The sequence below is a fragment of the Montipora capricornis genome, chromosome 3 (genome assembly GCF_036669925.1).
Source record: "Montipora capricornis isolate CH-2021 chromosome 3, ASM3666992v2, whole genome shotgun sequence".
NCBI classification, from domain to species: Eukaryota; Metazoa; Cnidaria; class Anthozoa; order Scleractinia; family Acroporidae; genus Montipora; species Montipora capricornis.
The window spans coordinates 72136107-72203606 of record NC_090885.1 but is presented as its reverse complement, the minus strand read 5'-3'; the positions used below and the strand labels follow the sequence as shown (position 1 = coordinate 72203606).

At 39.2% G+C, this 67500-nt stretch overlaps 6 protein-coding genes across 6 annotated transcripts in view; 5 read left to right on the top strand and 1 right to left on the bottom strand.

Annotated features, from left to right (window-relative positions):
• LOC138043967 (uncharacterized) overlaps positions 1-76 on the top strand; it is a 6380-nt gene extending 6304 nt beyond the window's left edge. The window contains exon 2 of the mRNA XM_068890502.1: positions 1-76. This exon is cut by the window's left edge and continues 1571 nt beyond it. The gene's annotated coding sequence lies outside the window, so the exon portion shown is untranslated.
• Positions 77-10369: 10293 nt separating this feature from the next.
• On the top strand, positions 10370-10969 carry LOC138040782 (forkhead box protein L1-like). Its single transcript, XM_068886455.1, has one exon. It carries the CDS (start codon positions 10370-10372, stop codon positions 10967-10969), a length of 600 nt encoding a protein of 199 aa, XP_068742556.1.
• Positions 10970-15984: 5015 nt separating this feature from the next.
• On the top strand, positions 15985-27646 carry LOC138043937 (cation channel sperm-associated auxiliary subunit beta-like). Its single transcript, XM_068890467.1, has 5 exons — positions 15985-17489; positions 17644-17891; positions 22590-22913; positions 23531-23668; positions 24761-27646. The coding sequence occupies exons 1-5, from the start codon at positions 16835-16837 to the stop codon at positions 27026-27028; spliced, it is 3633 nt and encodes a 1210-aa protein (XP_068746568.1). The 5' UTR covers positions 15985-16834; the 3' UTR covers positions 27029-27646.
• Positions 27647-37323: 9677 nt separating this feature from the next.
• On the top strand, positions 37324-40388 carry LOC138043934 (homeobox protein Hox-A4-like). The gene is made up of 2 exons (XM_068890463.1): positions 37324-38884; positions 39313-40388. The coding sequence occupies exons 1-2, from the start codon at positions 38500-38502 to the stop codon at positions 39711-39713; spliced, it is 786 nt and encodes a 261-aa protein (XP_068746564.1). The 5' UTR covers positions 37324-38499; the 3' UTR covers positions 39714-40388.
• A 5592-nt stretch (positions 40389-45980) lies between these two features.
• On the bottom strand, positions 45981-50453 carry LOC138043936 (exosome complex component CSL4-like). The gene is made up of 5 exons (XM_068890466.1): positions 50228-50453; positions 48692-48766; positions 47602-47854; positions 47320-47437; positions 45981-46159 (listed from the first exon to the last, which is right to left on the bottom strand). Exons 1-4 carry the CDS (start codon positions 50381-50383, stop codon positions 47340-47342), a joined length of 582 nt encoding a protein of 193 aa, XP_068746567.1. The 5' UTR covers positions 50384-50453; the 3' UTR covers positions 45981-46159; positions 47320-47339.
• A 59-nt stretch (positions 50454-50512) lies between these two features.
• Positions 50513-64265, top strand: LOC138043935 (uncharacterized protein C6orf163 homolog). Its single transcript, XM_068890464.1, has 4 exons — positions 50513-50664; positions 56674-56861; positions 58151-58423; positions 62668-64265. Exons 1-4 carry the CDS (start codon positions 50562-50564, stop codon positions 63028-63030), a joined length of 927 nt encoding a protein of 308 aa, XP_068746565.1. The 5' UTR covers positions 50513-50561; the 3' UTR covers positions 63031-64265.
• Positions 64266-67500: the final 3235 nt, after the last annotated feature.

The following is a 67500-nucleotide window of genomic DNA, read 5'->3' as shown; positions in this document are numbered from 1 at the left end:
TTTCATAATGTTACCCGTGCCTTTTAAAGATGTTTCAATGATCAATATACAATGATTCAATGACACCAGTTAAAAATCGCTCGAGTGTCGTTTTCATCCTAACCAGATACGGTAATTAGCCACGTACCTGTCGTGAAGCTCTTGACTTGATACAGTCATGTCGGACTTGCAACATGTCTCTTTTCATTTTCGCGTGAAAGGTAATCGGAAAAGCTCACACTGACTTCCCAACGCACACCACTTCCCTTCTTCTAATTAATGCGTTCGCGGCAAAAAGTATCCCTCAAGTGATCTTTGTCTGCTCTCTGAAGAGCTAGCAACCAAAGCCTCCTTTGAAATCTATTTTGTAGATCAGGCGCGATAAGATAGAGGCGTTCCTGGGCATTTTCCGTTTGTAAGCCTTGGTGGAGAGTACTCAGGAGAGATAGAGGATAGTCGCATTAGCGTCTATACGGAACGCCGAAGGCGCGACATGCTTGGATCCGTAGGCTGCCCTCCCGGAAAATTTTGAAAAAAATTCAAGTACTCTGAGATGTAATCTGGAGCATTCTGGCCGCTATGATTTTGCAAATGCCAGGATTCCATATTTTTAATAAGAAATAATGGATTATATGTAACAAAATGCCGCCAATTGTGGTTGTGGTCGGAAAAGTAATAACAACTTAATGACAAATATATCTAAAATCTTAGTGGAATTCAAAGAAATTCGAAAGGTAGTCGTGTATTCTTGTTGGCGCAAAATTGGCGAATCACGGCTTCTACATCAATAGGTATATCTCTGTGAGCATGCATCAGGGCAGGCGCTGCGAGTCACTCTGTTTTCATCGTGGAACATAAATACATCTTCACTCTGTGCATCATGCAAAAAGAGCGTTCGGGGGTAGCAGTTGATACTGGCATTGTCAGAAGGATGGTAATTATTGTGGCCACAAGGTCCGAAATAGCATTGTGGAGTGTCACTGTTTTCAATCAGTTGAATAAGACCACTTTGTTTGCCACCTCAAAATGTCATTGTCAAAGTCTTTCTTCTCTAAAAAAATTGTTTTTGTAGATCTTGTAGTCCGCTGTTGAAAGCGTTAAGCTTTGCTGGAACAAGATATTGCCAAACTGAAACGATCCTCTTGGGACAGAAGCCTGTCATTTAGTTCTTGTACGAGGTGATCAACCAAAGTAAAATACACAGATCTTTGCCAGTACATCTCTGGCAAAGAGTACAATCTCTTATTGGGGTTATTTATATAATCCACCTAATAAACCACTGATGGCAATTTTTGATAAACTGGAAGAGACCCTACACTAGATCCTTTCATCTAGGCGAAAATGTAAAATCCTTGGAGATATAAATATTAACACACTAGCTTGTCAACAATACTAAAACAAAAGAAAATTGGAATTTAATCAGATCTGAGGAGTTCACTCCTCTGATATTTGAAGCTACTAGGATCCCAGAAATTTCGGAAAGCTCTATTGATCATATACACACAATTATTGCCTATGAGATATCTGATCACCTGCCTGTTTTTACTATTATTTATGATCCTAAATACAGTCCTTTTCCAGAAACAATTGAAATTAGGGACTTTAAAAAGTTTGATAGAACTTGACGCCTTTTTATCAGGTTTAAAAAAGTGGTAGATTTTTACATATCTTTAACAGCATAAGCAACAAACATGCCCCTGCAAAAACTGTTAATATTGAAAGTAAATCTGAGAAACTATCGGCATAGATAACTCTTGGGATTAAAAATCAATAAAGGTACGTGACCATTTGTACAAGAAATGGCTTCTAACTAAAAACAACTCTTTACACCATAAATTCAAATTATATCGCAAAAAAATCGCTATCATTAATAAGTTATACCGTTCTGCTTATTACAATAAAGTACTCCTTAACTCTAGTAATTCCGTGGCATGCCGAAGGCAGCCATGCACCATAATACTTCGGGCCCATCCCTTTTTTCTTTCTTCATCGTAGTCACAAATGTGCATACCTCGCTGAAACTAGATTAACTCCACAAACCGGGGATCCGGAGGAATAATCAATTCACCGTACAGTAATTCCTTCTGCGTGAGTTTGAACCCGAGCCCTATGCTGAAATGAGCGAGTGGACGGTGCGAGTTAAACCACTCGGTTACGGGAGCTCCGTGTTTACATTCTCAGCGAAAATTTACTTTGGAATCCTTTCCGCTCGCGATGATTGACGCAGGAACCTCACATCTGAAAGTATTTGAGTTAGCCTGCGACCACGCTCCGAAGTTGGGGTTATGGAGCGAAAAGGAACGTGGCGAAAAATATATTGGTGATAGAAGACAGCCGAGCGGAGGCCAAGACCCCACGTTCGCTCCATAATCCCTAATGCGGAGCTTGGTCCCAGGCTATATTTGAGTGGACAGATGATTTTTCTTTGAGAATGGCAAGCTTAAAAGGCGAGGAAATTTTTCTACGTTATTTCTAGATCTTGCTTCGTTCTTGTGTGTTCCACTGTGAACAATATTGCGTAGAACGAATACTCCAATCGACCTGTTTCTTGTGAACCAGTTTGTTGAGTCGTTACTTAACATTTTATGAATCGAACCAGTGTGTTCAATTGGCCACTGGGCCAAGCATTTATCGATCGAACCAGAGTGTTCATTTGGCCATTGTGAGTCAACACCCGCCATTAGAAACAATTGTTTGGGAATTCCAACGTCATTCCTCCCAATACAGGAGTCAAAAAATGTGAAAAGAAGATTAGAAAGTAGCCTTTAACAACGAAAAACAACAATGAATTCAAGTAAAGAAATAAAAAAATATATATATAAGGTTGAAAGTCTTCCGCGAGGACAATACGCAGTGGTCTTCCCATGAACGAGCTTTAGTGGAAATCGATCATGTCAATGACATTACCAAACCGACAACATTACAGAAGATAGCCTTCAACGGATCTTAGATCACCTTAATCCGAGAAAGGCAGTTGGGGTAGACGGCATTTCACAACGAATCTTGCGTTTGGGATCCCCAGTACTTGCCGAAAATGTGACTAATTTGATCAACTTCTGTATCCTGAATCGTTCATTGCCGTCTGAATGGAAAGCAAGCGCGCCTTACTCCTGTCTTTAAACGGGGAGTTGACACAGACAAAGCAAACTACCGCCCTGTCTCAATATTAACTTCGCTATCTAAAGTGTTTGAGAAAGTCATTTACGACCAAACTTGGAATGCATTTCATAACGTTTTGTCTTCAAACTTATCTGGATTTATGAAAACTCACTCTTGCTGCACTGCATTGCTAAAAATGACGGAAGACTGGAGGAGCAGTATTGATAACAAGGAAGCTGTAGCGGCGGTCGCTGTGGACTTGAGCAACACGTTTGACGCCATAGACCATAGCCTTCTACTCGCGAAGTTGAAGGCCTTTGGCTTTTCTACACGTGCCTTGGAACTGACGTCCACCTACCTGCTAGGCCGTCAACAATGTGTCACATTAGATGGCGTATGCCCTGACTTCAAAACAGTTAAATCTGGCGTTCCTCAAGGTTCACTATTGGGTCCGTTGTTGTTCAACATATTCATTAATGAATTTTTGTGTTCCTAATGTCTCATTGCGGCTGTACGCTGACGACACGACTGCCTACCTGTCAGATGTATCTCCCACCATTCTAGAATTTTCCTTCAACAAGGATCTCCAGGCTCTTTCGTCGTGGTTTGAGCCCAACTATTTAACAGTGAACTGTGCTAAGACTCAAGCATTATCTGTCGGACCCTGTGCCTATCATTATTCTTTATTTCTTAATAATGCTAAAATATAATTTCTCCGATCTATTAAGATTCTTGGAGTAACTTTAGACAAGGACCTATCCTATAAAAAACACATATCAGATCAACTAAAGAAAGCCTATGCCAAGGCTTCTGCTCTGAGAAGAATAAGGCGTTTTCTTCCTCATGATACAATGATAAATGATAATTTATATTACCTCATCTCGAATACTGTGGTCCTTTGTTTGTAGGCATAGGTACGCGTCAACGCAACAGTCTCGAAGATGGCAACTGTTATATTTTGAGAACATTAATCGGGCACAACAAGTCAATGTCATACGACGAACTGCTCACTGCGGCTAGCATGACATATTTATATTGTAGGCGCTTACATCAGGCGTTAATACTTCTTTTTAAATGTCTAAATGGTACGGGTCCTACATATATTGCTAGCCTTTTTAAATACAGGCATACACCGTATAGGCTAAGAGGCGAGGGCTTGAATTTGGAATTACCTAAATTTAATTGTAAATTTAAGAAGAATTCTGTCACTTATTCATTAACTAAGTTATGGAACAGTTTGCCTTCTCATGTGCGTCTTTCAAGTGATTCTAGTGACTTCAGAAGTAAATTGCAGGATTGCAGTTTTTTAGAACGTGTCTTAAAGTGTACAAGTGTAGCTTTTAAACTGCTTTTAGAACGAGTTTTAGAGTTTTCCAAGTCACGTTTTTAGTATGTGGCTTTTTGTTGTTTTTAAAATTGAATTATATTATATGGCTGTAATTATTATAGATTTTATTTATACACGTTCGTATTTTGAACGAGTTTTATAGCTCTTTGACGTTAAGTGTTAAAATAAATGATTGATTGATTGATTGATTGATTGAACGGCCAAAAAAAAATATTCAAGTTAAAAAAAGAATTAGATATTGTCGTCACCAGGACTTCGCAGTCGTCTCCCATCCAAGTACTAACTCCATCCGAACGGGCTTAATTTTAGTAGACACTTGGCCTAGCATCAAATAAGGTCAATGACATTCGACAGCGAAAACGGAAAATCCATTCCTCTTAGTACAGGAATCAAAAACGTCAAAAGAATATTTGAAAAAAAAAAGCCTTAAACAACCAAATACAAAAAGCAAATCAAATTAGACAATATCAAAAATACAATAATACCCTTTCTTTGTCCCTTCAAAATTTTGGAGTGCCAAGAAAAACAAAAACAATGCTCTATTTTCAATTTGTTTCATTACAGAAACTAAAGCAAATGAATGAAGCGGCCGATCTCCAGTCAGTATTCCAAAGAAATCTCACCTTTTCATCCTGAAGTTCCTCAAAAACCTTTGGTAAAAGTAAATTCTGATATTTTTGCTGTGCTGATATTGTTGAGGCCCGAAAAGGAGAAGGGGGGGCTCTAAGTATCCCGTATGCCATTAAATTTTGTCCTAAATATCCTGTATCCCGTTAATTCCTGTGCTTTGTATCTTTATAATACCAGTTCGGTTTTTTAAATATCCCGTATCCCGTTAATTTTTACCCCAGATATCCCGTATCCTTATAATTTTTTACCTAAATATCCCCTATCTTGATAACCCCTAAGGGGCCTCTTTTCTGCCATTTGCAAATTTAGTAGCATTAATAATAAGAGATAACCTCTATTTCTGTTTGTACAACAAATAATTTCTAGTTAAATTACAAATTTATCTTCTGGTAATCTCTCGCCATTTTCCGAAGTTTACCCGTAGTTCTAGTTCACTGTAACTGGACAATTTTTGCTAACGGTTTGTGCATCCCACGGATACGCAATTATAGGCGTCTTGTTCTAAAAAGATGTGGAATAATATTAACTAGAAATCATCTTCGTATATTTCCAAATTGCAAACTTACGATGAAGTCTTTACACGCCCCATTCTATTGTTAATGAAATCAATAAGTATTTTCGTGATATACCGGATAACCCTAAATTCAAACTTCCAAAACAAACGAAGCATTTCAAGTCATATTTTTCGCGTAAAGAGGGACAACTTCTTTTTGAACGTGTTACTGAATTAAGAGTTTTACTTTTGCATGAAGGATTAGATACCAAGAAATCGTTTGGCATAGATAAAGTCCATCCTGTTTTGCTTTCTACTGTTGCAACTGTAATCTCCCAGCCTTTGACGCACTCATATAAACTTGTCTATTAAACAGGGTGTCTTTCCTAACAGTAGTTTTTGTGATGAAAACTATATCGGTTTTATGATGAGGCACCTACACGAACGTTGTGAGGAACATAAATTTAATTCGTCTAGCATCAAGAAACATTTTACTAAAAAACACGATTGTTTGCCTGATAATATCATTCAGCACTTTAAAGTCTTAAGAAAATTTAAGACTAAACATGACTTTTTAATTTATGAAATGCTATACGTACATTAGGGAATTGTTACCTTCTCTAAATGTCCAAGGTGATTCAATCAAGGCAAAGTTATTTGTATAACTTTCTTTACAACACCTAGTATGCAAATTTGTTTATCACTTGATAATGGAGTTACGATGACTTTGAAACGTCGTGAAAATAAACGATTTGTCGTGTAAATCAAAGGAAAAGGAAAAACTGACAGTAAAGGCAAATAGCCTCTGCGATGTTCACGGTAGGGGGGAGGGGGGGGGGGGCTGAGTAAGATTGATTCATGAAGTCGCAAAGGAACTGTTCGATTCTCATCGCACTTAACCTTCCTTAGCGCTTTTACTATGTCCTTTATAACTGTCAGGTGGCTTCAGGGATCAGTGACATCTGCAACCAACTTCCACATTTTACACAAACAGCAGCATCCCACGTTAACTTCATCTCTTTCATCTACAGACACTTGTCCATACGCACCAGTATTTGCATGTCACTAGGTATAAATAATGTTCATCATTGTATGACGCCTTCAGAAAATGTTGTCAAATGCAGATTTTGACTCGTTGACACAAAATAATCGAATTTGCTTGTTATCGATTGCGGCAAGATTTCCGCACAGGTCCCTACTTCATTATGCATACACTCCTTTGTTTCGAGAAAACAATAGACGTCCTTTGGGACTGTGGCGCTTTGTTCTTTCTTTTTAGAGGTTTTTTTTAAAAGTCTATATGGACTTAAAAAAAGTCGGTCGAACTTCTGTTTGAAATACGGAAAATCGAACAGTTTTTCCTGCAATTTCGGCACTTTTCCTGCAATTTTACCCATTTTTCAGTTTTAGAATGAGCGCAAGAAGTGGAGTTTCAAGCAATCGTTGTAATAGGGTTCAGATTCGCAAATATAACAAACAAACCAGATAAAAGTACTGTCATAAGAAATATAATGGCTACCTGCTCTTTTTATCATGAAATTGTTCTTCCAGTCTGCTTAAAAATTCGCCGAGACACTGCAAACTGTATATTTTCTTCCTTTCCTGTATTTAGGATCACGAACGGTGCATTTAGAGGGATTTTGCGATTTATCGCTCTTTGTAGAGATCGGCAATATGCTCAATGATACTTCCAAGTAAATAGCTTTGGTAGAGATCCATGGATGTTTCCCTACGAGGCATACTTCGTTTCACTCCCCATCATGTCTTTTCAATGCCCTGCTGCGGGCTCGTTTGTCTGGGTCGACGAAGTTTAGGCGATGGTTCACTGCGGTGAGATGATCTTAGCCCTTGTCTTGTAGGCAGTTGTAAACTTTCGGGCCACAGGTAGCTAGGGCTAATATTTTTTCAAGGAAAGTTTACGGTCAGAAAATTAGTATGTGTTCTGGCGGATTGAAGGCTATCCATTGCAGTTTTTTCTTGAGCATCGCGAAACAGATCCATCTCCCGATGCGGCACTTTGTCTTTGCCAACTGACTGCGTTTTCACACAGGTTTTGGACACAGAAGACGAAAATAAATTGTTTTCTTTGCACCACTCTATGCACAACTCTGGAAAGGCTATAAAGCAGGGACAATTTCCAAATGTTCAAATCTTCCATTGCTGTGACCCTTTGACTTCGGTAGCCATCTTGAATATTACGAAGACACAAGTTTGCTTCAAAAGAAGGGAAATATGAAACGATTTTAATTGCAATGAACTCGTGCATGAAAGTTTCCCATGAAAGATGCACCAATCAGACTTTAAGCGTGGTATACTCTTCCACGCAGTGAACTTGTAAGTGTGCCGCACGCACGGGGCATGAAGGAAAAGCAGGTCACAGTTCACAGCAATACTGGAAAACCTAAAACTATCACAGGGACTAACCTTAAGCCTAAACAGTGCCTTTAGTCGTGATTAGGGTTACGGTTAGCATTATTAAAGGGATGGGTTGTTTCAAGAGTAGTAAAACAGGGATCTCTTAACGGTAACCTACAAGTGTAAGTTCGATTGTAGGTGCTCGGCGCGGCACGTGTATATAATTACGTATCATTGTTATGTAAATAGTCAGCCAGAATTCAAAATAAATATCATTTTCAAGGTGTGAATTAGCAACTTGACACGTTAGTTCAGTGGTAAAGAACAGGGACAAGTAATCCAGAGGTTTACAGTAGGTCGGAATTCAAGGCAAGCTGAGAGTGACATATCATGGGATAAAATGGCAAAAAAAAGCCGAGCGGGATCTGGAAATAAGAACAAGACGAAGGGATAGAAAGGGGAAAGCTGGGACAAAAACGAGTAACGGTGTGGGCGATGAAGGGAAAGAAGAGAGAGAGGGAGGGAGAGAAAAAATGAGATCCGTTTTTATTCATCCCGTAAGTACAAATTACCCATGTATATATTCGGTTCTCTTGGGTATACGTATTGTTCTACAAAACAATAGCGCGAATGAATAATTAATTTATTCTGCATGCATAATGAAGTAGGGATCTGTACGGAATTCATTCCTCGATTGCATAACGATGAGTTTATTCTTCGGGTTGCGTCTCTATCTGATGGTCCAGAAAACGAATTTCATGAATAAAACTTACAAGAATCGAAACAGTTTGAAAAACTGTGTAAGAAAAAATGTGGCAATTGCATTAAAAATAACTGCTAAAAATCATAGCAATGTTTGTATCATTGTTTCTTATTCTTTGATTGCACGTGAAGTCATTTGGGAATTTGACTTTATTCTTATGCAAAACTTAAAGTGCTACTATGATCAAAAACAGCACTTCCCTTTTTCTTTCAGATTCTAGTGAAAGAATGTTTGCTTGACACCTAACTGGCAAAATTTTGAGCTTCGAATTTTATCCAAAGGCTGTTTGCTTTGAGTGCAAGTTTTGGATTTCACGGTCCGCCATTATTCACGATCAAGACTGACCGATTGGACCTCAGAGGGTAGGATCGAGGATAAGATGACTTCAAAGACTCACTGGCTTAAAATTGCAGCGTATAAACGCAGCTTATTATACATGCAAAACACATGCAAAATTTATGCGTTTGCACACGCATTGAATTTTTAAAGATTTTTAAAGTTAGTAATGGCTGACCATTAATTAGGAAAATTTCACTCAAAATAAACAGGTATCTTTTTAAAATGAAGGCTTAAAACTTCGGTCACTTAGTGTTCAGTTAACATAGTTTTGAAATATAAAGAAAAAGTAGAATTGATTTTTGCTCATAGTAGCACTTGTAAGCAACATTTTTCTATTGTTTTGGCACCAACATCACGGCCGTCTTACCAAGTGAGTACAATCAAGGAATTTGGGGTTTTCTGCGATCGAGCCGGGTCTCTCACAAAGAGACAGTGGGATGACATCTCGTGCAACAATACGATTTTAGCCTAACGCCACCGCCCGATATGAATCTTGAAACTTATTCCATACTTATTTTGCAGGCCCGGTGGTTCGAAGAGTGGATAGAGATTTCTTCAAGGGAGATGAGTCAATCAGTTTTGATAGCATTTATTCACCGGTTGGGTATTTATTCGGTAAATAGTGCTATTCGACCCTTGGACAACAAAAGCAAGGCGATCACTTTCAAAGCATGACACAACGAAGTGATCGAAGCTGCAAGAGCCCACCTGGTAACTGGATGCGTTACCCCATTGAGTGCAATTAACATGGGAACAAATGAGATTTTCTGCAGGCTGAGCAACCGGTGAAATGAATTAACCAAAATAACTATTCAGTAAAGGGGGCCATATTCAGAATTTGCTGACAAGTGATTTGTTGCAGGTTTGAACGACGTTAATTAATAAAATATAGTGCATCTTAATAACATAGCGGAAGTTTTAATAATCAAAATTGACGACAGCACGTGTGCACACTGGAGCCATAACAAGGAAGACAAGGAAGGAAACATTCATTATTAAGCTTTGATATCCTATACGGAAAAAGTGATTTTGAAAAAAAAAAAGTCGGTAAATGTCTTCGGAATTGTTGTATAGACCATCTACTTTAAGACTCATGAAGCTCTACTCAATAGTCCTTTCTCCATGACTTGTCCCAGGTGTTCAAAATGCCCCATTAAAAAACAAGTGATGGTTGTTATGGAGAGAATATTATTTGAAACTAAGCACCTCGCTAATGGGTCAACAAGGAAATACAATAGGTGCTGTCAACTAATCGCATAAATTGCATACTGAGGCTGGAACCCGGCCAGACATCAGTCTTAAACTGCTTCCGTTTAGTCCAGTAAGGGGCAATCATCTTTCTAGTGAATCTCAACCAAGCAAAATGGAGAAAGGGCGAGCAGCATTGGCTTTGAACTTTAGACCACAAAGAGGAGTAGAAAGCGAAAGGCAGAAACGGAAGCGAAATTCTTCGTCTTTGTCCTATGTAGCTGCAATTTCGCTTGCTATCCTCAGCTCGCCACGGCAAAGACTTCCTCTGAGCGATATCTACAGTTTTATCGAGGAACACTTTCCTGAATTTATTGAGAACAGGGCTCGTTGGAAAAACACGGTCCGACACAATCTGTCCCTACACGACTGTTTTGTACGCGGTGAAGTAGCTTCTAACAAGAAGGGCTGCAACTGGAGGATCCATCCATCGTTCGTAGCCGAATTCAGTCGTGGAGATTTTTCCAGGCACAAGTTGTCACAAAGTCCAACTTTTTCATGGCCAACTGGGTACCAGGCGACAACTTCATATTCAGCTTCCCTCGTGGAAAATCCAGCTGTTCCTTGTTATTCTTACGAGTCAACTTGCCGATTACTGATATCAGCTCAATTCTGGTCACCTTCCTGCCAAACCAAAGAAATCAGACAGCCCCATTACACCTCTTACCTTCCTTGGATATCGCCAACAACCTCCGACAGTGCAGTTCTAGATTAAACCATGCAGCCAGGGTTGAGCCTTGAGGCTTCCGGTTGTTCAAGTCATTTTTTATGCGATGTATAACATGGTTTCTTGTTATCAGAGTAGTAAAAGAGGTAATGTACCAAGCGAACCTCTGCACTCGTTTACTTTCAGATATTACATTTTCTTAGCTACTTACTGCATGTTTTAGTGTTCTTCAAGTATCTCATCGTTTATTGTGACCGCCAAAATACGTTTGTGACTGAGTCAAGAAAAATAAACTCAAATTTGTATTTTCAATACTTTGAAAGTTCCAAGTTGTCTTCTTTCACATTTCCTCGTGCTCAAGCCCATCATTAAACCAAGGAGCAAGGCGACATGCTTGAAAGGATACCAGAATGGCATTGCCCGGTCGAACTAAGTAGGTAGACAAAACACGAAAAGATAGCACTCGCTTTACCTCACGCGGGAAGTTTTAATTTCAATTCACGGTGACGCAGAAGAAAAGAAGTTACTGTTTGCACGCGCGAAATTTACTCGTGCTACATTTGAGTATGTGGAAATTAATAATCCCAATTGTCGAAAAATGTCAACACATTTGGCTATCATAACAGATATTCTTTATTGGCCATAGATAATCTAAAAAGCACAGCTAGAAATTTAATATTCACTATAAAAAATAAGAAGATATCTGTTTCGAAATAACACCGACCATCAAGTATTATCGGGCCGTAAGAATACATAAAAAAATGGAAAACCTGTTTGAACAACCTAAGGATTAAAGGAGCCAGGCGGCCGGCCATAAAAATCGTCCATAACACTAAAGCTTGATTTCGCAATATATGAAGAAAAGAAAACTCTGTTTCCTTATTTCTCTCAATACCGAAAGCGCAAAAGTAGCGAAAACTAAAGACGTCCACTTCCGTACAAGTTCAATCGTTTTCTCTTTGAAGATGATAATGATCTGAACAGACTGAACACACCACGCTTTCACCAGCAGATAGACTGGGTTGGTCAATTTAACCCCGCTTCACACTGACATTTAAGATTTCTCATGCGACTAGGATAACGTTTTGCAAATACACCGAGTACCAAAGAGCCATAAACAACAAATTAAATCACAATTCTTGCATAAATCCATTCTCTTTCAAAAACGTTTTCGTATTTCAACATGAGCTGGAACTCTTAACAAGGCAAAATAACATATTTGCAAATGTGGTTGAACTGGTTTATAAAAATATGCGAGTTTAAAAGCTGTTTTGAAGATCAAACTTTCCTACTTTTTCTCGCCAGACAAATATTGAATAACCTCGCGGTTCTTAGGTGTATCGTATGAATAATTGCTAAGATGTAAACTAAAATAGCCAAAAGGTACTCATATTAGCATAATTTTGCCCCGTTGACGTATGAATTTAAAACCTAGAATCCTTCTCATTTTCATCGAAGTTCGTTATCTCACAGCCATCTTGGACCAATATCCTAACAATCCCACGGAACCTTGAGGACTTTATTTCTACAAAGCACGTATGTTGTAAATGGCGACACGAGGGCTGACAGAGAAAGGCTTCACTTGAAATTTCTACCTTTTACAATAATTTTTTGCAAAGAAAGAGACGTAACTGTCAAAACGTGACCAAGAAAATTCAGAATTTTAACCCAGACAAGATAAGATGTTTTTGTTTAAAGCTGACCGCAAACCAACTTCCATTGACCAGCTGAAACAACGCCTTTGGCATTAACCGAGATGACGTCAAATATTTTTAAATTACAAGTATTGGCAGCGAGACGAATCTTAGCTTGTCCTGTGGCTGACTAACGATGACGTTTCCTAGTTTTCATCAAATTCGAAGGTAGACTTCCAAGTTTTCTTGCCGCCTTGCATTAAAATTCCCGCTAACTTTAAATTTTCTTCTGACCTTTAAAAAGTTATTGTGGCGCAGTGTGCAGGGTGTTTTAAAGGTTTCACCCTCATTAATTTTGAATATACTTTGCCAGCTAGTGATGTCCTGCCAGTTGGGGTTCTTATCATGTAATGTTTGCTTCGAAATATTCTTTTCTCTGATCTTTGTTGCAGTGAAGCGCGTTTGAGTATATCCACGTGGAAATGCGCAATATAAATGATACCCGTTATTTATTTGTATTTATTATAAGTGTTCTATTCCCAAACGTTTTACCCTGACAACACTTGGCAAATATAAATCATCAGTAAGTCAATTTTTAGTAAAGAAGGCAACATTAATGAGAAACATCAAGGAAGTTGTTAGCCATGATAGCCCATATTTTAATTGTAGCGATTATGCCGCAAAATGAAACTTACAGATACAGGTCGATACATGTTGGTTGATTTAAGTCCGAACCTGCTGTAACATGGCAATTTGGTGCTAATCTCAACAAAAATAAGTAAAGTTTAAGCAAAAGTATCCACTCCTCAACAAAATTTTAATGTACATCGAAAGTGTCTTAACATAAACTGGTACCACGTGCTGAAAATAATAACGGAGATATTTGTACAATATTGAAAAAAATACTAATGGTTGCCGAGGTTATACTGCATGAGTTAGTTTAGGTAAAGAAATTAATGGATCTCAGCATACTTTACTTCTCATTAAAATCGGAAGGTCTTCGTGAAACGAGTGGATGCCATAATTATAATTATTATTATTCAAAAACCTTATTCATTACCCATGCACAATATTAAATAATGATAAACACGACAGGGACTTGCAAGTTCACGAAAAGTTGAGCAAAGTAGATCAAACAGTGTTCCTGATATTGTCATTTGAACTGACATAACCACGTGTTTCGATGAACCGGTATGGAATGCCGTTTGCATCAAAAATATTTCTAGTCATCTGTAAAATTTATCATCAAATGTATAAAACTTATTTCTCCTTAAATATAACATCTTAGCTTATACAAAATATAAAACTTGTCACGCCGTATACAAAACATGTTTGAAAATATAAAACTTATCATGCCTTAAGTAAAAGTTGTTCCCATAAAACTTGTCACGCCATATATAAAACTTGTCGCAATAAAACTTCTCACACCATATATAAAAATACTTGACACGCAATACGCCTATTGGAACCCAGTACCGCACGCTTCGGCAAATAACTCAGCTCGGAGGGGCGGGGGGGGGGGGAGGGGAGGGGACTTCTTCACAAAAAGGACGGGGGTGCTCGTCGTACCATTAAGGGGTTAAAAAAAAGCGGTTTTGGTGGTACCTCTTAGGGTGTTCACCCTCAAACGTTCCACAGCGGGAGCTTTAGTGGTACCTAGGATACCTTAGGGTATTGAGCTGAAAAATTAAGACACTGGAGACATTTGACAATTAACTATTTTTTAATTTTGTCTAGTTAAAACCCATGATTTGGTACCTCTTAGGGGTGAAACAAATTTCATACCACGCACACAAGATACAATACAGTACAATACAATACATACTTAATTGACCGCTCCCCATAGGGGCTTTTCAGGGCCAATGAAACACAACGAAGCGACGGAACAGAACAACAACAACTGTTAAGAATCCCAACTGGCCAGAGGCAAACCAGTTGGCTATTTACAAGTGAAGCTGGGAAGTTGAACCAGGGACTACCTGGAACAAACTCAACGAGTGGTCAGAGCGGGTCTTGAACCCTGGATCTCCGGATCTCAAGGCAAGCGCCCTAACCACTGGGCCACACTGCCTCCCAGACAGGATCTTGGTACCTCTTAGGGGTCCTTTTCAAAATTTGCGACAAGCACCCCCGTCCTTTTCATATGGGATTCCACCCTGGGTAACTCAGAAAAGCTGTAGTGCACAGACCTGAGAATTGGTGAGGTTATTTATGAATTTGTCTCCTACAGCATTCCAAGTTTTTGGCTTATTTCATTGAACGATTTCGATTTTAATTTTTTTGTTGCGTGACAGTGAAAATGAACTATAGTTAAACCCAACAACTTCATCTCTGTTATAATAATTACTCCAGAGGTGGTTTGACGCGGTCTGAAAAGAGCTTGAAGTGTGGTGAATTGCAGAGGAGATCTCACGGGTTATCCTGCAGTGAAGTATTCCAGGGGATTTTACCAACATCAGCAAGGAAACGATGATTGTCGAAGCCCTTCATACTACGATATTCAATGAACTTAGGTCGAGGTCTAGTGGGCTTCTGCTTCCGTATAGCATAGATCAGATCACAATCACTGAGGCCCAGTTTCATTGTTCTACTTGTAGCCAATCGTTCCGGGTTGCTGGCAGTAAGGCCATCAGTGACGCAGAGCTGTTGAAATGACGACTTCGCGTAAGGTTGCCGACGGTGATTGCCTCACTTTGTTCTAGTAATCGAGGCAGTGACTCATTTAGGTCCTTTTGATCACCTCTTTGCCTTTCCACTCTGTTTTGGTCTCTAAGACCATCAACAAGACTTGATAGTCTCAACGAGGTCTCTGTGAGAGGCCATTTTGCTAATCCCGGAAACTCAAGTTCATCGCCTCGTTCTCGCCCTTTGACGCGGTACTGGGTTCCAATAGCCGTATGTGACAAGTTATGTTTTATATATGGAGTGAGAAGTTTTATTGCAACACGTTTTATATATGGCGTGACAAGTTTTATATTTTCAAACAAGTTTTATATATGACGTGACCAGTTTGAAAGAGAACAAAATATTCACAAAGAGCTTTCGAAAAATTCTCGGTGAACTTTGGGGTTAACTTGCATGATAATTTATATCGCACTTCATCGTACCTTGGACTCAGTTCAAGCATGTGAAGTATATAGAAAGGATATAAGGTCAAGTAAAGCTTGGTGACGATAACGGATATCTTCTTTTCGTTTGGGTGGTTTTGTAACGTAGACGTAAAACGTTCTTTAAGCGTTTTCAAGAAGCAGAAAACGGAGGTCTTCGAAAAGGCATTTGTGTGAACAGAGCATATGTCAAATCCTTCAATATGGAAAAGAAAGAAACCAAGAGAGTATGAGGTATGAAAGCGAATCCTTGTGCCCTATGATAATTATTTGAATCTATTTTTAGGCGTCCATGCAGAGATGGTTATTTTCATCTGTTGTTTCCATGACCGCTCGGTCCACTTTCACACCAACTGACCATGCAATTTCAGGTGTCGTCTTTGAAATAACCACACAGCAATAATACATTTCAAATAATTTTCATCGGAATAGGGCCAAACACGGGAGATTCGCTCTATGACCTCGTTTTCTCTTGAAGAAACACATTTTAGTACTCGGTTGGTACTCAGGTCTTGAGTATCACTTCAATAATGACTCCACGGGTTAGGAACTGCCCGCTCACTGCATGAATCGTGCTCCAACCTCGCCGTAAACTAGCCCCATAAGGTTAAAACACCGGAAGTTTTCGTTTGCTAATGTCAATTAACTGAATGCAATTTTATAGTACAAAATAGTGACCTTAAAATTGGTTGGATTCTTATAAGACATTGAAATGTTGAGTGTGCATCATAAGGGCAAAACATATTTCTGTCCAGCAGTCCCGGAAGACTTCAGTTGATTCTTGACTGAAAAAACACTTAGATTTAATATTTCCAAGCAGAGAGAGAAAGTATTACGGCCCCTTCACTATTTTTTTTGCAGCGGTTCAATGTTATATTAAAGGAAAGCAGCTGAGAAAGTTCAGTCGATACCCATTGCGATATTTCAGCGAAATCGACATAAGGTACCACCTGGCAGGCTGGATTTTTCAATTGCATTCTTGTCGCGACAAATGAAAAATGCTACTATAAATGTGTCGACTTACTGCGACAAAATAAACGCAAACATCAACGTAAAACTATGTGTATATACTCAGGCTAGCGCTGTCGGTTCCCGATTTTCGCGCCAAATCTGTGTGTCGCGCCAGCAGCCAACCTCCTTCGAAAACAGGGAAAGACCGAAAAGGGCCGAAGATGTTTGCTAGCTTCGGTTTATTTTGCTTTTTTTCTATTCACTTTCCCTTAACGCTACTTCAGACGTTTCACAGTGAAGCATTTATATACAATAGTGAAGAGGAAACGGTGCAAGCTGTGTTATTCACCGACAGTTTATCTCAATTTGAGGAACCTCATAGTCTACTCTACTTCAGCGAGGCAATTTTGCCCATACGCTGTCAGTTGAGGAATCGTTCCTGGGACACCTCGCAGTCTCGAAATGCTTTAGTACAGCAATATGCTGACCAAGGAATGTTCCCCACGATTACATTTATATCCTTACAGTGCTCAAAGTCGTACAACATCGATGAACTTGTCGAAGACGACAGCGTTTACTGGACAAAGAACATTTCAAAACAAGAAGTACTCGATTATTGCGTGGTGGACAAAAACGGAAACGTACCTTGGACGTACAAGGTAGAACTCGGAAAAGGACTTGATTTGTTTGAATCTTGGGGTACAGTTGTTTTTCCAGATATAGAACCGTTACTTTCCATTCAACTTGGCGACACTTTAGTTGACTCCATCACTGGTATTTCTCCTCCAAAAGATGTTGTTTACTGGCAGCATCCTTGTTCTCCGGCTGTAGCAGTCTTGGTTCCTTTATTTAATACAAGGAAACAGTCGTTTACAGGTACGATACTTTATGGATTATTCATTCTCTTGAAATTTTATAAGGTATGGAAATTGTGATTGGAAAAAAAACATTTTCAAATTTTCTAAACAGCATATATTGCTTCGAAATGCCAAATGCAGAGACCTTCTATTTTTTGCTATGTTGTCTTTAGGGTGTTATTTGGCTGTAACCCATGGGAGTTTTACTTCCAATACCACTCACTGGTATGATCTTCTTTACCGCTCTGTTGGACAACCAGGCCAATACTCCATCTGCAAGGAGGCTTCATTTGAAGACTGCGAACAACTATCAATTCTGGACTTCACATTAGTGGATAACTACATTTTATTGGTAACAACAAAAGGTCTCATCAGGTCGGAGTCCATTCTCAACGCTACCAAAGGAGAAAATAAAACCAAGGTAAAGTCATTCATAAGGTTTCCCCTATGGTAGCAATTTAATAAAAACAAGTAACTTCACGATGCACTATGACACGTCTGCAAGTTAGTCATCATTCGGCTACCACACTATTCCGCTATAGGGGCCGAATTTTATCGTACCGCTCATTGAGCCTTCTGAATGCTTATTGAATCCTCGTCGTTAATATAAACAGTCAATTTACTAAGGAGAGAAAGAAATTTTGATTTAAGGGGAAAAGGAGGCCTTTCTGACAAATTCTTCTGCCCAAAGAGGTCAGTACGTGTTAAGTAGATTTCATCTGAAATATGAATTCCAAACTGAGGTGGTAGGTGGGAGGGCATATCAGAGAGGGGTTAGGACTAAAATGGATACTCCAAAATATGGTGAGACACTTCGTGACACATACAGGTGTAACATCTGGTGACTTCACGTGGCAATACCTGACAACCTAGTGTCGGTTGTTCAAAAAGGTAGATAACGCTATCCACATAATAAATCACTATCCAGTGGATAAACACTAGCAAAACCGATTGAGTTATCCAGTGGATAGTGGATAGCGCTATCCACCCTTCGAACAACTGGGGCCTGAGTGTTAACCCGCTTTGGCAGATAAACAACACTCTATTTAGGCAGAGAATAACTGCTAGCTTGGGCACTGATCTCTAGTGATTAGGTATAAGCGCCGACTAGGAAATGGCTAGCTTTCATAAATTGTTCTGGTGACACCATAGTAGAACTCAGTAAAACTTTAGTACGATCATTTGGTACCTTATATACACAAAAGTAAGTGTCTCAGCTTATTTTGGAGTATCCATAGACCGTATTCATAAATGGCGGCCAAGAAATTATTATTTTGTCTTTATGCTGATCATCCTCACTAGCCTCACTTTGGAGCACAAATTATTTTGAATTTTGTTCGTGCTAACGAGGCTAGAGGGGATGTTTAGCATAAAGTCAAAAGAATAATTACTTAGTCGCCATTTATGAATACGGTCTATTCTAGTCACGACCATCACAGAAGATCCCCTTGGTACTGTGGTCATGTGGTGACACCAACTGGCGCTTATATGTCCAGGATTGACCATGCTTAGATGCACGCCGATTTCAATAAGCGTCACGAGGTGTCCTCTGGCTCTTCTCCCCATCTTCAACATTACTCGCTTCTCAGAATACGGACAATTAAAGACACAAAGTGTCCCCAAAATCAAATGCTGCTTCTTAATTACTGGGTTGCCAAACCCAGTCGGAATCCCGGTTTCATTTCGTGGGTTTTTTTGTTATTTTTTTCCGTGTCGGGAAAAGTCTTGCCTGTCACTCCCCTGCTAAGTGGTGTCTTTGTGCATAGAGTCTTCTGTGCGTATTTTGTTAGGTTTGAGGGGGCTGGGGTAATGCGTAGTTTGCTCTGCACAATTAACCTGTAATGGCGTCGAAAGTCATTGTAACGCGAATGGCTTTTTAGTACATCTTTAAAGAAAATATACCCACATGGAGATCAGGAATGGAACGTCAAGACAGGCGGTGAAACATAAAGATCTGGAATCTTAAAAAAGCGACGAGCAATGGACTTCGACAGCGTGAATCTTTCGCCCGTCGAGCCGAAATCAAAATATGCTGTACTTCTAATATTTCGCCAAGGTGGTGTTACGTACAACACTGAAACCAAATGGAAATTTCTCTGGTAACTTTCGGGTTCAACAAAGACAGAGAAGGAATCGAACACCACAAGTAGATCTGTGATCTCTGTTGTGTGTCTCACAGTGTTTACTGAAGTCGCATCTATTTAAAGTTTGCCTGTTTGTCTGGCAAGTAACATTCATTTTGTACTCAACTCTGCAAAGGTTAAAAAAAATGGAAACGTGGCAGTGAAAAATTACTTGAATGAAAGCTTGTTGTCTCTTTTGTGCTTTATTATTTACGGTCAAGGTTCTTTCGAAAAGGGTTGAATGTGAACTGTCAGAAATTTATTTAATTGCATATGCTTTGTGATTGTGTGTTTCGCTTACACGCACGCAACTGAAATATGAAGGGTTTCGTGCCTCTTATAGGAAATTATTAAATATGTTGCTTGTTTCAAGAAATGTTTCGGTGGAAAATATTTCTGTGAAATTTCCAGCTTTTGTAAATTTATCATGTTGTGTAATTTTCGAGCTTAGCAAATTTGCATACATGTCTGGAAATGTGAGGCGGGGAGAATTTTTGTGGTAACGCATAAGTGACGAAAATAAACAGGTGTGTTGGAAGCGTGCTTGAGTTTCAACAAAATGACCCCCAAAATCGGCAAAAGATTGTGACGCTGATGAATAATAAAGTAGCTGCTATTACCAAAACGATGGAATTACCTGGTGATAAATAACCTTGTCTTGGAGAGTAAATTTTTGATTTTCCAGAAACAATGGTCAACCTCTGAGAGTTGGGCGATTGTGATCTTTCTGTTGAATTTGCACATTTCTTGTCAAAATTTATAACAATCGAAAGAAAAAGAAAACTAACAAAAACAAAAACCCGGTAGCTTGGCATCATTTGATACAGATGCTTCACACATAACGCGGTAACTTGATCACTGCGCCCGCTGAATTCGATGTGCGATTTACTCTGTGCAGCCAAACTTGTACAATTACAACAAAACAACTAAAATCTCCCAAACTGTTTTCCTCTGATGGTAACTTTTTATGTTCGTGTTTCAAGATTAATGTTGTTTTCATGTCGTAGATTTTGTTACCGATGGCAAAATATTTTATGCTCGATCGACCGTCCTGAAACTTCCTTCTGCTCTTCTTAAAAATTGTGTATCCATATTTATTTACTTTTACTTCAATATTTGTTTTGCATAAAGCAAGCTAACAAAATCTGTATCTTGCTTGGTTCGCATTTGATAGCATTAAAATAGAATTTTCGGTCCTATGCTTCTGTTACTGAGTGGTATATTTCTTAGGTCGCTCAGCTTTCAACTTTTGTTTACAAATCTGTCAGTGCACGCTTACACTTGTGGTGGAAAGAAGTTGCATGATCAACATGTCAGCCCAGAAGCCAATGTTTCTCGATTCCCTTTTATTTTCTTCAGTCTCTCTGGGTTCAGTACTTTGCTAGTAACCACATGTCTTCTCAAGGGGCTATTTATCTAAGACTTCTACCATGGCGCTACAATGATAGACAATACCAAAACAATATCGTGTAATGTTAGACCTACATATTACGCAAAGACAACTGTCAACATGTCATCCCAGAAGACAATGTTTTTCACTTCCCATTTATTTTCTTCAATCTTTCTGGGCTCAGTACTTTGCTAGTAACCACATGTCTTCTCAGGCTATTTACCGAAGACTCCTACCCTGGCACTACAATGATAGACAATACCAAAACAATATCGTGCACTGTTAGAGCTACAGATTACGCAAGGACAACTTGAATCTCCTGGAAGACAACACACAGCTCAGTTGACATTATGGAATAAATCGCTGTGTTACTTCACTACCACACGTAAGCAATGCGTGTCAATTTTTTTTAAAGAGGACAAGAATTTCTTCTTTATGACAAATGATTAATTAATAGGCCGGTAGCCAGGTTTTTAACCTCAGAAAAGGATCTGTTTCGTCGTACGAACGTGTGAGGACCTGTGAGCCAAAGGGCCTCTGCTGGTATGACTTCTGGTATGATCAAAAGGAAGACACAAACAGCAGTGATAAACATATTGAACTTGTTCATTTTAACTATGACTTGACGTTTCGTATGGGCTCTACATACATTTTCAAAAGTAACCGTTGAAATTTAAAACAGCTATTTATATATAACAAAGCGGATGAGGGGACTGGAACCTAGATTAAGCAAATACTTAACAGTAAAATATATAATAATAATAATTATAATATTAATAAAAACAGAAAAGATTAATAAAGCATCAGCATTTCACTTCCGACGTTGACGTTGAAAGCTGGCTCAAGTTCTTGAATAAAGAAGGTCTCTTTTATTTTACAATGATAGTCAGTTTTGCCCTTCGCTAAAATATTAAAATGATCCCACTTGATGTTATGTCCAGTGGCCTTGACGTGGTCAGCAATGGCTGAAGTATTGTCATTTTTAGCTAGGGCCTTAAAATGTTCGGTTTTTCTATCGTGAAGCCGCCGTTTAGTTTTACCGATGTAAAAACCATTACAATCCCAACAATTTGCTCTGTAAATAACTCTGGATTGTTGTGAACGATTAATACGGTCCTTGTAAGGAAAGAAAGATTTTATACATCGAGTGGTATGACTTCTGGTATGACTTCTGAGTGACCCCCCCCCCCCCCCCACCCCAAACTTGAAAAAAAATGCGTGGAACGCTGCACGTACCACAGGCAACCCAGTGTACCCTCACGGAGGGTCTAGTTAAATGATAAACAGCTATATTTACCCCAACCAAAAAATAACGCTTAACGTTATTGTTGGAAATAGGTAAAAAATGTTTGGACGGCTTAAAGAAACACTTCAATTGGGCGTGCGTGTATTTAGGTGTAATTCTGGACATAAGTGGAGATCTGCTGGCTGCATTCTATTCCCTGTTCATTATTGACACAAATCCCAAAACAAATGTTCTAATAAGAATTATTTAACCAAAGCTTCCTGACAAATGAACAGGGGTGCGACGAGTTATCCTAGCAGCTTTGGACAGGGATGGTAGTCAACTCATGTTTCTTATTTTTTTTCATATCGTCTGTTTCAGGTCAAGTTCTACCAAGTAACCAACATTCCCAAATCACTTGATCAAGCATTTAAAGCAGGATCAGTTACACCCGGAAGGCTCAAATTTTATCATACTAGTCATTGCGATCGACATGACCTGTTAATCAGAAAGCAGGTATCATACTTGATTTATACCGATACAATGTCTGACGATGAAACTTCAATGCTTCTCACAAGTGAACCTCCGTTCGAAGAATGGTCCTCATATGCATTGCCTGCATCGCTGAAAGATATGTTATTACTGGGCGTGTCTTGGGACATTCAAAGAAGAGCAGTAGTTTTGCTCATGAAGGAACTTAAGAAGGTATAAAACATCTTTTCCCCTATCTATGAAGCCATTTTGCCAATTTATTGTACTGTGGGCAAACTTGCGGCTTGTCAATTTCTTCAGCATTTTTATGGAGGTCCACACAGATTTGCATTTGATAAAAGTAATAATATATGATGGAGAACTTTTTTGGGTAATACCGAAAACCCAGAAGTTTACATTGTAGCCCATAAAATTGAAAAAATTAATCAAGTTGGATGAAACAAGGGAAAATATTTACAAAACAGTGATTAAGACGTTCTTTCTTTTTATTTGAAATGTCTTTCTCGCATTTACATTGCAAACCACCCCTCCTCCAAGGGGGAAGCGAGGGTGCAAAGAGACTAGGGGGTAGAGGTGTCTTCACTTTCTCAAAACGTATAACTCAACTCTTATGCAATTCTCCTAATATCGCAAGGTTCTTTCAGGTGGTTCCCTACTTATTCCAAAACACTTATCAATAAAAACAAGTAAAGCCCCGACGTCAAAATGGAGAGAATTTCACCAGAAAAGCGAAAAAAATTAATAATAAAAGAGGCAAAGTATAAGTTCAAGGTGTTTTTTTAAGCACAAAGATTCTGAATTTGATGTAATGTACTCATCTGCGTTACTAGGATTGTTCCTTGGTAGCAGTTCTTGATCCATATCACGCCAAACTCGTACAGCCAGTGTTCCGATTTCCGGATAACCTAACATTCTCAAGGATCATCTCTCACGCTCATACTCATGTAATATTCGTTTACGGATCCCAGGTAAGCCGAAGTTTTCTTTCTTAGACTAATATGTATCGTTTTTCAAGGTCTATTTCACCTCAGAAAAAGACATCAGCTTCAAAGGTTAATTTAGTTATATTAGTTATGTTGAATTGAGTACGTTTACCTCATCTAAATTTCACTAATGTAGCTTTTTTACTGCTGACAGTTGTAAGCTAAGATCGTCTTAAAATAACGCAATCTTCTAAAAGTGCACTTCATGATCTCGAAAACGAGCACGGTGACCCCCCATTTTTTTGGCTTTTTGGCAAAAGTAGATCATTACCTTTCTGCGCGGCAAGTTTTTTGTACGTAGGAACATTTTGGGCGCGAACGTCCTTAACTACAGAAAGGTAATGGTTGCTATGGAAGCTTTTTAGTCAAAGAGCCCTACAAGAAAGTTGCATGAATGGTTGAATGGAAATCTGAAATCCCTTCAATCAGAAGGCGCATGCGTAACTAGTTCCAGTCCTCTGCCGCTCGTTTCACTAAAAAATAGGGAAAAGCTTTCAGGAAACGAAAGGAAGAGGCAATCTTTTCACCGGATGGGAACCATCCCATCAGTTTTCGTAAACTGCAGCATGACATTTCTATTTGGACAAAAAATGGAACTGATATTTTGAAAAGTGTATCAAAGGAGTGCCTTATGACGTCATAATTTTTTTTGAGAAATAAAAATCCGTGCTGCAGATTTTGTGTTAGAATGTTCTCATACTGTTGCGTTGCAAAAATTGTGAAAAACATCGTTAACTCGCTGAGGTTTTAGGCGTTTTCTGTTTTGGTCATGTGATTTACCAATATGCTTGTGAGTTAAACTAGACAAAGGAATGTTAAATAAAACACACTTGGCAAAAAAAGATAACTGTAGAGTTTGAGGAATTTGAAAAGTGACTGTTTGAAGGGGTCCATAGCAGCGGTTTGGTAGTTAAGAGTCACCTCCCCCTCCCCTCCCTTAAAAATCTCCAAAAAGGAAGTCTGATTGACAAAACCTAGAGTCCGCGATTCTTTTGGCGCTTACCGAAAGAGTCGCGTCCTCTGGGGACGAGAAGACTGCCATTCGACCTTTCACACTAAATCCACTGTGTCACACAGGTATGGCTATCTGTTGATGGAGGAAACTCGTTTCAGTCAGTGTTGGACAGGTATCTACGAGGTGACTCAGTATCATCACTATTTGCTAACACCATGGGAGATGCTTTTGTTCTGGTGACAAAACATGGCGCTTTGTATTGTGGTTGGTCAGGCATTCCGCGAGTAAGTCAAATCGAATCATCTCAAAAGAACCCCCTCTGTTCATTCAAGATGGCAAGTTTTCGTCACCAAAAGTCAGTCAACATAATCTGCATAAAGAACATTTCTAATGCGCTCCAGTTCATGACTTACAACATCGATTTTCGAACAAAAATAAGAGAAGACAGGATTTTTCTTTTCAGACCACTTCTTGTGACCTTTGTCTCTGAGAGAGAAGTTGAATTTTCTGCTTTTTGCGGGGATGCTTTTTTTTCAGACCATATTGACTGCCGCGAGTATTTCCACGCTTCTGATGTCGGAAGGATTCTTCGAATAAAAAATGGTGGTTCCGCCCTTATAACTAAATTGAAAGAAAGTTCAAGCATAACTGAGTTTAGCGCCCGTGCTATCGGTGACATCATACAGCCAATCCCGTTTGCGAATACATCAGAATCCCCTGCTCTTCGGTACGACCTTGAAATAAACATCACGGGTACGTACGCTTACTTACAACTTCATAACTTAGTTAACAATTCTGGATGGCGAGGGGAAGACATTGGTAAAACACTTTATTTACTTGGAGGATTAAGTCTGATTTTAGCGACATGTGCCAGTCCTTCGTTGGCAATTGGTAGGCTTCCTTCGGCATTGAACGGTACAGAAACCTATGTTGGGGTTTTCGAAAAAGGAACTTGGTTTCTTGTTGATCTTCGTCCTTTCCACGCCTTTCGCGCTTCGGATTCCTCATTGCTTCGTATAGGCCAAACAGATAATGACAGCGGCTTGGCTGAAATAATAAGCGACGATGGGAAGTTTTCGTTTTCAAACGAAATGGTTGGAGGAGTCTTGAAACACAACCATGGATGGGCTTTAATCATATCTGTTGTAAGTGCTGCAGTTTGCGTCATCAAATCCGATAATATAAAACCCGGAAATTATACAGACAACTGGGGTATCTACAAGGCGAACCATAACAATGAGTCCTACGTGCCTTTCATTCCACAACCTCATGTTCAAGGTTGGTGGCTAGCAGAGGATGAGTGTCGGCATTTTCTTGTTGAAGAACCGCTCAGTGAACTCGGGCTCTACCATTTGGATTCCAACGAGAAGATTTCCCTCACTATCCGCAGTATGGGTAAAGGTTTTACCGACGAAAGTCCAACAGAGCTTCCATTAAGAGCGTACATTGGCAACACCTTCTTATTCCAAGTAGAGTCCTTCTACCGTATGTCCAACATGAACCATACTCTTAATATAACTCTTACAAAAAGACCATTTACGATTGGAGGAATTTCATCAATTTCTGTGAGACTGCATCACACGATTTCTCTGTTGTGCAAGACGGCATCCTATACTTTTCACGGAGGCTGCTCACCCACTAAAAAGCTGCGTTTTTTGTACCCCGTACCTTTCTCTCTGAATGACTTTTTATATGGCGAAGTGACTGACTTCAAAGACATTGTGAGAAACTTTAGAATTCCATTCAATTACAGAGCCCCTTCCTCAAGAGGTAAAGCGATACCGATGTCGGAAAATACGTACAATGTTGACCCGCAGAAACCCCTCTACAAAACTAGTTACGCCGCAACACGAAATACGCTGCGTTATAAACAGTGCAAGGGGAAAACGTATCGATCAGAATGTGGATGTACAGACCAAATGAGAGGATCTTCCCTTGTTCAGCATTCCGACTGCATAGACACTGTGTATCGAATGCTGTTTAGCGAAACTCTCAAGCCCAGTTTTGTTGTATTACAAGAAGACAGCGATACACAAGCGCTAAAATTCCCATTTTATCTGGAGGAACTTAATCAAAGGCAGGATTTCTTGATACTTTCATCGAGTGACTTAACTTTCTCAGGTTTTTCATCTGCAGTGTTGAAACAAGAATTGAACAGTTCCATACAGTTTAAAGGTTCCGGATTGTATCACTTTCGTGCTTACGTTGTGCAAGAAAACTACACGTTTTGTTCCTTAACAGATGAGTTTATTGTGTTCATTGTCAATACACCTTTGCCCTTTCCAGTAAATGATATAGTAAGGGCTTGCACTGGAATGGCATTCGCTAGTCTGATGATTATCGTCTATATTCGATACTTTCATGGCAAAAAGAAAATGAAAACCGACTGAGATCTTGCTTCATGTTTGTCAATTTTCACGACTTAAAAAGAAACATGTATCGAAGACTTTATTTTTAACTAGGAGAGGGGAAAATAACTTAGAAAAACCCACATGAGCACAGGAGACTGAGTAACTTCAACAAACTCGGCAACCCGCGTCGGGGCGTCATCGGGAACCGTAGTAGGAGTGCATTGGTGGGGAGCCAGGATGCACACCACTGCGACGTCCCTGCTTCCTACTTTCAGCGATCACTCAGAAGAAACGGAAATCACTGTTCAAATTGGAAACAATTTGAGTTAGAAAGAGATTGGAGTGGACAACTAATATTCTTTTTTAACAGCTTGGTCCTCATGAGAAGGTTAGGTTCAGCTACTATTTCCCTCCTTAATTGGTATGGCATGCAAACGGAGAGCTGGACTATTCTTAAATGAATGGTGAAAGACTACTGAAGTAAAGAGATAGGAGTTTGAACGAGCGTCTTAAATAAACAGCAACAAATCCATACAATTTAGGCCGTCAGAGTAGTGATCCCGTTCGTTTTGTTAATTTGTTAAAGTTTGATAACTGTCCTGTCGAGTCAACTCGGATATCGTACGCTTTGATTAAAAACAACCAAGGGACATATGAGAAGCGTGATCTCCGTTAAATTGAAACCGAAGAAGATATGTAAAATACAACACCCAACAAGATTACGGGCAGCAATATTAGTTCTACAGTAACATATTCCACATGTTCATAACAGAAAAAGCGGACGTTTCTTTCTCAGTTGACATTGTTATGTCAGGTAGTGATTAGCAGGACGTAAGTTATCTGGAGAATGAGCAGCCCGGAATCTTTGCATAAAAGGCATATGCCTCTCTTAGATGGACAGGTGGGGCATATGGTGTCTGTCTTAGAGAACTTTACTGACTTTACAAGTAAAAATAAGGCACATTGAAGGCAAAAGAGAAATGCCAATAGAAAACGGTAATCGAGGGATAGAGCTTGCCTTCTGGAGCTTCTTTGTTCTCTATTAAGAAATTCAAATTGATGATGTCAGTCACTGGCCTTACGCGAAGACCCGAAGAAATTAAAAAAAAAAAACAGTAGCAGGCCTCTCTTTTCACTTGTAGCCGGAGAAACTCTCCTTCCTTAGCAGCTAAGTCTACTTAAGTAATACACATGCTAATGCTATATGATAAAAGTTATTGAAAAGTAACCGTAGGACACGTTCGTCTGAAGAAATGGCGGACAGAAAGAAAATAAATATCCCTCCAAATCTCCTTTGCGTCTCCACGGCAGGTGTGTTAAGTGCGACTGGGATATGATCAAAACAAGGACGTGACCAATACTGGTACTGATTGTTAGCTAGATAAAAAAATGAAATTTCATTCAGCCATAAAACTGAACATTTTCTTCATTATTTGATGTTAAGGGATAATCTTACAGCATGAAAGCAATTTTACCGTACTTGTGGCTCCTTAAGTCACTGTTCCATAACCAATAAAACCAACATAATGACTTGGTGATTGCGACAAATGCTGCTATAACTGCTTCTTTTAAAGATATTTGTCACAGAGAAATGATTTCGAGTCTAATATAAAGCGTATTACAAAGTAAGGCACTTGAAAAAAAAATCAGTATACACCTACCGAACCGACGCGAATCATTATTTCATTTTTCACCATTCAAGCTACAGTTTGCTCAACCCGAGAAAGCCCAGCTTAACTTGAAGGAAAAACATGGCTACATTGTGCTGTTTTAAAAAACCATCGAAATATGCATATCTCGTTGCTCCTTTGAAATTGCTTTCTAAAATGAACATGCAGTCACAGCAAAGTTGTAGTTTCGAAAACACGAGAGGTACTCCGTTTCAGTTCAGTTTACTACTTGTTTTGTCCCGCAAAAAAGAGCTGACAAATAATGGTCGTTTAAAGACGGAACGACAAATGCACTTTTTTACCGTCCTTCGGTAGATCACTGGCAGAGCACTTTCCTTGTTGCAAGAAGGATTTGAAAGGTAAGTGCATTCGTGGCGGCATTTATCAGTTTGTAACTTCCAGTGATATTCAAAAGTATTTCAGCGAACACAATCTAGGTTTGACAAAAAATTGCTGGACTCAAGTTCTTAGTATAAGAAATAAATGTGGAGAATAAATCACAAAAGACACCGTTTATGCGTATCATCTACACACTACTGAACAGCAATCTACAAGGTTTTGTCGTACTCTTTTTAAAATATAGCAGACGCTTTCAAGAAAACCAACGGACCATAAAGTCCACCAGCAAACAAAAGTAGATTAAAACTTTCACTTTTCCCTTACTGATACTGGTATGCAAAATCTAACGCGAAGCACACCTTGAGCAGCTCACATTGAACAAACTAGTTGTTACTTCTCATTTTACTTTCACTTTTCCCTTTCAATACCATTAACTTGAGTTTGCGTCGAAAACGGACGAAGATCGCATCGCTGACTTCTTTTTGGGTAGTTGTCTAACCACTATGAACTTGATTCCTTGTACAACGTCGAATGAATAATTAATTATCATAAAGACAGCCCGTTGTACATATGTATAGTTTAAAAAATAAGATAACGAGGAAACCTCAGTACACGATCACATTAAAAAGCAATAAAGAATACTTTTCAAGTCAAGAAAGGCTTTGAGTAATGCTCTGAAATACTGTGAGATTTTTAAGTGACCAAATGGTTCTATAAAATGGCTTTAGAACCAGAGGCTTTCTGAAGGAGGCGCTCCATTTTGGCTTCTCTTAATAATTCCAGCGATATTGCTCTTCCTCTAACTTCCTTTAAAATCCCTCTTGCATTTTAGATACAACAGATACCTATTCAAACTATTCACCGTTTGAAAGCGAGAATTCTTGCTGTAACGTATTGTAGTTTTTCTTTAGCAGACAGAACGTTCGCATTCCTTATTGAGGAAACAAGGAGTTAACTACAATATGAAAGTACTAACGGCCAAAAAGTATTCTTAGAAGAAAAAAATATTAACTTTTTTTTTCCGCATGTAAGGATTATAAATGGTTTGAGGTGGTTAAACCAATATCCATCTTTAAAAAACTGTACTCAATTCTTGCTTTTTCTGTAGGGCCTGCTTAAATAGATATGGTTTCGCTTGCCTGCACGAGAATTTCAGTAAACACTATTGCATGAAAAGACCAGATATCAAGGAAGCAATTGTCTTAGACAAGTTATTAAGCGATAAGTTAAAAGACGTAAAAGAAAGCTGAAAGCTTTTCCATAACGGACAGATGTGTGAAGGGTGAACCTTTGCGATTTCTTTTCTCAAAGTACAGTGTCTCTAGAAGTGTCTGTAGAAATAAAAAGCGCACTCATTATTTGGCTGAATGTCCTTTCAATTTTGGTTAACCGGACATCGTAAATATAGTGATAGTTTCCTGTGAGCAAAACTGGAATCCGATCATTAAACTAAAAGATAACTTGGACAGTGTATTCACCATGTCTAATTGTCCGGTGTTGGCCATTCGCGGGTCTAAACACTCGGTGGATGAATGAAGAAGATTCTGAAAATTCTATTTCCTGTCGAAAAACGTTACCATCAATTGAATCTCAATCAAAGGTAACCCGGGGTTAATGGCTTTATTTTTCCCAAAACGAAACAAGTCTTGTAATTTCGCACGCGACCAAACTTTGTCTCGTGACAACCTCAGTACCGTTTCACCAATCACACAGATCTGCCGAAAGGACTGAGTTGAAGACGTTCGTTTCAGAGGACAAGAGTTTGATGTTTTATACCATAAGGAGGCATAGGTCGCAAATTTCATTTGAGGGGTCACCCATAACAACTTGATTTAAAAAGCTCTCGTGATGGACAACAGTGCGAGGAGTAAAACACATGCGCGCAATCTCTACACACACACTCTCTGAATGAATACTTTTATATCATAAAACGGCCTTATTAAACCTTGCCAAAAAGAACCTTGTAATTCTTACACGAAGACGTTTTTAACAGAATTTAAGTCAATTTCTCCGCCTAGTGAAAATTTACATCAAATTAGAAATTTTATTGCTTTTGTTTCCCTAAAAATTCTTGATTAAAAAAAGGCAGAAAAAAGACGGTGATGTTTTAAACGGCGCTGATAGATTCTGTCTGTCACTAAAGGAGGCTGGCGAGACAAAATTTTTCTTTCCTGACTTCAGATTGTCATTTTTATTTCGTGTTTGGCACAATAAAGATGAAGTCATCAATCTTAGTCCACCGCAAGATTCCAATTAAACAGTACAACCATCCACTTATGAAAATGTTTATTCGACGAAGGCCTTAATAAATTCTTGGTTAGCTAAGACAGGATTTAGCAGGCAGTACAGCACTACCTTAATTGAAATCTGACACGATCAATAAATAAGAAAAAGAAAGATATGCAATTAATCAAATATTGCTTGCTGAATTGATATACAAGTGTCAACACAGCAGCGCCTCGAGACTGAATATTGAAAAGAATCTGCTAGAAATATTCCAGAATACGTGAGGGTAATACAATTGAATACACTGAGCAGCCGATGTATCCAAACAATACCTAAAGAGACACCAGTAAGAGGGTTTGCTTTCGATTAATTAAACTTAGCTACCTTCGCAGCCAGCTGCACAGTAGAACGCCGACAAGAAAAGAAAGCTATAAATTACAATATGAAAAGACGGAAGTTGATCAGGAGCAGTTAAACAGTCATAGCGAGGCTTCAAGTCGGAGTTGGTATTCAACTCAACAGCAATAAAACTGCCATTAACTTCAGGATGTTTTTAAAGCTACGTCGTAAAAATTATAGCTAAGTGCCATTTTATGATGTTTGCATTTCATTGTCGAATGAAATATTCAATTGTTGTGTCAGTTTTGACATTATTCAAGACCGACTTGAAAAAGTGCAATCAAAACAGGCAGAAACCGTTTAAATCGAAAAAACATTAACCCTAGGCGAAAGTACTGCTTTTACAAAAGCTATTTGTTTAATTACGAAATATAGAAACCGGCAAAAAGTTCCCCGCGTGAACGTTTTTTACGTTTTAAAGCAAAGGTTTAGATTTCATTGTCATCGGAGCATAGATTTACGTCTCTTCATATGTATTTCAGTGTGTGGGTCAATAAAACCTGTCGGCTTCCTGCAGTTAATGTGAAATATTTGAAACAACACTCTCATCATTTCATTGAGTTTCTTGAAATACGAACATGCAACGAAGCTCTTACCCTGAAGTCTTCGAATCACCATCAAATTGTCAGTGCACCTTCACTTTATTTTGAAGTCACTTTTGTTGTGCAATAAAATTGTAGTCGTTAAGTTTGAGTCAGTGAATCAAAGCTTAAAGTTATCCCCTCTGTTGAAGTGTTTTGCAGGTTTCACAATCACAGGCCTTAACTAACAAACTGAAATTTAACGAAATAAAACCTAGGAGACGATTCTGGGCTGATGAGTACGTGATGAATACCACAAAGCTAATACAACTACTGTGTACATACATGCAAACGTTGACTCTTGGCGGTTCATATATATCTTGGGACACAACTATTTCTGTGGTAGCTATACAAATACGGCTGCCCCAATATAGTTTACCACATGTACACTTTTGAAGAGTGAAGAACCATTTCATCAACAGTCGGGCATCAGATTCATTTTGTGAAAGTGAAAGGTTCATTGGCAGAGACAGTACCGTTCAGTATTGTTATTCGATTTCCTTAGAATTTGCAGAAAATAAAGCTCTATGTTAGTATTAAACACTAAATACAACATGAGGTGTTGCTCAGCTGATAGTAGCTTTCTTAACTATTATAGAGTGTAACGTGAAGTGCTAGTTTTTAACCCATACAAACCATATGAGCGTTATCCTTACTGATATAAATGGGCCCACAAAAGGACAGAGAAAATCTTTGACCCGGGTGGGAATTGAACCCACGACCTTCAGCTCTACCGACTGATAGTAGCTTTCACTATAGAAGAACTCGAGACAAGCGCAAAGCGTCAGACTTTTTTAAGCACGCCGGGGCCTTCATCTGAATTGTCAAGATTGAGAACGTTTATTGCGAGCATTCAAACGTTTGAACTACAGTCTTATCCACTGAGTGCATCGAATTATAACTGAGTACCAGAGTAGACTCGATAACTAGACAGTATTTACTGTAGTGGATCTTCCGTATGCAATAACCGGTAAAAATGGAAAACAATGAAGGAATTAAATGTTCGGGTAGAACCAAATTTCGGGTGTAACTCATTATTTTAAACGTTCCGCGTGCTTTCAAGTTAATTGTGAACAGCTACAAAAACCGTACCATAGGATAGTTTTCGCTAATTACTTGAATGATCCACTGTGACATTTTAGCTAAAACGACGTTAATTCATCAGTTGAGTGAAGATAACTATACAACTGGATTTGTTCTGCAAAATCGCCTTTACTTTCACGGTCTTAAAGGACGTCTTCCTTCCTTTTTTACTTTTTTTTTTACCTTTAGAACTGAAATTGGAGTTTTGAAGTTGGTTTGTTATGATTCCTTGTTAGTACTTGTTAACACTCACACTCAAATCAGAAGTAGAAAACACTATGGCCTGTAAAGTTGTTTAGGCTTAAACGAAACCCTAAAATGTTAACTCAGCTGAAGCGCTTTATATATATATATATATTTGGCCTTCTGGGCCTCCTCAATGCAGTGCTGATGTCTAGGATGGAGGTTAGCTTAAAAAGCCACCCCAAATGTCCCACACATGTGGTACATCTAAGCCATGCCAGAGTGCTCAAACTAGCGAGCTTTTGAGCATATATATATATACAAATACATATACATAGGTATACACATTTTTTATCAAGAATATTTCTTTTAATGTAGAGTAAACTACTTTCTTCTACATCATGGCTGGTGCAATTTATTAATCGCACATCTTAAGCTCATAATGAAACGAGATGATAAAGGACTGTCCGTTCTCGAGCTTAAGCTCGTTATCCTTTAGACTGAAAGAACAAATTGTCTTAATTGTCTTCTCAGTTTAGGCGCTCTGATTCAACTCAACCAAGGATACCTTTCCGTAACACAAACACCTTCTTTTTCACCGTAGCTGGCGCAATTTATTGATCGCACATCTTAAGCTTATAATGAAACAAGATGATAAATGACAGTTCGCGAGCTTAGGCTCGCATTATCTACCGTCTTCGGTGCTTTTATCGGCTTTGAAGCGGCACTTGGATGGAAAAAAAAACAAAAACAAATTATGGTTTAAATAAAGGTAGAGGACTAATGTAGAGGCGTAGAGTTTAAAGGAAACGAGTCCTTTTATAGGGCTAAATAGGTTCAGTTTGAGGAAGTGTCTCGGCAGTGATCTAGGGTAAAGAGCACAGTTTCTCAAAATTATTTAATCTAAAATAGTTGGCAATTTGCCACTGTTCACAAAGCAATGGTGATATTACTTAGAGTCGTACAGTATAACAAGACACGAACTTTAAAGAACGTCACTGCGGACAGTGCATATTAAAACTTGATCGCGATGTATGGCGGCGAAAACCGTAGGTCATGGCCAACCATGCTCGCAGAAAAGCGAGGATACGGAATTCATTTCACAAGTCATATCATTGAAGATTCAGGTTGATTTGGGGAATTTTCTTTGAGAGTTTTAAAATCAACAGTTAATGATTTTCTCATCTACTAATAAAGGATCAACTTGAATATAACTGTAGTTGATTGCAGTTATTGTCGCGTCCTAAGGGAGTTAACAAATGATATCCATACATCCGATGACATGTCGAACAGAATCTTCGTCCTGTATCATATCATTTAACAGAAAATTTCTTTTTCTCTAGTACATTTCTTCCAAAGTTAAGCAATTTTCTGCAGAAAAGTTCTAGTTCTCGTCGCAATTATTTCCGAATATTTGAGGTTGATTAATGGTATGTTAAAACACACACAAGGTAAAAAGTGGCTAGTCTTCTATGGATTTCATTAAACGATCTGTGAACTTGCGTCAACTCGTTTGCATTAATTACTCTAAGTCACGGGTATTTCACTAAACTAAACTCGCGGACTTCACAGCAAAAAAATATCTGTTGTTTTTTCAATTCTTATTCCTACAAATTAAAGTGAGAGCAAAGTTCTGGGACATTTTTCAAATGGTCAAATCACTTCAATTTGATGTTCTAACTACAGCACTTGAATTATTCCTATCTAGTCTAACTAGGGACTCATTTTCCATATTTTGTCGTAGTAACTGAAGTCCTACAGATCATTTTCCGGTACCGTTCAAAAGTTAGGAGACGTATCGATAGCCGTAATGTTCTGAAAATCAGTTGACTAATTTGATGATTCAGTACGTCATTCGCTCTAAACACAGGGAATTAAATTTCAGAATATCACAGTGAAAACTTTGAAAGAAAAAGAGGAACTGCAAAACAAGTCATTCAACTTAAGAGATACTGGGACAGAAGCTAGTGCTTAAAGTTGCTGATAAAAAAGCTGGAAAAAAAATCAGCGATTTAGCGAAAACATATACTCAATGCGACAACCCAAAGAAGATCTGTAGTTAATTTCTACTCCTTTGCACTTTGTCAGAGTCTCCCCAATCCAGGTTTTGCTATGTTTCGCAAAGCATAAAAGGTATGGTTAAACTGGAAATTAAACGCAGACGAGTCAGTCAAGAAGTACTTTGAATGTTCTAGCCATTCACCTCAATTAAGGATTATTCAGTTAGTTTTACTTATGTAGATGTTCCATACGCTTCTTGATCAATGCCTGTATTGTTTATTATTGTGGAAGCAACCATGCAAGACCTCGGTTTACGGTTTCGCAATTTTTCAACTGTCCTGGGTGACGTGGTTAGGTGGTTAGCAATTTACCCCCTAAGTACCTCCAACTCATACGTTACGCACTTTTCTGAAAGATTTGTAGCACTGAGTTCAATTTAGGTTAGGCACAGGTTAAGCCACGGTGAATCTCGAGCGTGTTCTGAATCGCTATAAACAAAAAAATTGAATTCTACACATTCGAACCTCAATGATAATGTTTTCACATATTTATATACATATATGCATAACAAAGGCAAGTTTAAAACCACCCCCTCGGAGCAATCCAAAAGCAACTTTTGGTCGCAAAGAAGATCCAGCTACCATAACGCTTGTTATTAAACAAAAAAACTAACTTAACTTATATTAAAGGTCGCAACGTGATTTACTAGAAGGCAGCGTTTTCGCCGTTTTTGTAGGAAAGCCGACGCAAAATATTTACGACTCGACTGCGAACAGGTAAATTTGGTTAACAAATATTTGATATTTGTCAAGTGAATTGTTAAGTCATTTGGTGGGAGGAGATGATGAAAGGCGAGCGGGAACAGAATAGACTATAGGATTAATATTGAAATGGTGCAAGCTCATCTTTCTGCCCTTTGATCTCCCACACTGTTAATTTCCGGTCGAGTTAAAAATGCTGAAAAAAAACTTTTCAGCCGCACAAAAGCAAAGCGCGTCGTTCTTTACTCTTTCTTCCTTACAGGAGCAACATTCCTTTGTTTTTAGAGCCTGAACACAAGAAAATAATACTTTGACGCTTTCTCAGAGTTCACAGATTTCGCTATTGTGGTTAAGACATAGCGCGTCAAAATACCTAGTCAACCTTATATTGAAATTACGCGCTTGTGTGAAATGGCCGGCAACATGGTGTAGCGACAATATTCAGTCGGTGAATCCTCGTTTTTCAATCAACCTAATGTACGCTCTTCTTTCGCGTTACTTTTCTTCTCTTTATAGAAGCTCTTGTCGCCTAGTGTTACAGAGATGAATTATGTAATATGAAAATTGCTATTGGAGTTCGCAAATCAATAAAATGGCATTTTATGGACACCTGCTAAGACGGTATATTTACTAAATGGTTGCTTTCACCAAAGCTAAAGCAAACTAACACTTCGGATTTTTATAAAGAGATTTATAGCCTCATAATGCAGGCTGTGCTATAAATTAAGGCCTTGACATGTTCATTCTGTCCAACATTTTTAAAATTTTATGTTCCGGATGCAGTGTTTGAATAAACTAAAGAACGAGAGGAAAACATTGTTATATGTCCTGAATTTCTTAAAACGTTTAAGGTAGTTAGCAGAGTGTTTTGACCATTTTTATAATCAATTAAAAGTTTTCATCAATGGAAAAACTGAGAGAAGTCATCTGCTGTTCCGGCAAAGACCTAAATGAGTGCAGTCAGCGCCAATTCGCAAAAAAAGAAAAAAACAAATTGCATTCGGCTTACCTTTCTCTGTCAAGGTTACATTTCTACCTTCTTTTAACTTTTTATCTAGTACATCATTTTCATTAGTGTAACATAGCTTTTATTGTTGTGTGGCTTTTTTTCTTTACTGGCAAGGGGGACTCTTTGTTAACACCTCAGTTCAAGCAAATCACAGCAAATTTACGATGAATTCGACAATTGGAGGTTGATTAAGGCGCAGGCGAAATGAGAAATTAAAAATGTACCTTTATCAACACTACCTGCCTCATAACCACAGCTGGTGTGATTCTTACTTTTAATTTCTTATCTCTCAAATTTTTATCATCTGACGAATTGGGCTAGGTAGCCCCTTTAAAATTGAGGCATTAAAATTGTTCTGACATCAAGTTTGCATATGACAGCGCGGTCGACAACGAAACTGGGAAATTTTATAATATCCACGCCTTCAAATCGACTTAACACACTGAAAATTGAACTTGTGATTTGATAACAAAGCTTGTTTGTCTTCCGGCAGGCCCGCAAGCAAGGGAGATAGAATCGTCCCCAACTTTATCAATGTTTACCTTAGACAGATGTTAAACGCAGGAAGTACTATTTTACGAACAAAACACAGTGTGTCTTGAAACAATTCGAAATCTCAGCAAGATTCTATTAATAAGAGACTCTTTATTTCATATTTGTAAAACCACACCAAAATGCCAAGTTCTTTTAAATCAAACTAGTAATGTAGTCTCCCTGCAGTGATAAATGACTGACACCAAGTTAATACGATTTGAAGATCTAGAACTGAGCAGAGCTGTCCCGCATGAACACTTTCGATTCAACAAGAGATCTTTACTGAAGCTTGAAATATTTCAATACTTGATACGACAAAAAAGAAGTGAATATTGTCTTTTTTTGTTTACGTGTTCTCGACGCGATAAAAGAGCCTGAGAAAAAGAAACCATCTTTCACTAGATCAGGTGCACCATTTCACCCAAGCGCTTTTTTTCGCTAGTCTTTCTTTTTGCGTCGAGCGCACCCTTGCATATTTTATTCTTGTCAAAATCCCACACTCAAATTTCCAAAAATCGCCTATTGGCACACAAGGTACAGTATTGGGGCTTTTACGTTAATTAAGGCCTTTTCAATACTTAATAATGCGTTTACAAGACGTTTCAACCCAGGTGACATACGTCACGCTTGTCTGGCGTTCTACATTATTTATCATACAAAACACAAATTTATAAATACCCACGGCGCACTCCACTCAGTGGCTTTTCTTGTTGTACGCGCAAGGATGACGACGGGTGCAATGCAGTCAAATTATCCATACTTTGGTAGCAACCTTCAGGCAAAGGAGTCCGGCTCGCATGGACAGCAATTGGATTTTCCCTTTTCTCCTTGCCGTATGCAGTCACCAAATTACTATAATCAGTCGCCTCTACCAAATTTCATGTCACCCATGCCGCAGGGAAACCTCGGGCAAGTCAATGGGTATACCACCGAGCCACCCGCGTATGGCAACGTGCCGATTTCAGCGCAGAACGGAGCATCGCTTCCAATTGATCATCAAAACTACTACCCGCCTCAAGAAGCTGGTCATAACTGTTCGTTCCATCAATATGCCTGGCTTAAAAGCACCTCTTCACCGGAAAACTGGTGGCAAAATTCGACTGCAGCAGGTTAGTAACAACTCGACTTCCTTCTTCACATCATAAATGCGAAACCCGCAAAAGTTAATCGCATAAACTGAAAGCCTTCGTTACTCTCGCTTTCGTTCCTAACTTTGCGAACTGTTTGGAAAGTAACAAACAACTTATACGGTTTACAAGCATTAATTCAGTATTAGTTTGACTAATTGTTCAAAATTTGCCATCGAATGGCAATCTGTGACCACACAGACTATATTTACGGGCACCTTACGCCACGATATTTAACTACTGTCGATACTTGACGCGCCATAAAACTGTACTTAATAAGCGATTGCCATTAGCTAACATTTAACTGTGATTTAACAAGAACGTTGCACTTGTTTTAAAGACAGAGCTTATGTTTAGGGGTTTATATATTTGGGGGATATTTATAGTGAACTGTCCGGCTTTGCTTACAGGAAACCCTGCGTGGAACGGTAGAGGTTCAGAAGGGAAACGGAAGAGAACAGCATACACTCGCAAGCAGCTACTCGAGTTAGAGAAAGAATTCCATTTTAATCACTTTCTTACGAAGGAGAGAAGAGCTGAAATGGCATCTCAGTTAAATCTCACCGAAAGGCAAGTCAAAATCTGGTTCCAAAACCGGAGGATGAAATGGAAGAAAACAAATTCACAAGCAATGAACAAGAACGCGAAGTCTTCTTCGAACTCGCAAAATTCAAACGCAACTTCGGTACAAGACCTACATATTCCTAACCCAGTATCACAACCATTGAACACTACGACTGTAAACTCTCAAACATCCCTGGACAATTCTTCGGTTCCAAGTTGTTTGGGCTACAGGAGCCATCAGAGTTAGGACACTAAATTTTCTCAAGTGCACCGGCTCCGTTATCCGTTCACAATTCAGTGACGATTGAAACTTATCCTAGAACTCAACCACATTAAAATGCTAATGTAAAGAAATTGTTTCCTCGATCCTAAGAAAGAGATTTTTATTAAGAGATGCAATTTTATCAATTTGGTTTTTCAAGATGTATTTACCTAAAATGAATGAATATTTAGAGAAGGAGGGTGGCTGCCACAAGTCATTCATGAACAAGAAAGATCACAATCGAATCGCTATTCTCGCTAACGGATATGAGATCACGAAACACCATGCTTTTCTGTACATAGAACAAAATCGTAAAATGAAAAGAGCTGTAAATAGAACTTCCCTTTGGCAGTCTTTCCATCGTGTTTTCATATTTTTGACAACTTCTGACATGACTCAAGTGATCAGGTTTTCCCGACTATGAAGGGACTTCAACAACTACACTATTTATGCAAGAATGATTCTTACAGAGAGCTATCACGGAAAAATAGAAATTGCTGTTATTTACGTTCGAAAAGTTTCGACTTGCTCGTTAAAAGGATCAACACATTTATTTAACTACCAAACTCAACACATTTTTAGTCAGTTTGTCATTCGAAACAAATTTGTGTATGTTGTGTGAGGATTCAATAAAAATTTGTGTCAATATTTGCCAAGCAATTATAGTGGAGACTGTGTGAATTGCAAAGTAGTGCTTATATCAGGAAAACCTCGATTTGGGGTCCCGCACACTGCGATGAGAGCTGTTTCATTAAAGTAAGCACACAAGAAAACATTCCGAGGTCAGTGACAATAAAATTAGGGAACTACAGCAGAACTCTGTCTTTTCTGGTCAAAAGCGCTTTGCATATTTAACTGTCTTATTTAAGCGAATCAGACGTCAGTGCCGTGTTGTGGTAGAATATCGACCTCGGGAAATTTAAAATTTAATATTGTAGATAGTGAGTGGTGGTCTGAAAGTTTCTGCGAGCGTCGTTTGTAATCAATGGCGTTGAATCTAGCCTTAGCTGATGCGAAACAAAAGTGCAAATTTGAACTACTTAGGTGCTTTGAAAAGCTCGTAAAAGGGAGGCGTTAAATTGGAGCAAACGTGAAAGGTTCTAACAATAGGTGAGAAAATAACAGATAATAAGACAATAGACTGGGCAACGCTACAAGCCAATGCTAAAAGCCTTAAAAGTCTGCCTAACCCGTGAACAATTGGACTTATTGAAATTATTCTAGTATCGTGGGATTACAAGACCGATTTGGGTTTGGCAAGATTCTTCGATCGATGAAACACACACCGGAAGGCACAAGTCAGTCGCAACATGAATCCATCTTCACCGAACCGAATTTTCTCCGTCGCTGGTTATGTCTCTCTCTGTTTAATAGAGTTTTTCCCGCTGTGATAAACGCTTTCTTGCTGTGTACCTGACTTCTAGTTCAAAGCATATGTAGGTTTTCCTTCCTGCATTTAATACTCACTTTAGTGAGTTGAACATAGCTAACATTGTTCGATGTAAAAAAATTGCACTACCGAAAGCCATTCACGTACAACATAAAACGAACTAATGTTTTTCTTGTGAACAAAGCTACAACCTGCTATTGAACAAATCCCGGTAGTTTATCGAGTCTAAAAGCCCTGCTTTTATTAATTTGAATGCCTTTTCAAACCCCTTCCGCGAGAGTGAATGGAGCGCTGTTAATGAATACCAGCGCTCTACCAAACTCGGCAATGCAACTCTCCACCTACTTGAACTGCGCTTTTTACATTGTTTTTATGCGAACAAAAATCAAAATATATGATAACAACAGATGCATTTCCTTTCCATCGTTGTAAATTTACGGATCATAACATGAACGGACCATGGGTTTATTTCTCAGTGGTTCTCTACCTATACCAAACGAGTGAAAAACTTCGGATACTCCGCGACATATTACACACACAATATTGCCAGGTTAGGATACGCGTTAGTTTGGCTCCCATCAAAATTTTTAAATGCTAAACAGAATTGTGTTGAATATTTGGACCAAAATAGACAAGACTCCGCGAGTGTACGCTAGATAACATTATCCACCAAGTTTATATTAGATTATCGTCAACTGAAACCTAAATGCTTCAACAGTAACTTAAGTTTCTAGCGATTCTCGCCGGCTTGCCTCATTCAGCACGATCTCTCTCGCCACAAAAAGAGGAACGCCTGACAGGTGGAAAAAAACTCGAGTACTGAACCGACCACAATTTAAATTAACTGCCTGCTTTTCAGTATTTTGAGGGCACGTGGCAAAACATTCGCACGATTTCCACGCTTGAACACCCAACTTATCTTTCATTTCCTAAAAAAAAAACCCCATAAGGATTGACATCATCATTTCAATTGTGAACGAGGTATAAACATTTGATTGTTTAAAACCTGACTCTAAGTCAACAGAAATCATAAAACATTCGACAGACTCGGAAATATTTTACTAGTCCTAAGTTGACTGGCTTATGTTGCTATGTTTCGACGAAAGTTTACAATAAACAATTATCTATGAGTCAATACCAGGCAAAGTAGGCTCTCCCACACGAGGTATATCGTTGCGAGGGACGTTTATGTATGGTAAGTTTCAATTTACCACTGAGAACTTTTCGATCCCAGTGCATTTCCTTTTCAGGTAAAAATACAGAAAGCATGCCGAAGCCACGGACAGATGCCGAAATTTTCTACTCTTTTCTATGGTTGATGATATTGAAAGCATTGTCACACGCTAGTGCAAGTGGCAAAATAAATTGCAGCGTCAAGTTGGCGTTCTTTAAGGACCACAAATACAGCGCTATCAATAGCTGACAGTCTAGCGCCTTGCAATACTAAGTTCTGCTGTCTGGTAGAATCCGTGGCGCTTCTTCAACTGATACAATCTGAGTCTAAATCTTTCCGATGTTATTCCATGTTACAGAAAACCAACCCCCTTTTTTATTGTCCATCACTGCAGTTTTCACTGCCAAGATCAATCCAACTTCTTCGTGACCACCCGATATCTACTAGGTTGACAAGGTAAACCCCGGTCTCCGTTAGAAGATTGAATCAATAACGAATCTTCATTTATACGCAACATTTCGAACACGGTAGTGGTCAGTCTCTCGAAAAAACAGCTTATCTGAAAATTGCTGGCAAATGTTAGGGTTCGAGAAGTTTCGTATTTGCACACGCTCACTTATTCAGAGTAAAATTTCTCTCAATTTGCGATTGCAATTCGCTATATTTAAACTCAAAAACACTCTCTGCTAAAATGTAGCACACTTGGTTTCATATTATTTTAGAGGTGGAAAAAATTATCGGGAATCGGACCATGTTCTCACTCTCAAACAATAGGACAAGTATGGTCTAAGTGATCAAGACTGTGTTTACTCGGTTCAAACTGTTAACTATTGTGAGCTAATGGATAAAGACAAAAGGCTTCTATCGCACGGCTCCTCCTTCACTTCAGCTCAGTGTCGTCAAAATAATGGCAAGAACATAACGGTGTCTACGTCTGAATAACGCTCAGAACGTGATGAAATATTATGCGATCAATAAAACTGTGGTATTTCTTTTTCCTTCTTTAGCCGAATTACCCCACCCTCCCCCCCCCCCCACCCCTCCTTGGACATTCGTAAGGTCACTCTTCTGTTAAACCGTTACGTTCAATGAAAATAAGTTATGCTCAGACAGAGTTGAACCTTACCTCAGACGTAATTAGCTTGAACATTTGTAAACTAATATAAAGTAACCTCAAAAACAATCCAAGAAGGAAATATAGAAGTTAAAGGCATGAAAGGTATACAACACTTTATTCTCTCTTAGAGGCGAATCTAAAGTTTGATAGTTACATGAGGACAAACTTGCCCCGAGGCTGCCACGTTCTGTTCGCTTATTAGCATGCGCAAATTTCTCTTTCGGTCACTCAAGCGCACATCCGTTTGTAATCAAACTTTCACACTTCAGTTAAGCAACTTGAAAATCCGGTCCTTAAAAACGCTGCGAAAAACACAGTGAATATAAACACCACTGCCTTTTTTAAGGAGAAAGCGATACGGGTGGTTGACGTAGTTTGGTGGCTATTTCAAGGTATGATGACTACATAATGATGTAGCGTGAGTTACGCCTGACGCACCCGCTCGCAAATTCACCTGAAGGGTGACTGATATTTTTCCACTGTGGGCCACAAGACGCACCGTTGCATGGAAGAACTGAAAGTTTCAAGGGCGTGCGTCATCATCGACACCCAACCTCACGCAAACTATCGACTCCGTTTTCATCTGTTTAAAATCACCTTTAATTGTATATTCCTGTTACGCTTTAAAGTTTTCTCATGATGTTTGTTTACAGTGTTACTCCGCTAACAGCAATAAATGATTTTCCTCATTTGGCACGCAATGGGGTACTAGGAGCCAAGATATTTTTAGTATTTGCGTTTGCATCGCCTCAAGGTGTACTTATCGAGGACTTCGTATAGACACAAAAAAAAATTCAAGAGTCACGGAATCATACTCTAACTCGCTAAGATACTGAAATTAACTGCGAAAAAAAACACCATTTCAGAATCTTCACACTAGTCGCTCTTACTCGCCCTTGTGAGCCCTCATCCAGTATTAATGTTACGCGTACTTTTAATGTTGCGTTTGTCAACCAGCACAAGCGGGAATCAGTGGCCAATATTCACAACGGATATTGCGTTGCAGTGGCAAAGACTCTTGAACTAATGGAACCAGTACCGCTTCTCGTTTCACCAGCGATGTCAAGCGGAGTTTATTAGGCAATGGATATCACAAAAAATGCTATGTCACGGTAGCGCTAGGTTTCAAGTAATCTGGGTTTTCGGGACCTACAAGCAATTTTTGACTATTCCTGCGTGTATTAAAGTATTGCGGTAATCGTGTAAAGGTAACCTTGACCCTCATTCTCTAGTATAAGTTAGACACTTACACCAGTAAATGTAACCGCCCCAGAAAGTGGTGTTCCAAGAACTGGAACAGTGATTGTGGTTCCAAAATAACAATTTAGCCTCATTTGTTCCTGAAGTATGCGGGGCTTTTTTGTGCAAATATATCGTCTCTTTTCAGGTCAATGAGCTCAAATTTGCCGTGTTTGATTTTTAACGTTGTCCTTGACAATACCTTAATAATTTCGAAGAATGGAATTTCAATGTACCTTTGTCTCGCTGACCCCACTTATCTCAGAGGATATAGAGCAAAGATAAATATCGAAAAATATTATTTTTAGCCAGTGAACGGAAACGTAACCTTGGCTGTGTACCATGCACTCTACCCGTTTTGAAAGAGAGCTTAACTAAAGTGTCCTTTGTTTGACAAGTCAAGAACGTCCTTTGGTTAGTATTTGTAAGTTTAAAACACGCTCCTCGATTGGAATATCAAGGAATTATGGGTTATCAGATTTGCGCCTCTTGAAAATGCAGCCTTACTGCTGAGTAGCCACTTTGTCCAAACCTCATGACTTTTGACCGGGTTTATCGAGAAGTTTGTTAAGCACGAAACCCACAAAAGTGCAATATAACGTCCCAAGTAAATTGTGTTTCAGTGCACTCCTAATGGCTGCTCAGTTACAATTGACGGTGTACTGACTGGGTACATGTAATATTCTACCATAAATTTCGCTTTGTGAAGAGTAAATTCTCTCACTAGCAACCGTCAAATGCATGAGAACAATAGTTATTTGAAAAAATCAGCTATCCGCGCTGGAAAATTGGCACCTAAATTAATCCACTTTGCTCCGGTTTGGCCGTTTATTTCCTCTCTCTCAGCTATCAACTTATCTGATTCACAAGGCCATAGAACTTATGAATAACTAAAATAATCATAAACAGTGGGAGGAAAGTTAGGTTTCTTCCAACTGCATAAGAACTTGGGAATGCTGTGGTTATAGACCTTATTCATAAATGGCGGTCACATTTTTAATTCTTTTGTCCACGTGCAAATTAGCCTACCAAGCCTCATTTTAGAGCAAGAATTCTTTTCAATTCACTGTAGGGTATCGAGGCTTGGTAGGCTAATTTGCACTTCGACAAAAGTATTATAAATTGACCGCCATTTATGAATAAAGTCTATTATATAGATTTAAATCGACTTCATGAAGTGCATGAATTTACTATCTTGCAAACGGATTTTTGACACAGACCTTTGGAGATCCCGTTAAAATTGCACCTTGCCTTCCTCTTTAACTTTTCACTCGTCACATGCCCCCCCCCCCCCCCCCCCCCCATGTTTGAAAGCAGAACTGTTACAGCAAACCAGAAATTTCATTTTCTTTTCACCATTTAAGAAGTTAAACGACACTAAACTTTGAAGGCGACAGAGATTCCAAGCTGTGCAAACCGCCTTTCTTTTGCTAAACTTGACGGACATGCCATTATACAGTTCACATGGGCAGCCCGGGGATCCCAAAGGCACTGTATATTTCAAGACGAAACTGCAAAGACAGAAAAAGACATTACGCGTTGATTAGCCAACATCTGGATCAAAAGCAAGAAAGGTGGCCCTAGTTATGACCTAAGTGACAGAGCCAGATCTGTGACACTCCACTGTGTTCTTTGGCAACCCTAATTTTAGAGCAAACTTTAAAATTGACTTGAAGCTGTCGATAAAATCTGATAAAACTTTGGGGATACTCTAATTATACGACAGTCTATTGTATGGCTGACAAAATTGAAGCACCTCAACAAGTGATAACGGGACCAAGGAAGGAGAAGCGAATAGCCGAACGTTAATTAAAGTTATGGTTAGAAACCTCGTTAACACTTCCCAGTTACTGTCTAACAACCCTTTTTTTACTTGAATTTGGTTTATCAACGGAGCTGATAATGTAAATTGACCACCGTACAGAGATTCTAAAAGCTGACGTTTCGAGCGTTAGCCCTTCGTCAGAGCGTTAGCCCTTCGGATTCGCTCTGACGAAGGGCTAACGCTCGAAACGTCAGCTTTTAGAATCTCTGTACGGTGGTCAATTTACATTATCAACTCCGTTGATAAACCAAATTTTTGTATACTACTTCCCCACCGACGCAGCACCACAGTTTCTTTAGAAACTACCCCTTCATTCTTTTTTTACTTGGCCAATTTTTCCAGAAAGTTTTCTCGCTTGGTCCGCGATAAACATTTCCAACTTTCAATAACCAATTTAGCCACTTTACTTTCCAAAACTGATTGTCATATTTAAGCTTCTTTTGCGTTTTAACACGTTGAAGATTGTTTATCTAACACGATTATAGTTTTTGTTTTATAGAGCTCCTGTTACGATCCTTAAAATTGCAGGATGTATGGTACTATCAGAAATAACAACATAGTGTCCCCTTTCAATAGGGTAAAGTAGTTCATTATTGTTCAGTGTACGCTTATAAAGTTCCGAGCGGTAATTCTTCCGAGCGCATTAAAGGCTTATCTTTCGGAGCAGGTACCCAAGTAACGGTGTTGCGTCGCGCGTCCGAGGGATGGGAAGTCCCCATCCGACGAAAAGGACGCCCCTTTCTTTGTCCAAACCAAAGGCAATGATTTGGACTACTACAATGACGACTTTGTTGTGTGACCTGAAGTCTGAACACTGTTTTAATATGAAGTTAAGGGTGCACCCACCAAAATACAGCAAATTCCCTTCAAGAAGCTTCATGGACCTTAGCAACCTTTCTGTATTCCTTAGCTCTTGTTTTGGGGCACTGCATCTCACACCAGTTCACTGGAACCATTGCTGCTCCTTTTTTCAAAAAATATAAATAATATAGTTATTTCTTCACGTAATTATTAATTTTCTCCAGGATCAAGACCGTGGCAACCTTGTTATTAGCCTATAATCAAGCCAATAAACCATTTGATCTAAACAATTCCTTTCAAAAGTTTAAAAACCGTAAGATCTTTTACCAGCTTCACTCTTGGCAAATACAACTCCAAATTCATTTTCAGCTGTTGACAGGAGATATGTCTGTGTATGAAGAGTTAAGACACGAGCTAAAACAATATCACCAGGGCGAAATGACTTGTACATCTCAACTTTGTCCTTTTCTGTAGCTCTGACATCTTCCTTCCTTATTGTTCCTTTGAATGATTCTTTCAGAGATGTCGACTCCACTCCAAGAATTGCCACTTTACAGAATCTGGGATTTGTGCTTATTACCTGGAAACAAGATGTTCAATTGGTTCATAAAGAATTTACAAAAATTCCTGTTGTTTAAAATGCCGCAGGGGTTTCATTAAGTTTCGAAGTAGAGGGGACCTTGTGATAAAGGAAGCGGGCACCCCTATATATACCCTCTAATAGTAAAGTCTGTTGAATATAAGTGCTACACGGCCAAGGTTTGCAAAAACGTAATCCTTCCTTATACTTGTACATATGCATTGCCATGACATTGATATCTTAAATTCCCACAACCTGCTCCCATCTGACCTTGTAGCTCAGTCGGTAGAGCAGCTGTGATCTAACCAAAAGGTTGTGGGTTCAATTCCCACCCTAATCAGAGTTTTTCTCTGTCCTTGTGTGGGCCCATTTCCATTAGTAGGGCTAACACTCACATGGTTCATATAGGTAGAAAACTAGCACTTCGCATTACCCTCTAATAGTTGAGTCTGTTAAAAGCTACACAGCCAACGTTTGTAAAAACGTAACCCTTCCTTGGACCCTATATATAGTTTGGTTTTTGATCTTGAGACCTCCTTTGAGCAGGTACTGTACTCAGCGTAGTACCTGGGTCCTGCCTTCTAATAAAACTCCTGAAATGGTGATAAGATCAGTAGCCATGCCTTGAAATTGAACTAAATTATCCATCTTTCTCATCATCACCCTGCATGAGCTGACCGGCATCAAGGTGTGGTTTGACATTTTATTGCAAAGAAGAATCTTCTTATCATTTGTTTTTTCACCTTAATTGTTCTACTAGGCAGGGAATTGTGCAACCAGGTATTTTCAAAGTTAATTGTAATCACCAAACAGCAGCTGGCAATATTTTTCACAAACCTTGCAAGTGACAACTGACCCAACTTCAGGTACCACATGCTTTTCTTCTTCTCTTGTGACAGAAATAACAGGTTTCTGTGTTGCAGAAAGAGTTAAAGAAACAGCTTAGCAAGGGGCTCATAAAGGGGTATGCAAAGGGCAATTTTACGTTTTTGTTCCAGAGATATTCAAGTCTTTTAAATATGCAAATTAGCCAAGTGATGACGTCATACACTCAACCAAATTTTGATCAAATATGATGAAAAAGGATATCTCAGCCAATTTGCATCAGAAATGTTTGATTCTTTGCAGTAAGGTTCTATTAAATGTGCTCCACAATCTGAGCTTAACAGTTTCGTTACCATGGCAACATACTGGGTTCCAGACCTTTCCAATATTAAAGGCATTTGTGGCCACCTTTGGCATTCTATTTTCATATTTGCAAATGGTGCCTCATATACATGATCCAACATGCATATAAATATGTTGGCTTGAGTTTGTGGCCTTGTTTAACATTTTTCAAGCTGAAAATCACTTACATATTAAAATAAAGTGGGTGGGAACTGGAAAAGAGTGAGTTGCCATGGGAACACATTGTTTTATAGTCGTAGGTGTGTTTTCTGTAGAACTATTAGCTTACCAAGTTTCAATGGTCTGCACTGCAAATTGGCGAAGATAGCTCCATTTATATACTTGATGTAATATGGGGTTGAATGCATGACATCATCAGTCATCTCATTTGCATATTTTGCACAGTTTTCAAACTTACATATCTCCGGAACTAATGCAGGTATTTGCAAACGGTAAACAGCATTTTCATTCTTTCATAGAATTCTTTGTGATACGCCTAAAATATCAACAGGTAAAAATTTGATCATAGTGGCACTTTAAAGGGTACATTGGCCATACTGCACTGGATAACTACAAAATAATTAACAATCAAAGGGTTTTAGCTAATTACAATTCCCTCCCTCAACTGGAAAAGGGAGGATAATGTTACTAGTCCATAAAAATGCGACCATTTGAACTGCCAACATTCGCGTTGCCTTGATTGGTAAATTCGAATAGACTGAATTCCTTTGTTCTGGTTTCTTGCACCAATCACGTTGAGAAAGCTTTATTATGGTTCAAATTTGGCGAAAGTATGGGTACATCCGTGATCGATCAGATGCTGGTGTTTTTAATTAAGGTGAGAACTTCACTGGTTTGGCATCAGTACCAGCTTGAACAAGACAAGGTCATCAGCCGGCGGCTTGGTGTTGCCTACCTTGTCAATTTTCTTGCCTCTCTAATTGGCGGTCGAGAAAAGATCTCGCAAAATTATGCCTAAAACAGCTAAGAATGACCAAAAAACATAACAGGACTCAGAACATGTCAAAATCCCCACCTCTGGCGTAACATTGAACATTTGTCCCCACCAGGGGCTTAACATTGATAGGTGCATTAATTTCCAGGCTTCAGATCCTCACACCGCTAGGACACCATGACGGCGATGAAAGCACACAAAGAATTCTTATCAATCATGAAATTTCTGTGAATGGTGTAACGATTTCTCACCTCTCCATTTTGCTGTTCTTGTAACTGCTTGTAGCCGGCGAGACTTGCAAACACATACCCATGGCGAATATAAGTTCCATTACCTGGGGTAAATTGCTCTAAACTCCCTAATCTTTCTCCCGGGATGGCAACGGGGTTTTCGTCTATGGAAACCATATGAATCCACTCAGACCTTACGTAAGGGACGGCAAATTCCAGCAATATTTCTGCTTGTTAAAATGTGAAGCTCGGCATGAAGTAAGAAGTGTCCGCTGCTCGTGTTAAATGCGGTCTTGTTTTTTCCAGGCCCTTCTCTTCCAGTCAACAACGTTACCACGACAACTAATATTTCAAGATGGCAGCGTACATTGCAACTCATGATCGTTCTGCTTTGGCAAAACCACATGGAGACACCAAAGCATCTGCTATACAAAATTCAACTCATAAAGACATTCTAAGTAAGTAGTATTTTCAAATATCTCAAAGAGACCTTTGCACGGTTTCTGACGCCATCTGGGGGGCAAACGCGGTTTAAATTACTATGAATGTATGGGATTTTGGCTGAATTCAAACCTCTATAACTCCGCTGCAGAAAGGCAGATTTCAGAAATTTTAAAATATTTTAGTCATTTTTATTTAAATCATTCACTCAACGGAAATTTAGATCATTGCACAAGGCACAAAGTCTGAAAATTGGATATTAATGAAATTTGCATAATTTTGTTTTCAAGGGTTTATATGAAATTCACAAATTTCGTTTATGGTTGTTATATCTTGATTCTGATTGTCATACTTCACGAAAATAATCTCAATAGAATTGCTTTTTGAGAGGTATTCTCGCTATCCACTATTATTACTCAGTAATGGTTCAAAGTTGGCAAAATTCCCATACATTCACTGTAATTTAAGCCGTGTTTGCTCCCCCAAATAATATGGCGTCAGAAACAGTGAAAAGGTCTATTTGACGAGTCTTTTAAAAACACACAAAATTTGCATGGCAGTTTGATTACAATGCTTGCCTTCAAGTGTCTTTTTGGCAGCTTCTGCGAGTACCAGAGAAGAAATTACGTCCAAAACAAAAGACAGAAAACAAAACAACTCCAAATAATGACTAATCCCAAGTGACCAAAAACACAATGCTTTTCGCTACCTGCAGAAAGACCTTTTTTTCATAGAAGACAAGCTTTCTAATCACTACCTCGTTCCCAGGGTCTGTCTTCTCTGCCTCCATTGTCGAACTGAAACTGAAAAACTGAAAAACTTTATTTAAACATGTGACATTGATGAGCCTAAAAAGGGACTCGTTACAAAAATGTACGTGTATCTACAATAGTATCTAAATTAAGAAAATACTAAACTAAGAATCTATAATAAAATTACCTATCCATACTATAAATTTAAAATAGCATCTAATTAGAGCAGGAATTACAACGACACTCGTCCTGGCTCAACTTAAGTTTCTTTAGTTTGGCCACAAAATTCTTAAGGTTTGGGGCCTCCATAACTTGCAAAGGTATACTGTTTCAGAGGCGGCACGCAATGTACGAAAAAGATCTGTGTTTAAAACTAGTATTGGGGTCGGCTGATCGATTCTGCTACCATTGCCGCGAAGATTGTAAGCACAGTTTTTGATTCTAAACATATTACTTATATAATTGGGATAGCCTTTGTACACAAATGTCAGAGCTTGGACCAGGCGCCTATGCTTAATGGAATCTAAATTATACTGCAACAAGATCTGCTGGTAACTAATAGACTTAGGTAGATTGAAGAGAGTTCTAAGTAGGTAATAATTGGCATTTTCTAACTTATCAGATAAAGTTTGATTAATTCCTATTAGAAGAGGACTATAATAGTCAAAATGAGGTAGAATGTACGACTTATATAGTGTAACCGCAGTGTCACTATCAATAAAATTCCTGATTCTGTGCAAGGCGGCTATCTTTGCATGAATTTTACTAAGAACCAATTTAATATGTGAAGAAAAAGTGAGCTTATTGTCAATCGTCACTCCCAGCAACTTAAGTTCATCGATAGTCAGAATATTATTTGACTTTAAGGTGAGCTCATAATTATAGTTGGATTTGCCAACAATCATAACCTGCGTCTTAGTGGCATTGATGGTGAGGTAGTTATCTTCAAGCCAATGTGATAATCTTGCCAGGTCACAAATGATGTAGAATTCCAAGGTCGCAGGTGAGTTACTAGCAGCATAACGGTTGTGTCATCTGCGTTAATATATATATTAAACAAAAGGGGTCCCAGAAGAGATCCTTGCGGGACACCACATTGGACTACACACCAGTTGGAATAAGCATTCTCTATTTTGACTCGTTGCTTACGATTGATAAGGTAAGACCGCGCGGATCAATTGAATGGAGTGGTCCAGATGCCACTAACTTTCTTATCAGTAGGCAGTGGCATATAGTGTCAAACACCTTACTCAGATCTATAGACACCGCTGAGACTGTTTGTCTCTCATGTAATGCTTCTCTCCAGTCCTCTGTGATCTTCAGTAGTGCCGTGCAACAAGAATGCCCCATTAAGAAGCCAGACAGACTGTCGGAGAGTAGACGGCGTGAAACAAAATCTTAGATACACAGGGTAGAAGCGATAATTAACTTTAGTAGATTCACATCCCTTTTTAAAAACTGGACTGATGTTGTTGCTAGATTTCCACTCACTAACCCAACAAGATTGTTCGAGACAATAATTTAACTAGCGAGTCAAGAGGGTCGCCAAAGCAGAAGCAGACGCTTTCAGGAGCCTCAGAGGAATACCATCCACGCCAGTTGCCTTGGATCCATTTAGATCTAATAGCAGGTCCAACACATATTTAGCAGTGACAGGCTGGAAATTAAAGGAGAACTCTTGATCTTGATCATCAGCCATTTCATTGATTAGATTACACTGGAATGTTTGTTGAACTCAGATTCAGTGAGAGCCAAAGAATGGCTTAGTCCTGACTCGGCGAAATAGTTGTTAAATATCTCAGCCACTTCTTGGGGTTTATTATAAACTTGACCATTTTCAATGAGAGTTATTTTGCCCAAGTACAACCCACGCGTGTTTGGTAAGAGAGGCTTCAGTTTTCTCCAGAATTCCCTTGGGCTAGATTTATTAGACTTTGCGCTAACAAAGTAGCCGTGTAGAGCTTTAAGCTTCAGCAGGAGGCAGATAGGAGAGACCCTGGGAATGAGGTTGTTCTAATCATAGATACTAAAACGGAATGACCAAGGAGGAATAACCTGCATTGATATAAAGCAGCTTATTGTGAGGATTTACCATCACCTTGCCACCAGGAAGACTCGCCACCAGTAAACTCGCTTCCACTAAATCTGATTGAACCATAATTGAAAATAAAAAGATTCACTCAGCTCAGTCTCAAAAAGTGGTCGCATTTTTAATCCTGACTATACTACTTAGAAACAGTACAGCTTCCTGAGGGACCTGAGCCTTGGGGGAACCTCCTTCCAAGGGCTTTTCACCACCAAAAGTAGGATGCCTGTGCTACTCTCGGCAGTGAAAAGCCCCGGGAATGAGGTTGGTCTGTGGGGCAGTTTAAATTTTCAATTAGAGATTGGTGGTTGTTTTTGTATGGACTGTGGACTGACCGTGTGAATTTCAAATTAAAGATTGGTGATTTTTTGTATTATTATATATAATGGCAGTTCAACAAAAAGTCAATGAGCTTTTGAAGTTTTTGGTGCAAATGCTCCAGGAAGATTTGGAAAGAGGTGCAGAGCCGCTGTTTCAAACCATTGTCCAAATATTTTGAATGAACCTATTGATATGGAAACAAAGTTCAGGCTTTTGAGCCCTCTTCTTCCATGGGAGTAATTAATGGCCAGCACGGCCTATGAGAGCCAGAAAAACCACGCAGGGGGTTGGAAAGGTTTAACCTCTTTTATTCAATGCATTATGGGGCGCAAAACGTCCTTGAGGAGCCGTTATGAGGCTTTGATTGCGGAATTTTTTTCTGAAGGGGAGGTTGGAGGTAAAATAGTTACTAAACGGCAGTTTTTCTTAAATGTGGGAAAAAAATTAGCTAATAAGATTATGGAAAAAATAAAAAGCAAAGTGCACCATTATAAGTTTTTACTAAATTACTCTCAGGTGTATGAACTCCTGATGAAAGGATGGCCTATTATAAATATCAGTGAAGCCCCTGGTTTCAAAACTTGGGACTAGTGTTAACAGTAAGTGCGTGTCACAGTTTGCTTTTGCATAGTCATATGGCAGAGGGAACAATTTATACATGTAGCTACTATTAAGCAGCTCAAGCAACTCAACAAGGATTGAAATTTACTGATCATCGACGACTTCCATAATGGTTTTATAGACTTTGATTCTTCTGTCATTTTCGAATCAAGTTAATTTCACAAACAGGAAAGATTGCACACATTTTCCTATTTCTTATTTATTTAAAATTTCATTTCTGGTCAATGACTGGCCGTTTGGCTACTTACCGGTACTTTAACTTTAATTATAGATACATGGGGTATGTGAAGAAGACAAACTTGGTAAAGTATAACTTAAGAAATTTAGCAACTGCATGGTGGCAAGATAACTCGTCTGGGTGGCGGGTTCGCTGTTGGTGAGTCTTCCTGGTGGCGAGATAACTGAATACCATCGTGAGCTACAATATGTGTGCAGTGCATTAAATGAGCCTAGATTTGAGACCCAATGACCTAAACTTGTTAAAAAATTATACCCTACACTGACCAACAATAATTATAAATCTAAACAGAGTTTACTAAGAACATAACACATCTATGTGTAAGTGTTGTGGTTCAAATTATTTTCTTGGTTTAAAATTTCTCAAACCAGTTCATTTTTCAGTTTTATTTTTTTGTCTTAGTAATACCAGAAACCCATAAGGGTTGAAACGTGTAACGCGCATTCACAGCTTCCGAATATTCAGTGCTAAGTACCATATTTGGAAACCCCTCGCTCCAGTTAACTTCGCGCAAGAACATTGGTGGTATTGCATCACGGTGTTCTTGCGAACTGATTGGTTGAATGTTTCTCTCTTGTTGTTCCAAATATGGTACTTAGCAAATTGAATATTCAGAAGCTTGTTTCCCAGCACACAAGGGGCGGTTACACGTTTCAACCCTTATGGGTTTCTGGTAATGCTTATCATAATGTGAAACAAAGGAAAATAAAAATTTAACTCAGGTTTAAAAAATTTTGAACCACAAAGAATTTGAACCACAACATAAACATAGTGACCTAGTGTAGACAGTTTCCTGCTGTTTCATGGGAAGAGGGGGTGGTTTTAAAGATCGGGATGGAGAGGAGGATGTGATAATCGAGGAAAACCTTACTTGAATCTTCAAAATTTAGATTACAGAGGTTGGGCATATCAGCTTTTTGCTGTTCATTAGTTGTAATTAGTTGCTTGTTTTAGAAACTACTGCCCTCTAATCATTTTTCAATTAGTGTATCTTTCTTTTTTTGTCTTGAAAACATCTTAAAGTGCCCCTGTGATAAAAAGAAATCACTTCCTTCTTCAGATTTTGAAAGTGTGTTTGCTTAATAACTGACTGGCAAAATTTTGAGCCTTGATTTTTATCCAAAGGCTGTTTACTTTGAGTGTTTTGGATTTAATGGTCCACCATTATTCAGATTCAAAACTGACCAATCGGCCCTCAGAGGCTGGATCCAGGGAAAAGTGATGTGGAAGGCTCACTAGCTTAAAATTTCAGCGCATGAATGCAGCTAATTATAAATGCAAAATGCAAGTTTACGAGACTGAAAGCCCAAAACTCCCGTGTTGCATATTAACTCTGCGGCATACACATGCATTGTAAATGACATCATTTTCTCCTCGATCCAGTTCTCTCAAGAACTTAAAGTTAGTAATGGCAGACCATTAAATAGGAAAATTACAGTTAAAATTGATTTTTTGGTCACAGGGGCACTTAAATGGCCAGCTTTTCAGAAGAAGTTGATTGTAGTTTCATAAACCAAGCTAATTTTAGATAAGAAGAATTTTTGAGAGTTTTGAATGTGCCCCTGTCCCCAGTTGTTCAAAAGGTGGATAACGCTATCCACTGGATAATTCACTATCCATTGGATAGTTCAATAATTGTTGGTTTCACAGTGACTTATCTAATGGATAGTGATTCATCCGGCGGATAGTGCTATCCATTGTTTGAACAAGTGGGCCATTAGGCCATTAAACTATAGTAAACTGTAATACTTAAGGTTGGTTGTCAATAATTATTATTGTTTTATTTGTTCATTTCCAAAGAGAACGAGAAATAATAAAATAATACTGTTACTGATAGGTCACATTTTTGCAATATTGAATTTAAAAAGTACTTCTTTAATATGATTTTGAAAGAAACCTGGGAAACTTAACAGGCATGGCAATTTAGGCATGAACAGTTTCTTAATGTATCTATCTCAGGCTTTTGAGGCAATGATAAAATAATAATAATAATTTGTTTTAATTTCAGCCATTGGAAACAAACTTTACCAGAAGCTGATTGATGACAATGATAAAGAACAGCGGGAAAACTTGACAGAAGTTGAAAAAAGAATATGGTGCTTAGCAAGTGAGGATAAGGCACAAGCTTTGAAGGAAGCAAAAGATGCTGGAGAAGTTGAACTGGAGAAAGCAATGGTAGCTGCTAAAAAAGCTCAGGTGATTATATTATGAAATGTTTTGTGTCCTGGCTTATTTGTTGACCAAATAAAGGTTCCTTCTGACTGACACATTACAAAAATGTAAAAAAACTTAATCTTGTAATGATGATGGGAGAGTAGGGTTGGTGCAGTGGTAAGAGCACTCGTCTCCCACCGATGTGACCCTGGTTTGATTCCCAGACTGTTGGTTTGTTGATTCTCTTCTCCTCTCTGAATTTTTTTTCTTGGTGCTCTGGTCATTCCATCTCCTCAAAAACCAAATGAATGTTTCATTTAATTTGATTTCTATGTACAATGTTCCCAATATTAGTGCTACTGCGCTAGAAGACTTCATGCTTAAATAGAGTTCATCATCATCATCATTTTAGAGAAGCAACTTCTCCTTTTATGAACCCATTGACCCCTGGGAATGAGACTTATCAGGTTTTACTCTGTCTAACGGAAGACGATCTTACTCGTCAACTGGGGGTATCCTACGGCATTTAAGTGTCTATGGGTTAACTTGTAGACTTTGAAGTTCAAAATCGTATTCTGATTAGCCGTTCTGCTTTTCACCACCGTCAGTCATGTGGCATTTAGAGGACTGTTTCAGACAGAAACTGACAATGTGGATTCAAATCAGCCCATCACAATGCTGAATGAGTCTTGTTTGACTGCAGTACATACCTGTACATACATACATACATACATACATACACTTTATTTAATACTCAAATTTGTTGTCCGTAGTATAGGCAAAGACAGAATGTATTGTGGATAAGTCGATTTAAATAAGCTGTTGTAAATTACCATAATCATTTTATGAATTCTTCCATTGTATAAAGATAACAGGTTTGCTTTATGTAATAATTCATCATGGCTGGACATTTTATCATTGAAAAGGAATCTAAAGGATTTTAATTTATTTGATTGACAGTGATTGACAGCATGTAAAATGAAACTTTTAATTGGAATTTGAACTTCAGAGCCAGCATAATTTATGAAGGGTGCAGTAATATGGATTTGAGGTATATTGAGTGTAGGCTATCAATGTACCAGTAGTTGATTATGTTCAGATGATCTTTCCACTGACAGGCTGGATTTTTTTCTTAAATTTTGTCAGTCTTTATATTCATTCCATTATTTGTGCCCCATCATACTTACAAGACATAAATTTAGGAGATAAATCCTGCAGCATCTGGTGATTATTAAAACATTTCAGTAGGTTCTTTAGAGGCTGCTTGCAAAATTGATACCGATGAGTTCCACCCTTCTCTAATTAGCTGTGTTATACCCTGATTTCTTTAGGAGAAGGCAGTTAAAGCAGAATCTAAACGAGTGGAGGCGCTGATGAAAAAGCTTGCTGCTCAACAAGTTCAACAGGAAAAAGATGAAGGTAAAAAAAGACTAGAAGAAGCACTGGTAAAGGCAAGGGAAGAATTTATGCTGGAAAAGGCAGAAGCTGTCCAGCAGACAAGAGAGGAAGAGCGTATGATTGCAGCTGATGAGGCCAAAAAAGTTTCTGAGGCTGAGAAGGATAAAAGGAAACAGCTGATTCTTGCTGCAGAGAAGGAGAAACAGGTAACAGAATAGTGTTTTGCTTAATTTGATGGTAAAGGTTTCTCAATGTACATGTACTTAAAAATCTTAAGATTATTATTATCGTTATTTTTGTTGTTCTTATTGATAAATCTTAGAAGACTGGTACTAGTTTTTGGGCTCTTGTTTGCTCTTTCATCTCCTTTTATGTACCACTCGCATTCGTAATCTATTGATAGAGATTAAATAGCCTGTTTACATGCATAACCCACCCTGCTGCATAAATCGTTATTGTTGCTTTTGTAATTGGGTAGATCCACTCAGTAGTTGTTTTGAATTCGTATCAGAAGGTTCCTCAAGTTTAACCTAATTTTAAGACAATAGTTTGCTCTTGAGTTCTGCGTAATTGCGTGCTGACTGGTTACAAGCAAACGAGAAAGATATTTAAGATGTTCATTCTTGAGCTACTTTCTAAATTGAGGTAATTAAACAATAATCGGTTTGTCTAGCAAGCAAATGTAGTACTCTCGCCATATGTCACGGTGCGTCACATCACATGCCGTGCAATCAAGCGTTGGAGAATCTTCTTAACTCAAGTCTGTTTTCTCACAAAGGAGCCGGAAAGTGACTAAATTATCTTATCACAACAAGGAAAATCATTTGGTTTGATTAAAGAATTTTGTTAGAGACAGCCCCAAGCCAAAATCAACGGAGCAAAACGTTCCAATGCACGCAAAGTTGACCATTTGTGAGTTTGTAGCACTGATATACACTGTTTAAGCTTAAGCACTTGTTCAAAAATGGTTAGATGTTATAAAAGGTTTGTTTTTCTTCATTTTTCTTAAGTGTGATGTAAGCCACCCCTCATGTAATTTTCATGAAATTTTGACGAAACAAGTCGTGGGTGACGCGCTGTCCCTAATGGCATGTATTATTAAAAGAGTCGCGAACGGACGCTTTCATTTGGGTAAATTGACGAACATTGCTCGAAACGGAAAATACCATAATAGTCTTAGTTTGTCTATCCAAATTTTGAATAAGCATTGTTTTTGTTTGCCCTTGGGACCATTGTAAGTCCCAAGAGAATCTGGAAACAATGCTTATTTAAAATTTGGGTAGACAAACTAAGACTATTATGGTATTTTCCGTTTCGGGCAATTGCGCAGCCACACATAACTTTCGAATAAATTATCGCAACATGTCATGGGTAGCTGCATTGTTGGGGAATTACTGTACGGGTCCGCAATTTATCCCAGAACCGCAAACGATCCCCAATTTTGGACCGGAAATGATCCCAAACCGCTGCTATAAATCAAATTTGCCTCCTTTAATTATGGGATACAATGATCAAAAAGTAACTGGGACGCAATTGTAAACTGATTGTGACCAGGGGCCCGTTTCTCGAACCCTGCGTGTGTTGCCAGAGTTGTTCGAGAAACGGGTCCCTGGTCACAATCAGTTTACAATTGCGTCCAAGTTACTTTTTGATCATTGTTGTACTGCCGCTAATTAAATGTGGCAAATTTATAACAGCGTGATAAGAAACAAAATTCAGTCTTTCTGAAAAACTATAATGAGGCAGAAACCTGTTGTGAGCCATGATTTAAAGTGATTTTAATAAAAATAAGCGCTCTTGACGTTAATATTCCATCCTCCATTCCATTTCTTACTTTTTTCCCGGGATCATTTGCGGTCCTGGTATCATTTGGGGTTCTGGGATCATTTGCGGACCCGTACAATACTCTCGACATTTCCGAATTCGAGTTTTCTACACAAATTTTTCACTCGGTGTACTTATCATTAATAATACCGTGACACCATTTCAGTTCCTTCATCCGCTCACATTTTAACACTTCCTGTTTCTTACTATTCATTTGGTCACTAAGTAATCCTATAACGGCAATTTTACAAATGAAGAACATCTAAATAAGGCATTGACATAAAACCGTGCAACATTAGTGGTTATTCACGTTACTCAAGACTAAAAAACTTCATCCCTTGCAGCATATTACATTTAAAAGACAATCGTCACATTGCAGCATGTTATATTCTTAAAAACGGTGGCCACCTTGCGGTAAAAATTGACCTTGCGTACACCATCGGTGTCCGCCAAGATCAAATCGTCTACTGACAACGCCCTTTTCATATTCGGTACTGATTTGTTCTCTCACCGCCTCAACATCAACTGCTCCGTTTGTAAACAGCCACTCCTCTACCTGGGCCCTGGACACATTGAATTCTGCGTACAACTATACTTAACAGCGGGGGAAGCTGTAGTGTCAACCATTACTAGTAGGAAACTAATCTTTTGACCACCTCTTCAATTTTCAGGTCTGTGCGATATCTCGTTTCTGAGTTATTTGTCGAACTTTATTACAGAGATTTTTAAAGGAGACACCATGTGGAGATGCAACCTCGTTCCCAGGGTCTCTCATCTTAACGACCCTGGTAGGGTCTGGTCACGTGTCTCCTAGAATCTGGGAGATGACAATTTATCCAATGAAGGGAGGGTCGGCTTAGTAAGAATTTTGTCTATACCGAGACTCGCTTTGAATTCGACAAAGCTCAACGCGGCAAATTCCTTGTTTAGAGAGGACCCCTCCCTAGTGTTTTCACTTGTCACGGAAGCACGTGACCAGACCCTCCAAGGGTCTCTCTTCGCTCGAGAGACCCTGGGAACGAGGTTGGTGGAGATGTGGTCCGGGCTTCAATTTGGGAATCAATATTTGCTTTTTAGTAAAGGAAACTAATAATTGGAAACGATCCTTAGACCATTTTACAGTTGTAGCTAAGTTACCTGGCCTAAGAATGGAAGCGAGGCTGCCTGTGACCCTGTTTGATACATTTCTAATTTTAATGCAGACTAATTAGAATTACAACAACACAATTTACATGATAAAAGCAGTAACAATAGATTTTTCTCATTTGCATTGGATTCGGCACATGTAAAATGCGACGTTTAAAACGGGCCTCATGGTTAGTGCGCTCGACTCCGGATCGAGTGGCCGGGGTTCGGGTCCTGGCTGGGGACATTGTGTTGTGTTCTTTACTCCCACGGTGCCTCTTTCCACTCCACCCAGGTGTATAAATGGGTACCGGCGAATTCAAGGCTGAGGGTAACCCTGTGATGGACTAGTATCCCATCCAGGGGGGAGTAAAAATACTCCTTGTCGCTTCATGCAAAGGAACCGGGGATAAGGTCCGGCGTGTTGGGCCACTTGGCTCGGAAAGCGCTTACCTTAGTTAAATAAGGTTGAGAAGTCATGTCAAAAACTCGTGCTTCGTGTTTCATCAGGGGTTCCAAACACCTCGAAACAATAAAAACACTCCGCCTACGGCGTCGTGCTTTCATCTGTTTCTCGGTGTTTGGAACCCCTGATGAAACACGAAGCACGAGTTTTTGACATATTACTTCTTCAAATGAAAAGAAAATCATGACGCCTTTGTATCTCAGACGCCTCTCAGATGAAAATTCTTAATCAACCCCCGAGCATAGTAATGCGTAAATAAACCCGCAATAGCAAAGCTGCTTTCGAAATTCAGTTGGGTTAACCCCAACCCTTTCTAAAAGGTCCCGTCTGGTAATTTCAGCGGATAAAATGAAAGGCAGAAGCGATCTTCGCACTTACAGACACCTGAAAAATCCAGGCGGCTTCAACGGGATTCGAACAGATGACCTCTGCAGTGCTGGTGTCTTTTAGAGGCTACGGTACTTATTGACTGAGTGGGAGGGCCTCACGGGAAAATATTTGGCCCGAGGTCATGGCGTACGGACCGAGCGCAGCGAAGTCCGTGCCCCAAGACCGAGGGCCAAATATTTTCCTGTCCGGCCCGACCTAAACTCAGTCAATAAGAAATCTATCGTATGGGCTCTTTACACTATTCATGAGCACTCAGAATATACAGTTTGGACAAAATAAGTGACAAAAAGTTGCACAGGAAATTTATGTAATATGTTGCTTGCATTGCTTTTCTGACTGTAAATAACTTGGATGTGTAAAAGCGACGAAGTCCTCTAAAATCGCATCCCACGGAGCAGTACATGTTCCTATTAGGGCCGTACGGCTTTTTCCGCCCCTACTCGCGCTAATGCGTACGGCCCTCATACAGGGATTATCCCAATAGTTTTACAATGAAAGTGCGCTCGGGGCCGTACGGGCCATGTGATGACATTGCTTAAATTCTATTGATAGGTGCAAGGATCGCCTCTCCCTTTCTTCTTCAACAAGCACTTCAAATGTATACATTATTTCATTCATCGTCTGATAAAATGTCTTTTCTTTCAGCAAGCTTTGAATAACCTCAAGGAAATATTAAAACAAGAACAAAAACAAGTCGTGTCAGAAACGGAAAAAAATTGCAAAAAAGAAGAAGAGATGAAAGTAAAGCAGTTAAAGGAAGCGCATGAGAACGAAGTCAAAGAACTGGAAAAGCGCATTGATCACCAGATCAAATTGACGGAAGCTGCTAATGAGGAAACTGAGAGAACTCTAGGATTGAAAAGAAAAGTTGAGGAAAAGTTAAAAAACACATTAACGGCCTTTCAGAACTTCATAGACACAACGAAGGGTTTTAATAAAGGGCAGGCTGACTTCATACTGCAGGACCCTTTAAAAGACGAATTAGAAAAAGGTGGAGAAATGTGCTAAAACTCGATAGTTAACTAGAAATTGTAGCTTCCACTGACATTATTTGGTCCCAGTTATATTTTTTATTAGCAGTCAAATTAATCGTACTCAAAGCAGCTCAAAGATACAAGCTCTTAGTGTTTTACGTAAGGATACATTTGCTCAACTGACGGTGGGTGGGTGACTGCAGTTGCAGTACCAGTCTGACTTTCAGTGTTTAACGGAAAGGGGGATGAATGTTGACGTTACAGAGGTATTTTGGAATAAAACTTGATTTGCACTCGCCTTATGTCTCGAAAATATTCGTGATTTCTTACCTGGAGTGCATGCTTACCATTCAGCTAAAAATCACGCAAATTTCGGTTAAAATGCCGAATGAAACAGTTATTTTCTGGAAAAGTCCATTTGGAAAATGTAGAGTACCTTCAGAGGTACTCCTGATTTTCCGATCGGAAAGGAATTTCGGAAATTCCTGTACCATTTTACCAGGCTCTATTTCGTGCATGCGAAATCGAGTGGTAAGCGAAGGTAAGCCTATTTTTTTGTCCGGTTGGTGGGTATACTTGGAAAATCGCTTACCATTTTACAACGATCACCCCAACCGGAATTTTCCAACAAATAGTAAGCATCCCAGCAGGACCAATGTTCCATCCTAAGGTTCCAGCCACCGGCAATGAATTGCTGGTTCCCATTCATACAAGGGCAATGCGAGAGCGTGAGGTGCAGCGTTGCCCATTGTTTGGAGGGGTGGATTTACATGCAGATACTGCAGGTTGACAACCAAACTGATATGTCTCCACGCCTTGTCGTAAATAGCCAATAGACTGTTTCCTTCCAGTTCCACAAGGCTGATAGCTCTAATTACTACCGTGTATTTACAAAGGTTCGAAATCAGTTTTACTTTTTGGAAAGGTGTGTGGGTGTCTTGCCAATAACTCAACACAACGACATAATCAGACCCCGAACCCGGGCCCGAAGACCCGCAGTTTCGAAGTCTTGACAAATGTTTCATACCATATACGATTTAAAATTTAGGAAACTGTTTCAATACACACCTTGAAACCAATGCTAAACAATAATATTGGCTTTTATGATCATACAGATTTCGCTATGTTTAGGATGTTGTTGCTAGCTTTGTTGTCAATGTAGATACTATATACAATTTTGAAATTTGTATAACTGTTGCCTCTGAAAATGCGTGCTTACACCTACGAAACGTTAAGTTCTAAATAAAAATGTTTGAATGGCCAAAAAAACGACCATTTACGATGAGATCTATTAATTCCTTTTGCCTCTCACATCCTCTCCTTTTCAAGTGTTCGATCGCTCACTACTTTGTAAAATTACTTTTCGTGACACATGTGCAGTTGATCAGTTGGCAGGTTGGGTTCTGAGAAAGAGAGGATGTCATATGTGGAAGCTAGTAATGAATTTCGTTTTCGTGACGATGCTCATAGCCACCTTCTGGAGGAAAGCGCAAGTTGTGGTGACTCACCTTCGTAATGTCTGAAATTGTCAAGTATTTCCTACGGCAGGCAAAGTTCAAAGATCAAAATGAAGCCGTCGAAATTCGTCAGAAACTCGAGAGTCTAGTAAACAACATTCTGGCGCTAGTGGAAAAGCAAGACAAGCGATTTCAGTGCGCTCCTCTAATTCATAGCGGAAGTGTATACGAAGGAGTGAAGGTCCATCAGCCGGACGAATTTGACTTCATGATTACACTAACCGACTTCAACATTTCAAAAAGCTTGTTAACGAAACTTTGAGTGATGTTGAAGTACCTGAAGGCTTGGTCATCCTGCGAACCGACCTGGAGCTGTTGGAGAGTCCATGGGGACCTGTGTTCTTTACTTTGTTGGGAAACAGCACCGGAGAGAATAATCCAGCTGGAATGATGTACACCGAGACACGTGGACCAGCTACCACTTTACATTAGGTTGCAAGTTGGCGACAGCTACAGCGATCTACAAATTGCTGTTGATTTGACGCTGTCGTTGGAATTTCACGTGTCCAAACTTCCTGTTGAACTAGCAAAGCTTCCGACGTCAGTTGATAGAAGACTTGACGAGATTGGAGTCCATATGGTTCCAGCTGCATTTGATAGTGGGCGAATCTCGTTCTCTATGATCGAAAAGGAAATTATTTGCACCTCCCCCGATGGGTTCAAAGATTGTTTCCGGATGCTTAAGGTAATGAGGAATACTATCCAAGAGCGACTGGGATTGAATCAAACGGCTGCATCCCTGATTCCATCGTACGTCTTCAAGACAGTGCTCTTATCTGAAAAATATACAGCAGGTCATCACTGGGAAAAAGAAGATTTGTCTCAAGTCATGGATAAAGTATTGAAAGTGATTTTAGAGGGTGTAGGGCTCGAGGAGACTGGCAGCTTCTTTATACCGTGTTACAATCTACTGTCCTCTGGGGATCACGAAAACAAGTTACGACAGTGCATTTTAAAAGAGATGCTGAATGAGTTGAGAGGTTTGAGGAAAACGCACTCTTTTGAAGATGTCAAAGAAATTAAAAAACAAACAGATCGGGGTGTTAGGAATGATAGACTTGCTGGAATACATCATATCCAGCACTCTGGGAGGAAAAGATCCAACCACAGTGTGGAACAGGATATTTGTCAACATATAGAAACAATTCCTGAATCTCACAAATTTGGTCACTTTTGGAATCAGATCACCGACTTGAACAGCACGGAGCTTGATGACAGCACCTACAACTTTCTCACGGGAATATGGAGCTTGCTGAGAATTTTCTTTATGAACTTGCTGACCTCCCGTCCAGTTCAAGGGGAACTTCATGTTTTGGCACGGAAGTTTTACATCAGGACCTGTGAGGAAAAGAAGGAATACGAGCAGAAGCACCAAATCACATCGAAATGTACCGTTCATCAGGTTCCACTTCATCAACTCGTCTATGAAACTCTTCACGACCTTGCTGAATGCTACATTGGCGATGAAGGGCATGCATTCTGGTCATCCCTACACAAAGGGGTGTCTCCTGGCTACAAATCCTCCCACTTCTTTCGGGACGTCGCTGAGGTCACTGTTAACCGCGGAAGCGAGCAACGTTTTGTAATGTTCAAAGAACGCATGAAGCAGTACCTGGCCTTTGTCCCCGAGCAATCTTTGATTACTGTTTCGGTCAATTATATCAGCCAGATTATTCACTTTTCTCGAGACATAATAAAGCGTGAGCTCGACTACGTAAAAATACCAGAGATAGATTTAGATTAGTGGCTTTGAAAACTAAGAGCATTAAACAAAATTGAATCATTTGTTCAAATGCTGTGGAATCTCGCTGATTTGGAACACCAATTTGTGATGGCTCTCGTCACGTGAGCTACAAAGGCTCACAAAGTTGAGAGATTTTGGGGCGTTGGACAGTGCTTTTGCCATTAGGGACTTTACGATCTACGACATCGACGTCAACGAAAACGTCACGTCAAAACATTAGGTCATCTCGCTCTCGTCGTACAATGTGGGCGAAGTATCCTAAAAATAAATTGGTACAAGCGGTTTCAGAGTAAAAATAGAGAATTAAAGATTCACATTTGTGCGCTCGCGTTGTTGTCAAAACCTCAAATTTGGTGATTGCACGTCGTGTTGCAGAGCACCGCAAGAATATGTGCTAACATGCACGCGCACGTGTGCAGCACGATTACTGTTAAGGTGATTCCCTAGTAATGCACTGCGCATCCTGTTCTGTGCATAACAGAGCGTAGGCCACGTTTTTGTTCAGGCATGGCTAAGAGGCCTTATGGTCAAATTTCACGGCTCAGTTCTGTTTTCAAAATCTTACAAGTCTCAACGGATATTTCTAAACAAAACAATGTTTAAACTTAACCATAAAGACACCATAAAGACTCGTAGCCATGTGTGAATATTGATATATCGAAGGTGGCCAAAAACATTTCAAAATGGCGACCTTTCGAGCTGAAAAGCTCGCTAGAAAGAAGAATGGCCGTTTTCAGAGCACAGTGAGTAAAGAGCAAAACAAGAAACCTTTTAGACTCTTGCAAAACATACAGTCGAGTGATAGCCTTGATGATGCTAAAGTGTCATAATTTCAGTCCGATCCTTGCATGACAGTCTCTGCCGCAGCGGACACACACAAATTCAGAGTGCAGGGTGTCCGCTGCGTTCTCCTGCCTCGCTTTCCTTCTTTCTCTCCTTTCCTTCAGCTGTAAAATCCTCTTCTCTTTGCCCCTCTTGACCCCACTACTGACAGCGTGGCGCCAGCCATCGCGATCAAGTGCAAGCGCCTCCCAGCTCTCTGTGCCAATGCCTGTGAGTTTCAGGTCACGCTTGCAGACATCCTTGAAGCGCAGTGCTGATCGACCTATTAGGTGGCATCCTGTTGCCAGGTCACCGTACAAGAGGTCCTTTGGTATACGGCTGCCCTCCATGCGACGTACATGACCAAGCCAACGGAGTCGACGCTTTCAAAGCATGAGATGCATGCTAAGAGAACCTGCTT

Coding starts and splice junctions, on each gene's coding strand:
- LOC138043934 (XM_068890463.1), top strand. CDS start 38,500: ATGACGACGGGTGCAATGCAGTCAAATTATCCATACTTTGGTAGCAAC. Junction 38,885..39,312: donor GCAAAATTCGACTGCAGCAG/GTTAGTAACAAC, acceptor CTTTGCTTACAG/GAAACCCTGCGTGGAACGGT.
- LOC138043936 (XM_068890466.1), bottom strand. CDS start 50,383: ATGGTTTCCATAGACGAAAACCCCGTTGCCATCCCGGGAGAAAGATTA. Junction 48,767..50,227: donor AAGAACAGCAAAATGGAGAG/GTGAGAAATCGT, acceptor TCTGCAACACAG/AAACCTGTTATTTCTGTCAC. Junction 47,438..47,601: donor ATTTGCCAAGAGTGAAGCTG/GTAAAAGATCTT, acceptor TTTTGAAAAAAG/GAGCAGCAATGGTTCCAGTG.
- LOC138040782 (XM_068886455.1), top strand. CDS start 10,370: ATGGAGAAAGGGCGAGCAGCATTGGCTTTGAACTTTAGACCACAAAGA.
- LOC138043937 (XM_068890467.1), top strand. CDS start 16,835: ATGTTTGCTAGCTTCGGTTTATTTTGCTTTTTTTCTATTCACTTTCCC. Junction 17,490..17,643: donor AAGGAAACAGTCGTTTACAG/GTACGATACTTT, acceptor TGTTGTCTTTAG/GGTGTTATTTGGCTGTAACC. Junction 23,669..24,760: donor TATTCGTTTACGGATCCCAG/GTAAGCCGAAGT, acceptor TGTGTCACACAG/GTATGGCTATCTGTTGATGG.
- LOC138043935 (XM_068890464.1), top strand. CDS start 50,562: ATGGCAGCGTACATTGCAACTCATGATCGTTCTGCTTTGGCAAAACCA. Junction 50,665..56,673: donor AACTCATAAAGACATTCTAA/GTAAGTAGTATT, acceptor TTTTAATTTCAG/CCATTGGAAACAAACTTTAC. Junction 56,862..58,150: donor TAGCTGCTAAAAAAGCTCAG/GTGATTATATTA, acceptor TGATTTCTTTAG/GAGAAGGCAGTTAAAGCAGA.